Raw genomic sequence first — 72,089 nt, 5'->3', positions numbered from 1 at the left:
GGAGTGATGTCCGAGTGATTTCAAAATAGTTTTTTTGAATGAGTTGAAGCTAAGGAAATTATGGGTTTTAGCTATGGAGGTGATGGGTATGGTTCATGGGTATGCTCGTGAGGTCAATCTAGTGTTTATCATCTCCGTTGCGTCTACGTACTTTCCTAAAATATTGAATCTCAATATTGATACGTGAGCACTCATAACTTAACTTTTATATATCAATAGTGTATCCCTGACTAGTGCTCGAGTATATAGGATTATGCATGCTTGTACATTCGATATTGTCCTTAGATAGGTTTGTTGAATCCTGAATTAGATACATATGCTACTGAGATAGGGTATATGATATGCATGTCATTGGAAAGCTAGCGAAAAATTAAGAACTTTTCATTTAGATATCGAATGGTTTCGATGAACGGATTAGAAGTTATAGTCAACTGAATTTTAGTATTATTGTTAAAATGATTATTATTACTATCGTCGTTATTATTTTAATAGAAATATCATTGTTATTATAAAATATCATTATTACTATTATGTTAGTATTATCATTTTATCATAATACCATTTTTAGTAAATATAAATATTGTTATAGAATAATAATAATTATTATTACAAAATAATACAACCTTTACTTATTATTATTATGATCAATATTATTTTATCAAATAAATAGGGGATACAAAGATATTTTTCACCACGCGTAATATAATTACATTAATAATACTTACCACTATAGTTTTACGATATTAAGTGAACTTTATAGATTTTACTACTTAAGATATATAAAAGTATATATTATATATAAACGTTAATATAAATTTTTATTAATAAATGACTTTTATTATTATAAAATCTAATAAATATATTTAAATATATAAAACGACTATAGTTAAGTTATATAATAAACACGTATAAATTTTAGAAGTCATTTTGGGTCAAGTTGACTTTTGTTGACTTTTGCATATTAGTCTCGAGCATTAGGATTGTGGTACACTATGACTTGACCAAAAATTGTTAGACAAATATTGACCAACATATAAATATATATAATTAATATAGGTTCGTGAATCCGAGGCCAACCTTGCACTTGTTAAATGACGTTATATGTATTTTTACTACGAAATACAGTATGGTGAGTTTCATTTGCTCCCTTTTTATATATATTTTTGGGCTGAGAATACATGCGCTATTTTATAAATGTTTTACGAAATAGGCACAAGTACTAAAACTAATTCTATGTGGGTTTAAACCAGAAATATACCCTTAGCTTGGTAACATTAAACTACTTGTCTATGTACGGTAGGCGCGAATCCTAAAGATAGATCTATTGGGCCTGACAAACCCCATCCTGACTATGGGATGCTTTAGTACTTCGAGGTTATTTTAAACACACCTGATCTGGTGTACTTCAGAGGGTAAAACATGAACGTTAAGGCTTGTTACCGGGTGCCTACAGCTTATAGAATACTTTTATACACTTGCGAGTGTACATATATTTATAAACAAAAATCTTGTGGTCTATTAATATATTGAAATGATTGTTATGATAAACCTATGAACTCACCAACCTTTTGGTTGACACTTTAAAGCATGTTTATTCTCAGGTATTAAAGAAATCTTCCGCTGTGCATTAGCTCATTTTAAGGATATTACTTGGAGTCATTCATGGCATATTTTGAAAGACGTTGCATTCGAGTCATTGAGTTCATCAAGATTATTATTATGTCAATTATAGTTGGATGTATTATCAAATGGTGTGCATGCCGTCAACTTTCGTTGTAAAGAAAGTTTGTCTTTTAAAAACGAATGCAATGTTTGTAAAATGTATCATATAGAGGTCAAATACCTCGCGATGTAATCAACTATTGTGAATCGTTTATAATATATATGAACGGGTCCTTTCACAAGTGGTAGTAGGGTTGTCGTTGATGTTTTAAAAAAAATAAATCGAGTGGCAACCCCAATAAAATAATAAACCGTATAGCATTAAAGGTTTAGGTTGTTTACAGAAATATCACCATCATCACTTTACTTCATCACTTATATGCACATAACATCATCTTATCATTGTTAACATCTTTCATATGGTAACAGTCGGCAGAAGCAGGAAAAAGAGAAAAAAATAATAATACGTGCAGCAGGTTTGTTGGTTGATCTTTGGGGTTGTTTCTCGCTTGGTTGTTCGAACAGATAAAAAAGTAGAAACAGATATCAAACAGTGGCGGTGTGATTTAGTTTTGTGGGTTTGATCCGTTAATAAGAAAAAAAAATATTTTCAGTCCCGTACAGTAACAATATGGGTCACGAAGTTGGTGGGTTTGGTTTTGGAATACTCGATCGAAAACAGAAAAGTTATAATAACAACAAATCCTTCGGTTTGATAGTGGTGGTTATAAGTGGTGATCAAATGGGTTTTGTGAAGATGGTTGTTTGATCGAACAAGAAAAACAGGAACGAGCGGTAGGGATACAAGATGGTTATATGGTTGTGTTGTGGTGGCGAATGATGGTTCATTCGACTAGTAGGAAGTAAGGAAACAAAGGTGACGGTTGTTCGATGGTTGTTGAGCAGGGGTCACGAAAAAGAAGAAGAGGGTGGAAGTGGGTTTGGTGTTTGAGTTGTAATTACAGGAAAATAGATGGTAGTAAGGTGATGACGTGGTGGTGGTATTTGTTTACTATCGTTTTAGTGATCGAAGAATATGAGCAAAACAACAACGTCTCACAATTGGTATGGTGATGTAGGTGATTGATCATGTGATAAATGATGGTTTGATGATGAGGCATGGTGAAAGGTTTATGTAGAGAACAAGTTAGGAGATAGGTCATTGTGGTTCACATTCACCTCTATAAGTATGTATCTATATAGTGTATATATAATATTGATTTAGTGAAGGAATCAATCACTCAAACAAACACAAACAAACACAATGTAATTTAATTAATAATATAATAATATTTAACTGATATCATGTGAATGGAAAAGAAAGAAATATGCACAATTAGCATTACAGTGAAGCCATCGGTACTTTGTACCTATTCAGTCGACATCCCAATTTTTCGGATATTATTTCGTACACCGTTGTTAATCAGCGGCGTATAAAAGTATTTAGAAAAATTTCATGTTTTTAAATTAACTATATTTATTTATTTTGGTCATTATGGTATAAAATTCGATCCTTAATTTGTTAAATAAAAATTACATCAACTGTCCCTCTCATTTCTGGGTAAAATAATAAAAGTGTTAAAATTTAACAAATAGTTCTTAAATATATTTTTAATAAGTCTAAAATTTATAGAACACATTTTCGTATCACCGTTTATTTTAAAATTACATAAGTTTGAATTTAACTTGCTTAATATCAATCGAAATATCAAACGAGTATTACAATCATTTAATATTTATTTTTAATATACTTTATTTATATATAGAGATATATTTTAAATAATAATTATTATAATATCCTATTTTTATTTTATTAATTTTTAATAACAACAACATATAATACCTCAAATTATATTTTGAATTATTTTATATATACATATATACATATCTATTTACAACTAATTGTTCGTGAATCGTCGGGAATGGTCGAAGGTCAATTAATTATATGATACAGTTCAAAAATTTTAAGACTCAACATTACAGACTTTCCTTATCGTATCGAAATCATATAAAGGTTAAATTTAAATTTGGTCGAAAATTTCCGGGTCGTCACATATTGGAACCACACCTTACCGCCAAGTCTATGGGAAGGCATGTCATATCCCTTTGGAGATAGAGCACAAATCACATTGGGCTCTTAAGACATGTAATCTCGATCTTGAAGAAGCGGGAAACCTTCATTTGAACCAACTTAATGAGTTGGATGAGTTGAGACATAACGCCTATGAGAACTCACTCATATACAAGGAAAAGACCAAAATTTGGCACGATAACCGTCTTAAGAATTCGAAAGAATTTAAAGAAGGTGATCATGTTTTGTTATTCAACTCACGATTTAAACTTTTTCCTGGAAAACTCAAGTCCCGATGGATGGGACCATTTTTTATTAACAAGGTTTTTCCATATGGAACGGTGGAATTAAGGAATGCGAAGGGTGATGTTTTTAAAGTAAACGGACACAGGGTCAAACTGTATGTTGATGGACCCAGGAACATTGAAGATGAGGTAAAACTCGTTTTCAACCCCAAAGCTACCTAAAGTTTGGGGGAGAGTCGGGTGAAGCGACTCGTTTTAAAACCTTCACAAATGTTAGAAATAGGTTTTTGTGTGATTTATATGATTTTGAGTGATTTTTAATTTTTGTTGAATACCATTACGTTCACCAATCTGTTACCAAACTTACTGAACTGACAAAAAGCGGAAAAACATGAATAACACAAGGTGCGCGCCGCGCACCTATTTTCCATGCGCTCGGCACACTCAACAGAAAATTGGTCAGAAGGTTTTCATGTTATGATCATGAGTGCGCGTCGCGCACTTTAATGGTGCGCTCAGCGCACCCTCCCGTTTAGCTCAAATCTATTTAAATTTTTGGTGTGGTCCACTGCTTTATCACCTCTTTAACACCACACATTCATTTTTCACTCATTCCTTACCCAAAATTGCAGATTCATTTTCTCTCTTTCACTAAAACATCCAAACCTTAACTTCAATCCTTCAAATCTTAACCAAATCTTCTCAAATCCAAGCCTAATTCAAGATGCCTAGGGTATGTTCATATGATTCCACTTAATTTTCTTTCTATAACTTCTATTTCATGCTTAATTTTTCGGATTGTTTAAGAAATTTATGTGGGTTTTCTTGAATTAGTAATTTTTATAAACATTAACCTGCTTTAGGTTGTTATAATTGATTCGTATGCCTTGAAATCATATTCCATTGTGTTTTAGGGTATATTCATGATTCTAGGGTTTATGTAGACTTTAAATTAGAATTTTGGCTTTGAATTTGATTGAATATGGTCTCTAGCTAAGTGTTTGTGAATGTTTTGAGAAATTTTGAGCAATTCATAAGTATGTATCACAATTGAGCAGGATATGGTTGTTCATGTTTTGGAAATCTAGCATGTTTTGGTTCTTAATTGATATAAATGATTGAAAATTGTTAAGTTTCCATCACTTTATGTCTAATGTGATAGTATTGTTAAAGGGATGAGAATGATATGAGGTTCATGTTCAAATTTGGTTTCTAGAACGCTAGACTAACTATGTTAATCTTGATCTTTTAAGAAAATGTTTACATGAATGATTAACATAATTATGTGCTATATGTATTTTTGAACATATACTTGATTTATGATGAGCTCACACTAACGCATACTATTTTCTATGCGCCTCTTTTGTTTTGGTGTATGTTTTTTGTATGCAGTACAACTTTAGGACAAGGAGAAATCAACAGCAAGAAGAACCTTTACACCGGTATCGTGAAGAACATGAGCACTCATCTGAAGAACGAAATTCTTCACCAGATGAAAAACATTCTTCACCAGAAGAATGACAACAATCACCGGATCAAAATGACCCAAGGCTTTGGCTAGCCTATGTCCGAGACCATCCAGATTACACAAGTGCTTATAATTGGGTGGCAGAAAAATCATGCGATGCAACGTGGTATTTTGACCCGGCTCCATTGGTGGAAGCACGGGAGTATGATAGAGTGGCTAGAATGTTAGAGGTACAATACCAGGTTTTAACGGGCAGATTAATAACAATCAGGGCATGAGAACGAATTATGAGGTTCAATGATGTTATATACCCACAGTTATGCAAAGAGTTCATAGCCTCTTTACGTTTTGATCTAATTATGGATCCAACAAGTCAAAAATTTTTGAGATTTCATTTAGGTGGGATCGATCGGGCACTTTGCCAAATTGAGCTTGCTCGAGTATTCGGGCTATATGCCGAACTTGATGATGACCAACTCAATGCTTATTTGCGGTCATCCGAGTACTATGAAGATTCTTATGATCCACGCCCATTTTGGACCGATATGACAGACACTCAATTTTCCGCTAGCCGAAGCAAGTTTACTGATATAACCAATAAATATAAAAGAATGATTCATCGGCTCGTTGCATGTACTTTTAATGCAAGAAAACATGGCACCAATAAAGTAACACGTCTCGATGTTTTTCTTGTAGATAAAATCTACAACAAAAGCAGTGTCAACATTCCATCTACGTTGGCAAGTTATCTTGATAATTCAAGGGGAGATAGAGGGTTGAACCCGATTGTTGGTGGGCAATACATCACCTAGATTGCTAGGCATTTTGGTGTCGATTTATCTCGGTTAATTCCAAACAATACCACAATGAAGCCTTTGAACAAAACTTATTATTTGAATGCAGAATTTTTGGCCTATAATAATCATCAAAGGCTTATTCCATTAGTTCTGAGAGTAAACGCACCGCCCCGTGCAAATGATCATGAAGCCGGAGGCAGTGGTGTAGGAAGAGAAAACGAAGAAGAAGATGTGCATATGGAGGCACCTGAAGAAGAAGGTCAAGAGGACCCACCACAACCAAAAAGGAGAAGGCATAGGCACCAACAGAGGTCAAGGGAAGATGAATTAGGTGAAATTATTATGGGCTTCCATGATATGCGAGTCGGTTACCAAAATAGAGATAACCAATATGAGCAACAACAGACACAATTTCACCAATTTCAGGAAGAATAGAGGGAGCATAACAGGGCGTCAAGGTATGATCAAAGGTGGGGGAACTATAGGGGCGATTGGCTTCGCCATAATGTTGGATTGTATATGCAAAACCCCCAAGAGTATTATGCTACCTCCTACCAAAACCCGACCTATTACCATACCCCAAACCGAATTCCTAGTCCTCTGTTATATGATGAACAAGCGTCCATGCAAGATGCACAAAGACGCTTTAAGGAACAATACCCGCATAGAAGACCTAGGAATGATGGTTCGGGCACCTACTCTGGCTGGCCTTTTGGTAACTTCTTTGGTGACAATTAGAGGGCTCATATGCCCTATTTGCTAATATTTGGTAATACTTTGGTAGTTTTCAGAATGGTTTTTGGTTTGTAATAATCTTTAAACTATTTATGTTGTAGAGATAACATTTGTGGGTGGTTGTGTTGAATACACCACCTTTATCTATATTAGTTTGTTTGTTTGTTTGTTTCTTATTGTTAAGGTTTAGTGATACTGACATTAAGTTCAGCGAGGTACAATTAATTTGGAATTTGTGATAGAGATCAAGAAATGAACGATGTTCATATGCTGGCATTAAGTTCAGCACCATCGCTCACCTAAGTTTCACAATCTCCGGCTTTATACCAAGGTTTTTCGAACTCTTTTCACACTAATGCCTTCGTGAATTTTTTTAAAATTTTCTGATTTTAAGTAATGAGGGCCTTACTTAATCTTAAGTGTGGGGGGAGGGTAATTCTCTCGGGTATGCAGCTTGGACTTAATTTCGCAATTTATTAAGAAATTTTAAATTTTAGAATTAAAAAGTCTTAGCGAAAAAGGCAAGTATGGGGGAATTTTACTAATCGTTTTGAATTATTATCACAAAATTTTGCAAAGTTAAAATGATTAAAGTACTTCTGGCTTGAAAATAAAAGAAATAAAAGTCACTAAACGGAAAGGATGCATCTAGTCCATCCTTGAAGGAAGTAAAGTCTTCCGAATTGTGCCTTACTTGACATAGTAAACTTCCTAAACTATATCATTTCATACCCATATCATATCACGATATAAAGGTAAAGTGGGAAGGGAAAGTCTTGAACTTTCAAACCCGAAAATAAACTTGGTAGGGTAAATCCAAGGAGCTGTCCAGTGTAAAAGGTATTACGGTATATAAGCTGGAGCAGGATCTGTCCCGGTTCGCAGTTTTAACCCTGGATCTAAATTGTACAAATTGTCATGAAAGACCGATATTTATATCGCGTCAGGGGGCACCCGGTTAAGAGTTCCATGATACTACAATCATGTGGGCGAATAGCTTGCTAATCGCCGACTGAGACTTCGGTTTTCAGTTACCCTCAATCGAAATTTGAGGTTAAAATTGGAAAACGTGTCTAGTTTAAAAACTAGCATTGACATTTTCAAAATCTTAAAACATTTTCTCAAAGATCCAATTTTCCCTAAGGATCCAAATTTGTAAAGAACTTTCACCAAAGTTCGTCTCTCCCGAAAAAATCCAAATGTGTGCGTGTGTTTCATATACTGTGTGTGTACCTCAACGAGTGTGTATTCCAAATTGTGTAAACATGTGTTCATAAAAGCGTGAGTTTGTATTCTATAATAATGTGTGAGTATGTATTCCAAATTGTGTAAACATGTGTTCATAAAAGTGTTAGTTTGTGTTCTATAATAATGTGTGTTTTGCGTGCTTCGTGTGACTAATGTATTGAGTACTTCAAATTATGTTTGAGATTCATTTATATTATTGTTTTGTATACGAATGATTAGAACAAGACTTGCTTGAGGACAAGCAAGAGGTAAGTATGAGGGGATTTGATATTGCTCAAATTAGATATATCTTTAGTCGCAATATCGAGTCTTATTGATGTTCATTTCGTACAAATACATTGTATTTCCGTTTGTATTTTATATTATTGTAATGTAGTCTAAAATCATTGTAAACTTGAAGAAACATTTAAGAAAATGGATGATAATGCTCAGAGATCGAAACCAAGACCAGAAATCCAAGAACAGTGAGGAGCGCTCAGCGAACCACTAAGGGTGCGCGCAGCGCAAAATGCCATATTTTGATCAGAAGATTTCTTGGACAAAACCAAAGTACGCCAAGCACAGTGCGCGCCGCGCAGTACTGTGCGCTCAGCGCACCCCTCCGCACACTTTTACCAGTAAAGCAGATTTGAACGTGCGATGTCGAGCTGTAAAGCAAATGTGTAGTAGGTGAACTGTGCGCGCGGTGCACTCTTTTTGGTGCGCTTGGCGCACCTCACTTTCCAGCTACTGTTCAGCCTATTTAATTCCATGTCCAGCTTCATTTCAAGGGGTACCAGTTTCCTTTCTGTTCTGTAACTAAAACATACGAATTAAAGTAATTCTTGGGCTTATCAAAGTGCATCTATGCACTTAAATCATTGAAGAATCAAGGATCATTCAATAGCTTCATCCAAGATTACTCCTAAAAAAGGTCAATCTTGTATTACAATGAATTCTATCTTTGTTACTGTTTTGTTTAAGTTTTCAAGCATGATTGTTGGCTAGTCCATTTTATGTTCATCTAGATAAATAACCGAAATGTTGAATGTTAACTATTGATTGATTGTTATTATGCACGATAGTTTGATGTTTGAATACAAGAACCATTCTTGTTAAGTTTAATCTTTTCGATTCAACTAGTTGATATGTTCATTTGATTAAGAAGTATCATCTTGTTAAGTTAATTTATTGATTTACACCTAGTGACATGTGTTTATCCGTCTTTTACCAAAAGGGATAAGTTGAGTTCAAATGGTTAATTTACATAAGAATGTAAGAACGACTCTTGTAGATACTTTGAAATCGCTTAATTAGTATGTGTAATTGTTTAGGAGAATGGCCAATTCCTTAGAATATGTTATACACACTTTCAACTACCTAGTTCCATTAATTAACATGTGTTAGTGATTTGCCTCATCTAGTGACGTTTATAGGGATCTTATCATATCACTTAGTTAATTATTTGGGTTGGGTGAATTGAGCATTTAACCGGACCAAGGGAATGAACTAAGTTAAACCATTAGTTGATATAGGAGTGGATCATGTACAACACACCATTGACTTGATCATTCTTCAAGTCTTCAAACTAGTTGAATTAGTTGATTACAAATAGGAGGTCTTAGATGACAAGAACATCACTTGCGTCGTGTAATCCCGTTTGAGTGTTTGCGCAAGACTACTCTTGGTAAACCAATTAAGTAGTTCTCGTGCATAACCAATCAATTCGATCTTAATCCTAAATAACATTCAACATTAAGGGTAAAAAGTCTAGATGAGCATATTTCCTTAATTTGATATCAAAACTATCTTTTACTTTCATAAACTTAAAATACCAAAAACATTGTCTTTTAATCTTATTCATCACTTGATTCGCCCATCGTAAAAGGGCAAACCAAAATATATCTTGTACTTGTAATTCTTTTAGTTACTCATAATTTAGTTTATAATCCTAATTTGACTTAGATATTGTCCTTGGAACGATACACGGATTTTACCATTTACTATACTACTACACGATCGGGTACACTGCCCGCTAGTGTGTAGCAATCTTTAATCGGTATTTTTCCATACTATTTCATACAACAATTCATATACCACGATTTGCACATCAGTTCCCTCAACCACGCCCATTTGCCTTCACATTTTGCACCATCCCATGAAAGTCTATCTTGGATTGTAACGTCTAGATACGGCTCTAGTCTTGAAAGTCTTTTGAACTTGTCTTTAAGTTTTTCATTTCCAATCCATTCCTCGTTCCAAAATGAAGTAGAAGCTCCGTCACCTATTTTCTTCACAAAAAAGTTTCTAAATGCAAGACCGGTATGTTCAATGTTTACCCCCGTATTTATAATTCCTTTCCAAATTGATTTAAATGAGTCATTTTGAAAAGAGTCATCAATTGCTAGTCCACCCGAGGTCCCATAAATACTAGAAATAACCTTGACCCACAAAGAGTTGGTTTCGGTCTTAAACCTCCACCACCATTTTCCAATCAAAGCCATATTTTTTGTTCTTAAGGAACTCAAATTTAATACCCCATCCCGATAAGGTAAAATTGTTTCTTCCCATTTAACCCAAGAGATTTTTGATTTGGTACCCGGCCCGCCCCAAGAAAAGAACGTCTTACACACTCAAGTTTTTTAAGCACACATGGCGGAGCACGGAAGAGCGAAAAGTAGTACAACAGGAGACTATTCAACACCGAGTTTACAAGAGTCCAGCGCCTAAGAAATGAAATCGATCTATCCCTCCAATTCGAAAGTCGCTTTTCAAACTTGTCTAAAACCGGTTTCCAACTCACTTGTTTTTTCATGTTACCACCGACCGGAAGTCCAAGATAAATAAAAGGAGTAGTGCCAACTTTGCAATGAAATAACCGAGCCATATTCTCAACTTCAATCTTATCAACCCCAATTCCAATAAGGTTACTTATGTGGAAATTAACCTTAAGTCCCGACGTTAATTCAAAACATTTTAGAAGTTTCATGAGATTCCTAATATTTCCTTCACTCCATGAACCAAAAAAGATGGTATCATCCGCGTATTAGAGGTGCGAGATGAGTACTTTATCCCAACCTATTTCTACCCCTGACAAAAAGTTGTTTCTCATGGACATTTTTGTTAAAATATTCAATCCTTCCGCCGTCAAGATAAAAAGAAACGGGGAAAGTGGGTCGCCTTGCCTTACCCCCCACTCAAAGTTGAAACTTATTGGTGATCCGTTAACAAGAACCAAGATAGACGCCGACTTTAAACATGCAAGTATCCACTTTCTCCATTTAAGCCCGAATCCCATAATTTCCATTATTTTGATTAAAAAATCCCAACTAAGCTAATCAAAGGCTTTTTCGAAATCCACTTTAAAAATAACGCTTTTAAGGCGCTTATGCTTTAAATATGAGAGCGTTTCATTAGCAATAAGGGCCCCATCGAAGATATTCCTACATTTGATAAAAGCGCTTTGTTCAAACCCGACAAGATTAGGGATAACCTTTTTAAGGCGGTTGGAAAGGAGTTTTGCAATCACCTTGTAGAAGCTACCAATTAAACTAATCGGACGATAATCATTTAAGCCAACGGGGTCCAACTGTTTTAGAACAAGAGTGATGAAAGAAGCGTTACAACCCTTTGAGAACTCCCCTTTTTTCCAAAATGCGTTAATTGCCACAATAAGATCGCCTTTAATAGTGGTCCACCATTTCTTATAAAACCCCATATTAAACCCGTACGGACCTGGTGCCTTCGAGGTTCCGCAATCTTTGACCGCCTCTCAAATTTCATCCTCACTAAATACCCTTTCCAAATCAGTGGCTTCAATGGTGGTCAATTTATTTTCCATAAAACATGGGATGTGGTTAACATGTGTACTAGTAGTAGTAACAATAGGTCCATTACCAGACATTCCATCCACCCTACACTATTACGTGATCCAATAACATTATGTTCCTCTGGCCCATTTAATTCACCTACGAGACTGCTAGCTTGTCCATTTTCAATAGTGTTTGCCGGTCAATATACCTGACTGTAACAAGCCCATTTGTCGTGATCTAATGCCTAAGTGTGGGCCTGCTACTGTTTTTGACCCCAAGTAATGTACGGAAATGCTCAAACACCGTTGACTTTTGTTAGGACCCCGAAGTTGTCTAATGTTAATGTGAATTAAGCTTAAATGAAGGTTCCTTAGAAGAGGGCTATATAAGGAACCTAAGTAGTCCTAATTAGATAGCCATTGTATTGTAACCAATTTCTAGAAGCTGTGGAATGTAATTTTACCGATTCTCTCTCATACCGAGTCTTCTTCCTATATACCGAATCTCACTCTATCTTATCTTTTCTCTCAATCTCAACATGATCTGACCTATCATTTGGTATCAGAGCTTCCAGGAAGTGATTCTATATCACTATATCGATCCAGAGATTGTAGATTACAGAATCTGAATACTCTCGGTAAAATGAATCAGATTCGGTATTATCGAATTTGATAATCTGACGTTCAGATTCTTGTGATAAGTTCAGCGAAGGTGTATTAGAAAGAGTTTTTATCATCATTACAGCTTTTTAACTTCAATTATGGAGAATCAAGTTAATTTTTAGAGTTTGTGGCTAAAACTCTCGGTATTGCTTAATTCAAGCTTGATTCTGGTGTTTTGTGAAGATTTAAAGATTCAGTTGTGTTCGTGAGGTGTTAAATCACATTTCTGTCGGTTCAATTTCTTCAATTCGTCAAGTTTTGAAGATTTGATCAACATTCGGTATCGTAACTGTCATAACGAATCTGCTTCATTACTGGAAATTCATCTTAAGTGTTGCAGATTGTGGTGTGTTTGTGATTCTATCACATTCGGTTTGATCATACGCAGCTAATTGGTGTGGTTTGAGAAAGGATTCTGTTATATTTCTAAGTTTTAGACTTAGACTCGGTATTGTCAACTGCTACAGTTGACATTTGGTATCCTGAATCTTCGGTATCATTGATATTCTGTTTGTTACTAACTTGTTTTCTTGTGCAGCAAGGTTACCGAATCTAATTCAAGGGAATTCGATTGAGTTTGCACATATTATTTTACAGAATTTGACTACCGAGTCAATTACCGAATCAGAATCTCGGTTTCACTTAAATCTTTGGTTTTAAGTGTACTGAAGCTTCAAGTTGTGTGGTTACCGAATCCATACCGAATTTAAGTATGTTACTTGTGATTCTTATCAGTTTCTGATACAGAATCTGGTTTACCGAATTGTTACCGAATCTACTACAGTACCGAACCACTTACCGAATCTGCTACTGTACCGAATCTTTTACCGAATCTTACATTCTTGTTAGATTTTATACTGAACCCTGATCATAGATTGTGTTTAATACCGAATCTATACCGAAACTACCTCAAATTAAGATGTCTACACAAGATACTCTTATCATTGGATCAGATTCTTGACCTCCAGTGTTGTTTGATGGCAAGTACACTCAGTGGCTTCATCGTATTACTTAGTACATAGACTATAAGGGTGAGAAAGCTAAACATATTTGGGCATCTCTGAGAGATGGTCCAGTTGTTGATTTTCATCCGGATACTGGTATGCCAATTCCAGTCTATGAACTTTCTGGTGATAAACGTGAAAGAGCTCAGGGTGACATAGAGGCTAAGAATATTGTCATGCAAGCTATCTCATATGAGCTATTTGAAAATGTTGATAGCAACACTACTGTAAAAGATATATGGGATGAGGTCAAATGACAACAAGAAGGTTATGACATGTCAGACGTTACTAAATTGAATAAGGCTCTGGGATTGTATGAAGATTTCAAGCAGGAACCAGAAGAACAACTCAAAGATACCTACCGTCTTTTCAATGGTGTTCTCAATGAGTTGAAAAGGTGTAAGATTGTAAAAGTACATGCTAAAGTCAACATGAAATTCCTCAAAAAGCTCAATACTGATTGGCTTCCTTATGGAACCATTATTCGATCTACCAAAGAGATTGACAAGTTGACTATTCATGAGCTTGTTGGAGTTCTTATGCATTACCAACTTGAGGTGTCTAAACTTCAAGAAGGAAGGAAAGAGTCTTCTCCGGGTGATCCTCTTGCCCTAATTGCCAAAAAGAAGAGCAAATCTTTTACGACTTCCAAAAGCTTGTCCAAGAAAGTGCTTGTTGAAGAATCAACTGATTCTGAAGAGTTGAATCTTTCTGATGTTGATGATTCACACCTTGAATTAGTCAAGATGGCAGCCATGTTCACAAACGCCTTGAACAAACACAAGTTTAAAGGCAAATCAAGCAATCAACGCACACACTCATCATCTTCCTCGTACTACAAGAAAGCTGATCAATCCAAACAACAACGTGCTGATGATTCCAAGAAGGAAGATTCAATCTGTTTCAATTGTGACAAAGCTGGTCATTACTCTCGTGAGTGCAAGATGCCTAAGAAGAAGGACGCAGCTTACTACAAGAAGAAAATGTTGATGGCTAAGATTGTGGAAACTGGGGGAGAGCTGAAACCGGTTGATGATACTTGGTTTAACTGGACTGATGATTCAGACTCAGAGGTGGAACATGCAAATGTTTGCAAGGTGACTAAGCTCATCAAAGCTAAGGAAGCATTGGAGAATTCTGACTCAACATCTGACGATGATGAGGTACAATCAACTGAAATCTCACCTGATTTTATACAAATGCAAAATGACTTGATGAAGAATCTGGTCTCAATGTCAAAAGAAGTCAAAGGCTTAAAATCTGAAAACAAGGTTTTAAAAGATAAAATCAAACTTTCTGAGACCAAACCATCTTCATCCAAATTACAATCGGAATTGCAAAAGTTGACCGTCCAACTCAGCTCCTTGGAATTTGAGTTGGAAGATCTTAAAAAGATAATTCATCCGATTAAAGTCGAACTAACTGATTATCGTTTAAAATCTGAACGACTTGCAGAAAAAGTTCAATTCTTAGAAAAAGATCTTTCTGATTTAAAAAACCAACATGAACCCACACTTTCAAAGCTAAACAAGAAAATTATTCATTTGGAAAACGCAATAATTGAAAAAGACACTGAAATCTCTTCGTTGTCAAAAGAGTCTGTTCTAATGAAAGCTCAACCTGCTCGATATGAGGAAAAACTCTATCGAACAGAGCAATCCAAAGCTATCATGGATATGGAACTTTCAAAACAAATGCTTTTCATGAATAGACCAAAAACGATTCATGGTGAAAAGTGGGGGTTGGGTTTTGAAGATCCTAAGATCTTAGATGGAGCTTCCAAAAAGATTCCAGGATTATATTATTCTGATTACTTTCAAGCTGGTTTACCACCGCTTTTTGTGCATTCTTCTGATGCTGATTTTGATGATATTATTGTTAATCACAAATCTAAAATATACCATCAAATTAGCTCAATGTATGAGAAAATTAATGCAAAAATGGGTAAATCAAATCCTGATTTCTTGAAGGAACTTGTTGCAACTGAAAAGAATGTGCAATGTGCTAATTATGTGCCGACACGTAGATTGGTTTACATTCCTACACTCATACTAGAGAAATACATTTTAATGCTTGAGAATGAAGTGTTTAACAAACCTAGTTCTAGCATTATTAACATAGATGAGGTGTTTGATGATTCAACTTTTGATGTGAAACCAATTCTACCTGCTTTACCTGCATGTTCTAATAATGTTTTCCGTGAAGACCTAGCACATGAACTAACTGTTTTCTTTGAGATAGAATCTCTAGGTCAAAATTCTTTAGATGAAAAAGTAGAACCTCATACTGAACCGATCATTGAACCTTTGATAGATTTTGAAAGTCAACTTGATCCTTTGCATGATTATTGTTTGCATTTACCTGCTGTACGTAATTTGAATCGTATAGTAGCTCAACTAGAAAAGGAGAATATTGACTTGCAACTTAAGTGCCAATCATTAGAACAAATGCTTGCTGTGTGTGATAAATTGCCTTCACTGCCTAAGAAAGAATGTTCCTATGTTTTTAAGGAGGGTGAAGTGATAGTTTCTGCTGAAAAATTATGTCTTGAGATTAAAAGCTTAAAACAAAAGATAATTCAACTGAAACAGGATAACACACTTAAGCAATCGTCTAATGTTGAAACCAATGTGCTTGAATGTATTGGTGGGATTACTAAGAAGGGGAAGGGAACAACAACATCTAAGGATGTAAAACCCATTACTATTCTTAAAAATCCTCTACGTTCTCAATTTGGAAATCGTGGTTCAAAAGTTGTTTCTACAACTCAATTTGTTGTCAAAAAGGTTCATTCTCCCGATGGTTCCGTGTCAACTGGAAAGATTCCTATGATTCCAATGACAAAAATTTCAAAAGCGAGTCTTCTAACGACATCAGTTAAGTCCACACAACACACAAGTCCTAAACCTGATTTAAATGAGTATGATGCAAAAGAATGTAAAATCAAATTGGAAATTTTGCAAAATCAATCATCTCATGTGTCAACTGAAGAGTTTGGACGTCTAACTAACAAAGGTATTTTTCGTGTCACAGGTCATAATCCAAACTTGAATTACATATCTGTATGGGTTCCTAAGTCCACGACTAAGAAAGTAGTAACCAAACCAACGCAATCTGCTAGTCGGCCTAGGAAATCATCTCATGTTTTTTAATTTTTGTCTGTGAACAAAACATCTACTTGGAATAAGTTGTGTGTTAAGACTTCTGATAACGATGTAAAACTTGATATTGTATATGATGCTTCATGTAATGTGGTTTTAAATGATGCTTTATTGTCTAAACTTAATGATGTTTTATGTGATTATCTTGTCGTTGATCCAAAGTTTATTGTTGGTACTCACCGTAGAGGACCCAAGAAACTTTGGGTACCTAAACTCTAGGATATTCACATTTACAGGGTTTTGACGTCCGTGTTTGGTATATCGACTCCGGTTGTTCTCGACACATGACGGGCGATAAATCCTTGCTTGTCAACTTCATTGACAAATTCCTAGGAATGGTTACTTTTGGAAATGATGAAATTGCAGCGATAACGGGTTACGAAGATTTTGTGCAAAATGGCATAACAATCAAACGGGTTTCATATGTTGAAGGTTTGGGTGCAGTTTATTTAGTGTGAGTCAATTCTGCGATGGAGATCTTAAAGTTATGTTTGAACGTCGACAATGCTTGGTGCAATCCACCGAAGGAAATGATCTTCTTGTTGGTAAACGTTGTGCTTCACTATACACTATTGATCTCAATGATGCATCTTCACATACAACCATGTGTTTGGCCACTCGTTCTACCAAAGAAAATTCATGGTTATGACATCATCGGATGTCACACCTGAATTACAAGGGTATCAATCGACTAGTCTCTAAGGACTTAATTGATGGTATTCCAACCTTTCACTATGATAAGCATCACGTGCGTCCGTCATGTGCGATGGGTAAGCTGAAACGGACTAATCATCCGCTTAAGCAAAACCCCAGTACTTCATCGTCTTTGCAACTATTGCATATGGACTTATGTGGACCCATGCGTATTTCTAGCCTCGGTGGCAAGAAACATGTGCTTGTCATTGTCGATGACTATACCCGTTTTACATGGATTTTTCTTTTGCGAACTAAGTCAGAGACCCCCGCCATTATCATCGAGTTCATTAAAAAGACTCAACGCTCTTTTAACAAACATGTTAAGAGCATTCGAACTGATAATGGGACGAAATTTAAGAATGACCTGCTTGATAGTTATTTGAAAGACCAAGGAATTGAACATCAGTTCTCTGCTGCTCGGACCCCCCAAAAGAATGGAGTAGTCAAACGACGTAATCGTACGTTATGTGAAGCAGCTCGAACGATGCTTGCTTACTCCAAACTACCTCCAAAAATGTGAGGGGAGGCCATTTCAACAGCATGCTATACCCAAAATCGTTGTATTGTTAATAAACGTTTTGATAAAACTCCATATGAGTTATTATATGATAGACGCCCGAATGTCAAATATTTCCGTGTTTTTGGTTGTATATGCTATGTGCTTAACGATTTTGACAGCCTCGGAAAGTTTGATCCAAATGGCGATCAAGCCATATTTCTCGGTTATTCTTCGAACAAAGTTGCTTATTGGGTTTATCACAAACGGACAAAATCGATTAAAGAGAGCATAAATGTCAAGTTCGATGAATTTTCGGGAACTGCTTTTGAACAACTCAGTTCAAAACCCGATCCTAACCTGGCTACTTCTTCTTCCGAGCAAAACTCAATTTTCTCGAAGAAGGGTGTTCCTACAGTTACATCAGAGGAACTGGATATCTTGTTTGATAGTCTTTATGCTCCTCAACGGAATTCAAATGTTCAAGCCGTACCGGTTACACCATCACAGTCAACTAGTGTGGAGACTCAACGAAGTCTTTTTGATGAAGATACAACACCAACTGATTCACCTGTTGCTTCTTCATCCTCCCTACCACCTCCTGTTACTGATAATCTTGAACCAATTCAAGATTCATCAGTTGATACAACTCCAGCTGTTTCTCCAGATACTCAATTGAATCCATTAGATAATGTTACATCAGATCAAGCGGATCAAGGCTCAACATCAACAACGGTTGATGTTTCAATGGATACCACTGATGTACAACCTCTTCCACACAACCGATGGACTAAAAGTCATCCAATAGATCTTATTATTGGTGATGCATCTGCTCCAGTCTCAACTCAAAGGGCTACTTGGAATATGTGTCTATACACTGCCTTTCTTAGTAAGATTGAACCAACAACGGTTGCTCAAGCTTTACTAGATCCGAACTGGGTGGTTGCAATGTAAGAAGAGATCAATCAATTTGAACGGTTGAAAGTATGGCGATTGGTTCCAAGACCAACGGGTCAACGACCAATAGGGGTTAAGTGGATTTTTAAGAACAAGAAGGATTCTGATGGAATTGTTGTTCGGAATAAGGCACGTCTTGTGGCCAAGGGATATCGACAACAAGAGGGTATTGATTATGAAGAAACGTTTGCTCCGGTTGCTAGGATTGAGGCTATTCGTCTTTTCCTTGCATTTGCTTCTCATATGAAGTTCACGGTGTTTCAAATGGATGTCAAAACTGCTTTTCTGAATGGTTATCTTCAAGAGGAAGTTTATGTTGATCAACCAGAAGGCTTTGTTGATCCCATTCATCCAAATCACGTATACTACTTAGAGAAAGCTTTGTATGGTCTGAAGCAAGCACCGCGTGCATGGTACGAGACCTTAACAAAGTATTTGCTGGACAATGGCTTTTCTCGTGGAATGATTGATACAACGTTATTCATCCGTAAAAACCACGGTCACATTCTCTTGGTTCAAATTTACGTTGATGACATTATTTTTGGTTCCACGTCCCCGGCCTTATGCAAAGAATTTGGTGACCTTATGGGCAACAAATTTGAAATGAGCATGCTTGACCAGTTAAATTTCTTTTTGGGGTTACAAGTAAAACAATTACCAAACGGGATTTTTCTCAGTCAAACAAAGTATATCAATGATATGCTAAAATGTTTTAAAATGACTGCTTTAAAACCAATGACAACCCCACTGAGGACTTTACTGGATGCTGATACTAATGGGGAACCCTTTGATATTACACTTTATCGAAGCATGGTTGGTTCTTTAATGTATCTGACTGCAAGTCGACCCGACATTACACTTGCTGTAACTGTCTGTGCCGGCTTTCAGTCAAACCCTAAGAAATCTCATTCCAAAGCGGTTGTTAGGATTTTTCAGTACCTTAAAGGCACACCTAACCTTGGGATCTGGTATCCTCATGGATCCGATTTCAATATCACTGCTTACACTGATGCGGATCATGGCGGTTGCCATGTTGATAGAAAAAGCACATCTGGATCAATTCAGATGTTGGGGAATAGGCTAGTTGGTTGGTCATCCAAAAAGCAGAACTGTGTGTCTTTATCAACAGTTGAGTCTGAGTACATTGCTGCAGCTCATTGTTGTTCACAAGTTTTGTGGATGCAAATTCAACTTTCAGACTATGGCTTTAAGTTTTCTAAGACCCCGATTTACTGTGATTCACAAAGTGCTATTGCAATAACAAGCAACCCGGTCCAGCATTCTAAGACTAAACACATAGATATTCGCTATCATTTCATTAAGGACCATGTAGAGAAAGGGGATGTAGAGTTATACTTTGTGCCTACCAAAGTGCAATTAGCTGACATGTTCACTAAGCCTTTAGATGAACTTAGGCTAAAGTTCTTGATCAAAGAGATTGGCATGGTAGAGTATAGTGCTTGATATTCCTTAAATCTGTTGGGACTTATTCTTGGGATCTTGTGTCTAGGGGGAGTAGATACTTTCTAGGGGGAGCAACTACTTTCATATGCTTTGGATATCATCTTTTAAGGGGGAGCCTTTAGATTTATGTTAACTTCCTGGATATAATTGTTCAATGGTTACGTAAGGGGGAGGTAACTCATTGATATCATATTTCAAGGGGGAGTTAATTCATTTTCTAGGGTAATTTATCAAAATGCTAATTTACGTTCTTGTATATCACATTTTGAGGGAGAGAAAAAGGGAGAAAATGAGAAAATTACTCAAAAATATTGTTTTTCAAAAGTGAATTCATAAATTCTTTGTTTTATATCTGAAATAATTTACTAAGGCTTGTATACATCTCAGTATGCAACCCGTTTTAACAATTGGTATCACTGAAGATTTGTACTTTGTTCACAAATTCAAAGTTCTTTTAAGTACAAATCTTATTTTGAAAAATTCATAAAAATTGGAAAAGATAAAATCCAAAAATATTTGATTTTTACTGAATAAATGCTATTTTTAGCATTATACCGAATCTGACATCCAACAGTACAGATTCGGTAAGTTCAAAGTTTTTCAAAAATTGTCTCACAATTGTTTTTCATGAAAAGATTGAAATGAATTTTAAGAGGAAAAGTCAATTTATCAAGATTTTGAAGTTAAAATTGATAAAGTTTTGAAAACTGGACTGTATTTGGTAAAATAGGCCCATTCGGTAAAAGTCCATTCGGTATTTTATCTTCGGTATCTATAAAAGGGGGGTCAAAGTTAAACTAACTCTCTTACTGTGCTTAATTACCAACCGAGTCTAATTGAACATACCGAATCTGCCTAATCTACCGAATCCGTTCTTCTGTTTCTTCAAATCTTTGGTATAATTTCATTTTAATCATTGCTTTAGATACATACGTGTAGATCTGAGATAATTAAATATTTTTTCAACCAGAAAAGATCAAAATAACTGGATTGTGACTCTCAATTTTGAAATTCTGTTGATTATACCGAGTCTGAGTCGTATTCTACTAATCTTTGATTAAACTCAATTGATTTGGTTAAATTACATGAATTCTTGTCTACTCTGAGTTATATTAATTGATCTATCATTTGACCAAGCTTGATTACATGTTTAATTGATTGTTTGATGGATTCTGTATCTACCGAATATGTTCTATCTACAGTACCGAGTCTGTTCATACGATTAACATGTTGATCTGCTTCTAATTGAGTGGTTAATTGATTATGGTTGTGATTTTACATGATAGAATATGCATGTTTGAGTGACTTTATGTTAATTTTGGAGATACCGAATCTGTTCTTCTATTGATACCGAATCTGAATTTTAGTACCTTGAAACTTTCTGATTTTTATCTTCAAACACTTAACATGTTTATTCTATATCTTTCTGATCTGAAAACTGAAGCTTATTTGGTTACAGAATCTCAAGTTTTCATGACTACCGAATCTGCTTGAATTGTGTTTAAAAATTGACTAAGTGTTGTTCAGATTCTTTGTGTTATATAATTGACTTTGCATGATGAATTTGTATTGTGATGAATATCATATGAATGTCATGATTGTCAATTACTTGTTCATATTTGAGAATAAAGGATTTTTTATATCTTTGAAAAACCATAAAAATATAAAATATAAAAGATAAAACATATACAAAGGATTTCAAAGGCAAATAAGAATAGAGATATATACTTTATGTTAAATATCTTGTGGTCTTCTATTTCTTATTTATACAGCTAAATGACGAACAATCACTTCATCAACTCTGAAACCAACATTCCCTGCAACTATTGGACTGCAATTCTAGAGAGGCACACTCTGTGGCCTGCTCTAAACTCTACAGTCAGTGTACCTGTAACAGATCTGGAGCTACTTAACAGAACAATCAGGTTTGTGGAAGCTACACAACCTACTGCTGAAAATCCAGAGGGAACACAAGATCGTTTTGAATTTCAACTGAGAGGAGTTCAAGGGAGGAGGAGTATCACTAAGGCTAATTTCAGGAGGATATTCAGACTTCCTGTTGTGCAGAATGCTCCTGCTTTTCCTGCTACTCAGCAGATGATGTCATCTGTCTTTGATCTTGGTTATGTTGGAGCCCTCAATGTTCCTCCGGCTAAGTTTCAGAAGAAATATCTGCACTCAAGGTGGTATGTGATCTTCTCAATCATCAACAGATGCTTGCTGATGACAAGGAGTGGATCCGACAGCTTGACTGTGCCAATGATGAAGTTGTTCTACTCTTTCATAAGAGTAGAAGCTCCTGACTATGCAGAACTAATATGGGATTTGGTTCAAGCTCAAGTTGATAAACCAAAGGGTTCATACATCCCTTGCGAAAGGTTTTTCTGTATCTTTATCCATGATGCTATAAATGCTTGCAGAAATTCAAATATATTTGTACCAGGTACACATGGATTACATATGAAACGATTTGGGGAGCTGAAGATGAATACCCCGATGGTATCTGATAATCAATTCACTGCTCCGATTCTAAATTGGCTAGTGAGGCTAGCTGAACCCCAAGACGCTCGTATGCATTCTTATTTTGAGGCTGTAGGAATACCTCTTCCGAACCCGGTACAACAAGAACAAGTTGAACCCGCCGCGGTTCCAGCCCCAGAGGTTGTAGAGGAACCTGTAGTTCAACCACCCGGGCCAGCTAATCCTCTACTTAGGGTGAACCTTAAACGATCTTGGGCAGCACACCAAGCTCAACCCGTGAGGATCAGGGAACCTAGTCCAACTAGGATTGAACCAACTCTTTCCACAACACCCGAAGTGAGCAGTGACACCGACACTTCAGCGACAGCATCTGAATCATCTCTCGAACATTCTCCTAAGAGAACTCGATACGTGCCTGATGAGATGACTCAGACTCTGCCAACCCAACGAGTAACTAGATCTAGGACTTCGACACATATCGTCCGCCAAACAGTTACTACAACCGTTGGTGATACGGACCAAGACCTAGAAACAATTAGGTCACCCTCACCCATTTCCGTATCACATCCAATAATAACAATAAGCCATACGCTAAATGAAGCGCAAGCTTCGGTAGGCAAGAGATCTAAACGCACGGATGGTAAAAAGGCCACTAAGCCCATCCAATCTAAACAGGACTTAATAATAAATCCTACAAAGCAAGGTGCTTCGGCATCTAAGGAAGTAAAGTCTTCCTCTGCAGTAAAGTCTGCGTTGACTCAATCGATTGAGGAAACTCAATCATTGAAGTCCAGAACGGCCGAAGGGGAGCCGAAAAATCTTGAAAAGGCACCCTGCGTATCGGCTGGAAATCCTCCTGTGCCTCAACGTACAACAGGGTCTCGAGGTCCAGCTTATCTTGATGAGGGAGATCTTCCGCGTCCCATGGAAACGAGTCAACATGACAGTCCTTCGGGATATTTATCAGACTTCCAGCAGACTGATTCCTTGGTTCATGAAAGTGATCCATTGGATCAAACCACTTCTCTTACGGATTCTGAATCTCAGGGTCTGGAGGAAGAGTCTTTAACTGAAAGAGATTTGCCACCTCATGGTATATCAATGATTTCAGGAGTCGGAGATAGCAATATCTCTGCGAGAGCTAAACTGACGGGTAGTTCTACTACTCTGTCAGAGTCCCATGAGACTAAAGTCATGGAGGCGGATGCTTCGAAAGAAACTTCGCCAACCTCCATCAGAAGGGGATATCACGAATCTGACTAGTAGTATGTACAACCCTACATATAAGAATAATACCGCACAATCATTCTTACCTGCCCTCACGGCAACTCAAACACTTCCATCGACATCGCCTTCAACAGGTACTGTTGATGCTGCTGTTCCCATTGTTACTTTGCCATCATCACCCTCTCGTTTACCACATTTCTATGATGCTTTGGAGCAAGAATATTTCAGTCGTATGTTTTCTAGAGTCAATCTTGATGTTCTTTGACGCACTTCGCTTCAAGCATTGTTTCGTGCTCGTGTTCAATATCCACTTACTTCCTGCTCTTCTCCTCTGAGTCCTCACCGTGATGATGAACATGACGATTCTGATCCTCAGAATAGCCATGAGGGGGAGATAGGAGTAGATGGAGAATATCTATCGGTGAATATTTCAACCAAGGGTGGTGATGTGAGGTCTTCATCAGCTTCACAAGCTCAACAAGTTCAGATGGAATCAAAAATGGTTTCTGCACATGATGAAATTGATGATAAGGAGCCTGAGCAAGTTATAATTCCAATTGTTCATAAAGAGGCTGATAGTGGACCAGTAGATGAGGATTTGAACTTAAGTGATTTTATCTTGAAGAGACGGATGATATTGGGTTTGTCATCTTAAGCAAGTTATCTTCAGTATCTTCAATTCCGGAAGATGTAGAGATTGTAGATGAAGGGAATCCTGATCCAGTAATAGAAAGTGATGATGAAATGGATTCTTCTGATGACGATGAAGACAATCTTTATGTTAATCTAAATGATGATGATATCTTTGATCATATTGAAGATAATGATGTTCCAAATGATGATGCAACAAATCCTACTGATCATTCATCGAATTCTACACCCTCATCGAGTTCACATCCAACAAATGCTAATGAAAGCTCAACTTCTGGTACATCTACATCAAGTGAAACAGTAAATTCCAGATTCAAATACAACCATGGAATATTCTTTAAGAATCAGGAACAAAGATTGTTATTGGGAGTTGAACATGATTTTATAACGTTACAAAACACATTCATCGAAGAAAATGCTTACAAGATCTTCCGCATCAAAGATACACAAAGGCGTAAAAGATTTACTTATATAGGTTCACGATTGCTTCCAGCAAGTGAAAGGAATTGGTATGAGTTTATGTGGAGGAAACATATCAACAAAGATGAAGATGATTTGTGGCTTCAAAGAAAATATCGTATTTCAGAAGTGTTGAATATTGCTCGAGTCAGAGTAGAGATAAGTGAAAAGAAAGACGTCATCAGTCAGTTCCACGTTATTAGAGAAGATGAGAAAGAGTACAAGTTCACAGAAGCAGATTTTCATAATCTTGATATGCTTGACATCATTCACATCTACAACTACCTCACTATCATCACCATTCGACCTTTTGCTAAGGCTCAAGCTTTGGAAGCTGTGAAAAGATATATGATGGAGACAATTGAACTGATGAGACGTGAAGATTTTCAAATAGGTCTTGAAGCAAATTGGAAAAAGATTCGAATAACGTGTCCGAATCAATTTACGGAGGGACTGAAGGATATGAGGATGTTTCAAATGCAATTCAAACCCGAAGGGTTTGTATTTGTAAATTCTCAAAAGGAAAAGGTGTTCATTCATACTGAAGAGCTGAACAAATATTCAGATGGAACACTTAAGGCTGCACTGAAGTATCTTAAAATTCGTCAAAGCAAGGTTGATGACTTTGATACAAAAATGAGTCTTGGAGAGTTTATAGAGCATATCAGAGATCGTTTAAAGCTCCGAATCCGTACAAGACAGTTTGAGATTCTTCGTGGCCAGAGAAAGAGAAGGTATTTCAAGGAAATGGATGAATATCCATTACATGAGGGAGATCCAAGGAAAGCGTGGGGAGTCTGGAAAACTTCTAAGCAAATTTCAGAAAATCAAGTAGAAGTTTCAAAACCAGATGGCTCACGATGGAAACTAACGTTTGGACCTCTCAAGATTTCACAATAGGATTATATTGTAAAGTTCACATTTAACACTAAGGGGGAGATTGTTAGGACCCCAAAGTTGTCTAGTGTTAATGTGAATTAAGCTTAAATGAAGGTTCCTTAGAAGAGGGCTATATAAGGAACCTAAGTAGTCCTAATTAGATAGCCATTGTATTGTAACCGAGTTCTAGAAGCTGTGGAATGTAATTTTACCGATTCTCTCTCATACCGAGTCTTCTTCCTATATATCGAATCTCACTCTATCTTATCTTTTCTCTCAATCTCAACATGATCTGACCTATCAACTTTACAACCCTTGGTTCCTCATTCCACACCCCGTTAATGTTTAACCCGCGAATATTGTACTTGTTGTATTTTCTTCTAATGGACGCGTGAAAATATTTTGAGTTTTCATCACCTTCTAGATTCCACCTAATCCTCGCCTTTTGTTTCATCATTCCAGATTTTATTTTTTCCTTCTCAATCCATATTCTACGAGTATCCAACCAACATGCTATTTCAACATCACTAATTGTACCCGATTCCGCCAAAAGTTCTAAACAATTCGCCTTTTCTTTTAACACCTTGATTTCACTATCTAAATTCCCAAATTCCTTCCTATTCCAATTCCTCACATCATTCTTGACATTCTTAAGTTTATCTTTAAATAAGCAATCATTTTTCGAACTACAAACCGTTTTACCCCACACATCTTGAATCACTTTGTCAACACCATCCCTTGTTAGCCATTCATCAAAGGACTTGAAAGGTTTACGCCTAAAATCAATAATCTTGTCCATAAGCAACAATGGACAATGATCTGATTCCATACGTTCTAAGGCTATCACCGAAAGATCTTTCCACAATTTGATGTAATTGTCATTTACAACGAAAGATCTTTCCACAATTTGATGTAATTGTCATTTACAAGGACACGATCTAGGTTACTAAACTTAAGTCCATCGTCACTAATAAGTGTGAATTTCTTTCCATTAATTAGGATTTCAATCAAGTTATTTCTAGTGATAAAGTCATAGAACCGCGTAGCCCAATTTTGATGAAACAGACAACTTAGTCTATCTGATTGATTACGTACCTCATTAAAGTCTCCACATAAGACCCACGCGGAATCATTATTCCTAATTAGCTTATCTAGACTACTCCATATTTCTATTTTCTTATTATCACAATGTGGTCTATAAACGTTAACAATAATTGATTCATCTCTTGATCCACACCACTTATCCCGAGTAGCTAAAAAATATTTATTACTAGTCATACTATCCGCCACAAAACTACTAAGATCCCATACCAAAAGTGTCCCACCCGAGTTTCCGACTGCATCCCTTTGTATAAACCCATAATTACTATTCTCTCACAAGGCGTGAACCCATGTATCATTTAAATTTTCACATTTAGTTTCTTGAAAAGCCGCTATGTCTGTCCTTTCTTTACAACACATCTCTTTGACCCACCCGAATTTACCCTTGACCCCAAATCCCAGAATATTTAATGAGAGTATCTTCATAACAAACTGGAAAAAAAAATGATACCATAAAAGAACTTACAAAATTTGGGGTAAGGCCACCTCAATCCGATATGTTCACCAAATTCTTTTAACTCCCCATTGTTAATCGATTGACTCCCTTCACGACTCCCCGATTTTCCTCTCGATTTTTGTTTTTTGGATTTGGACCTCAACTTCTTACAACACTTTTTGCATTTATGCCGATTATCATAACTAAATCAACCCCTCTTCTAACCATGCTCTCAGTGGCGGAAGCATGATTTTTCTTCATCCGTGGCGAATTTTTTTTTTTAAAACCGTAGCAACTTTTTTGGGCAAAATACGGAGTTTTTGGGACAAAAATTGGAGGTTTTTAGGCAAAATTTTGAGGTTTTTGGATAAAATTTGAAGGTTTGTGGGCAAAATTTGAAGGTTTTGAGGCAAAATATGTAGGTTTTGGGGCAAATGACTTTTGGGTTTGGGGCAAATGGCTTTTGGGTTTGGGGCAAAATGAAAAAAATCCAAATTTTACACTAAAATTTCGAAATCGACTGGGGGCGGGCGCCCCCTGGCCCCCCTCTAAATTCGCCCCTGCATGCTCTTAACCCTCAAAAGTCTCGATGACGCCCTCCAATAGCAACCATTGCATTCCAATAGCAACCATTGCATAAAGAAATATCTTCCGACCTACTGACACACTTGGATGTTTTTTTGTAATTTCTTTCAGCATCATTCTTTGCCTTTTTTTGTCACCCGAATTACGAGCATCCAATATAATTCTTTCAGTATGTCCAGTAGCCAATGGCCCAATACCCTCACAGTTCTCAACATTAGGTTTATTAATTAGGGATTATCACTCAAATGTCCATTTTTCTTCCCTTTTTTGACTCAGAACCCATAGAAAAAAAAAGTTAACAATTTATCCGCGCAAGGGCGCAAGGTGCCTGTTTGCGACCTTGCTTCCCGGTGGGCGCAAGGACGCAAGGTGCCTCTTGTGACCTTGCTTCCCGAGGGAGCAAGGACGCAAGGTGCCTTTTGCGACCTTGCTTCCCGGAGACGCAAGGACGCAAAGTGCCTCTTGCTCCTGCCTGATATCATGAACAATGTTTTCTTTCAGACATTTCATCAAACACCTTACGTGCATCTTACGTGATACGGTTTTTTGCGATATATCTTGAAAGGTGATTGCTTTGATAATCAGGCATGAGCAAGATAAGTCGCAAAAATAGATATATTACTCCGTATTGTATATACTTTAACTTAATAGTCGCAAGTGAGTACATCTATGCCAAGATTATATTTGGTTCAATAATAATATTGTTTATATGCTTGTCCCTTTGATTACCATATGTAATGTATGTAAATAAATGTGCATGTACGTATTTTCAGGATTATAGTCTTATAATTTTTATGGTTTATATTACTCCGCTTTAGACTTATGTACATCATGATCAACCATATTTTGTTATACTCGTAGCATATTAAGTAGTTGACTTCAAAAGCTATGCATGTAATGTGTTTGATGAAATGTCTGAAAGAAAACATGGATATAACATCAGGCAGGAGCAAGAGGCACCTTGCGTCCTTGCGTCCCCGGGAAGCAAGGTCGCAAGAGGCACCTTGCGTCCTTGCGTCCACCGGGAAGCAAGGTCGCAAAACAGGCACCTTGCGTCCTTGCGCCTTGCGCGGGCAAATTGTCAACTTTTTTCTTTTATGGGTTCTAAGTCAGAAAGGGGAGAAAAAATAGGCATTTTAGTGATAACCCATGGCTATTTATTTCACTAATGGGCTTTTCACAACACCCTGACCCAATACCCCCACTTGAATACACATCCGATATAATATTGGATCCATTAGCCACTTTGTCTTTAACCCTACGTCGTAGCAACCTATATCATGAGTCTCAGAAATAGTCTGGACTATAATAGATGAAAAAGTAGCAAAATGAAGAAGCAACTAATTTATTTATTTTATTTGACATTAAAAGTTGTTGACATTTAAAATACTCATTTATTTTATCCCAAGTTAACATACGATGCCAAATCTTAAACTCTTGTATGTTATAATTTAAGTTTTTTAGGGGTAAGTGTTTTTGAAGAATTGTTTAATCAACATTGAAGAATTATTCATAAATGTAAATTTAAGAGTTCATTCAAGATAATTATCTATAAAAATTATAATCACACTTGTAATTTTGAAAGTTCACTATGAATTGGTGGTTGAAACTGGTTATTAAAACTTGCTTTTCGGTTACAATCGCAATGGTTGAGAGCTGTTTTTGACAATGAAGCTTGTCAAATCAGATTTACATAATCAAATGAATGATGAATTTCTCAACGATCGTCGTTTTGATGTCATTGATAAAAAAGGACTTGCTAGTGTTACGGGTGAAGCAACTATGGATCATTTACATCGAGAGAACTATCGTAGAGAACGTTTGTGTTAGAAGATAACTTGAATTTATATGTTTGTTTTTTTTTTTTGGACAGCTGTTAGGATCATCTAGGAGGACTTAACTACCCACGCGTTCAAATCCTACACATTTATACCCGCCCCCCAACAGCGTGCCCAGGAGGAAACCCGTACCAATCTCATACGGGGCATAGACAGTAAAAACCCCTTCCCCTTTACCCCCCCCCCCCCCCCCCCCAACGCGATGTGAGAAAGGTGTCATTGGTTGAACTTCACGGTATGGATGAAATTGTGGGTTAATATGTAACTACACAACAGTTACTTGATTTAGATGTGGTTATTGACCAAGGTAATGCTAATGAGGACTTGATTGCTTTAAGGAACAAGTTATTTAATGAAAAAGATGAATTATCGAAATTAGATGACATGGATTCCCTTCAGAAGGCTAGAATTAAATGGAGCGTGGAGGGAGATGAAAATTCTAAGTTTTTTCATTGTTCTCTGAAACACAAACGGAGTGTTCAACATATACTGGGTTTGATGATCGATGGTGTTTGGGAAGCTAATCCAGTTATTATTAAAAATAAGTTCTTTGATTTTTTCAAATCTAAATTTGATGTGCACTACTTCGGGGCTATTTTTTCTTATGTTCAACCGCATTATAAACTTACGTCCGATGAAGCTAATTTCCTTGAAGGAGACGTTGATGATACGGAAATTAAACGTGCGGTTTGGGATTGTGGTAGCTCCAAAGCTCCACGTCCTGATGGTTTTTCATTTCGTTTCATTAAACATTTTTGGGACATTTTGGAGTTTGATATTTGCAGGGATATTCGATCGTTTTTTGCGACTATGATCATGCCTCATGGAGCTAAATCTGCTTTTTTCTCGTTGATCCCGAAAGTGCAGAACCCTGTTCTAATCACAGATTTTCGGCCAATCTCTTTGGTTGTTTTTTTTTTTTACAAAATCATCTCGAAAATTATTACCAATCGATTACTTGTTGTACTTGATAAACTGATTAGCCCTGTTCAGTCAGCGTTTATTTCGGGTCGTCAAATGTTAGACGGACCGATGAATGATGATGCTTTCCGAGATTATTTCATGGTACAAAAAGTCGAATAAAAAGATGTTTCTTTTTAAGGTGGATTTTGAGAAAGCGTATGATTCTGTCAATTGGGACTACCTTATGTTTATGTTATCCTCGTTAGGTTTTGGATTGAATTGGTGTGCTTGGATAAGGGGTGTCTTAGTTCGGCTAAAACGTCTGTTCTTGTTAACGGGAGTCTAACTCGAGAATTTGATATTAAAAGAGGGCTTCGACAGGGTGATCCGTTAAGTCCTTTTATTTTTATTATTGTTATGGAGGGTCTTCACCTAGCATTTCATCGAGCCATGGAAACCAATTATATCCGTGGCATTAATGTTGGGTTTGATAATATTAGACTTTCCCATTTCATCTACGCAGATAACGTTATTATCTTTTCATATTGGAACATGCGGGACTTAAACAGAATTCTTATTATTTTGGAAGTGTTTTATTTGGTGTCAGGCTTAATGATTAATGTTGCTAAGTCCCACATTTTTGGTATAGGTGTGGACAATGACGAGGTTAACTCGTTTGCTGCTGTTTAGGGTGCTAGAGCGGGTGATTTCCCGACTAAATACCTTGGAATTCCTATTGGTTCAAACATGCGATTGGTTAAAATTTGGGATTCTTTGGTAGATAAGTTTCGCTCCAAACTATCATCATGGAAGGCAGGTTTACTCTCATCGGGGGGTAGGTTGACCTTGGTGAAATCTGTCATGGGTAGCCTTGGGATTTATTTCTTGTCCTTGTTTAAGTGTCCGGAAAAAGTGCTTAATACACTTGAATCTATTAGGGCAAGATTTTTTTGGGGAGGTAATAACTTGGTTAAAAATATGTCGTGGGTTATATGGGACAAAATTTTAGCTCCTTTTGATCAAGGTGGTTTAAACGTGGGAAGTTTAAAAGCTTTCAACATCGCGTTACTTCAAAAATGGCGGTGGCATTATCTATCAAATTCGAATGACTTATGGGTGACCATTGTTAAGTCCTTTCACGATAAGAGTTTTGTTAATCACACGACTTCGGTTGCTACAGTTTGGTCGAATATCGTTGATGTTTGAAAATGTTATATCGACAATGGTAAATTACCTGCTAATATGTTTCGTTTGAATGTCGGCTCGGGATCTTCTATACGGTTCTGGTTCGATCATTGGTGTGGAACAACTCCTTTATGTTCAAGGTTCAATAGTATGTTTCACTTAAATTAAAAAAAAGGAAGACACTATAGCGGATAAATGGTGTAACGGTACCTGGAATTGGTCTTGGTCGAGAGAGATTCTTGGTAGTCGAAATGTACAAGCTCTCAACTCTATGGTTTTCCAAATTAGCTGCTACCATCCTACGGATCGAAATGATAGATGGGAGTTCACTCTATCTTCGGACGATTTGTTTTCTGTAAAAGAAACCCGCCTATTTTTGGATCGTACATCTCTCCCTGCTTCGACGATTTCTACTAGTTTGTTTAAATTTATTCCACGAAATATATTCCTTTGGAGATTAAGATTAAATGCTCTTCCGGTCCGTTGGAATTTGTCCTCGAAAGGCTTAGAGATTAATTCGATTATTTGTCCGGTTTGTTCTAATGGTGTAGAGACACGGGATCATGTTTTTTTCGAATGTTTGTTGGCTTTAGATCTTTGGCATCAATTGCGGGTTTGGCTTGATTGCTCCATGCCTCAATTTATTTCATGGGATACGTTCATTGAATGGCTTGTGGGGGTTCAATTATCAGCTTCTATCAAGAATCGTATTATAGCTTCGGTGATTACGTTGCTTTGGGCGATTTGGAGATTCAGAAACGACATTGTTTTTAACGATTCTTTTTGTTCTAGAAGTAGTCTTTTTGATTTTATTAGATTACTTTGTTTTCGTTGGATTAAAAATAGGGGTCATTTAGTTTTTAATTGGAACTTATAGCTTGCTTTGTCTTTGTATTTTCTCCCTTAGCGCCTTGCTAGGGAGCGTTTTTATATTATAATCATTTTTTGGCCGTTAAAAAAAATATGTAGTCAACGGGAGTCGAATTTCATGGCAGGCCACCAACCGCTGTATTACATCACAATTTCTTGAATTTATATGTTTGTAGTTAATTATAGTTTTTCAATTAGATTCTTTGATACTTTTTGTGACCCCAATGACATAGATTTTTGGCTCGCCTCTGTTTGTAGGAAACTTAGCTTTTGACTGATTATTTTAATATTTTAATTTTAATTAGAATTACATTAGTTTAGGTTAATTGATTATTAAAGAGTTTAATTGAGTGAAGCAAAACTTGCTTTTTATTCATGTAGACAAGAAATATATGCCTTTCCAATTTTCCGTCGGTAATGGTTTCATCGAAAATAAATAAACGGCTAAGATTATTACAAAAAAATTCTAAAAAATTTGTGGCATAGAAGAAAACTTGTTAAAAACATTATTCATTTACGGTATCAAACAACGTCATGTTAGCGTGTTGGTTCCCTCTACTTCACATTAATTCATCCCCCCTCCTTTGTTGTAATATATAAAGAAAAATCTAGCATAACATGTTTTTATTTTATTTTTTATACTAAAAGTAAGATAAAAATGGATATCAATTCTTCTGTAGAACAACATGACGTCACAATATGGGAAATTAACAGAGAACGAGTCACCAATATGCAACACAAACTCACCGATACACCCAAACTACTTAGCGTTGCTGCTGGTAAGTCTACATGTTCAATATTCAAAGTTCCACAAACCTTAATCGATGTCAACGGTAAATCATACCAACCACACATCATATCGGTCGGAGCGTTTCACCACGGCCAACCACACCTTGAGATGATCGAGGAGCATAAATGGCGGTTTCTCAAACAGTTACTTAACCGAACAGCTACTAAAGGGATGGTCCTTGAGGATTACTTGAAGGCCGTGCAACCACTTGAGGTCACGGCCCGTGAATGTTACTCTGGAACCGTCCCTTATAGTAGTGACGAGTTTATAGAAATGATGGTGTTGGATGGTTGTTTTATTATTGAACTTTTTAGAAAGTTCGGTGGATTAGTAGAGTTTGAAGATTACGATCCACTTATTAAGATGTCGTGGATCGTTTCCTTTTTATTGCGGGATCTGATTAGGCTTCAAAATTAAATCCCGTATTTCATCCTCGAATGTTTGTTCGAGTTAACGAAAACACAAGGAAACCCAACGCTAGCTACCTTAGCGTTGGGCTTTTTTTTTTTAATTTTTTTTAATTTTTTTTATTTATTTTTTTATTTATTATTTTTTTTTTTAGAACTGCAGGAAATTTTATTAAATAAAACTAGCAAGAAGCTAGACAAAAATTACAACAAAGAGTCTATAGGGTTTTGCAACCACACTGACCAATTAGTCCTATATTTTTTAAATCTAGAAAAAATCCAAAAGAAAGCGGAAACAATAATATTGTCCAAAACATGAGAAATCTTGAAGTTTGAGTCTTCGAAAATGTAACTGTTTCTGAGCCTCCATATGTTCCAAAGAGTTGAGATACAGATGCTTCTCACAATCATTCTCTTCCGACCTTGAAAGTAGTTGTTATCCAACCAATCCCAAATGTCATCTACCGAGTTCCAACTAGGAAGATTGATGCCGAGCCAATTACCAACACTAGACCAAATTTGCTTGCTAATAATACAAGAAACAAACACGTGATTTAACTTAGCTACTCAAAGACCAGAACACCTTCTAGAGAAATACGCCAACATCAACGCGAAACACTTGCTAGATCTTCTCCGGACAACTTTTCTCCCACACGAACTCAAAAAATCAACAAAACTCGACAACCAACCACCACCACATGTAATTCATAACATTTCAAAACTTCGACGCGCGGGAATCGAGTTAAAACCTTGGGAAGCGGAAAGCTTCCTCGTTGTCGACTTCAAACGAGGCGTAATCCATATGCCTACGATATCCATAGATGATTTCATGAGTGCATTTTTGCTAAACACGGTGGCATTCGAACAATGCCATAGTGGATGTTCAAAACACTTTACGACATACGTTACTTTGTTAGATTGTTTGATAAATACATCTAGAGATATTGGTTATTTGTGTGATTGGAACATAATTGAGAATTATTTTGGGACGGATGCTGAAGTTGCGGCATTATTTAACAACATGGGGAAGGATATTTCTTTCGATATCGATGACTGTTACATGGCTAGGTTATTTGGTAACGTGAATCGGTATTATCATAGCGGGTGGCATGTTCAATGGGCGAGTTTAAAGTACACTTATTTTAACTCACCATGGTCGTTTTTATCGGCATTAGCAGCTTTCATTCTTTTGATTTTAACCATTGCACAAACAGTTTACACAATTCTTGGTTACGTTCGTCCAACTTGATTAGTCTACTATCATCGAATATGTATTAATTATTTTACTATTTATGAGTTTATTATATAAAGGATGCGAGTTGGCTATAGTAGTTTTTCCCAAGTACTAGTATTATAATTCTTTGATGAATACTAGCTAAACTAGAGAAGATGGGATATGATAATGTTAGAGTGATGAATACACTATAGATAAAGGTTTCCACACTTCCATTATTTTTGAAGTTTTAATTTATGTATAATATACATATACATGTTATATACCCTTATAAGTGTCACGAAATTGAAAACGTTAAAAAATATGGTCTCAAAAACATTTTAGTGTTATTAACTCTTTGACATTTTTAAGTGTAAATAAGTTTTCATTTCTGACGCTTTTAAGTGTCAAAAATTTTGTGACATTTATATATGTTAAAAATATGTCAACTTATTCATATTATGTGGTGTCAAAAATAAAGTAAGTGTCAAAAAATAAAACTATTTATAGTGATAGTGTATTATTATTATTATTATTATTATTATTATTATTATTATTATTATTATTATTATTATTATTATTATTATTATTATTATTATTATTATTATTATTATTATTATTATTATTATTAATATTATTTTTCTAAAGATAATAATTAGAGCTATCATCAACATTAGTTAATATATTGTACATAGTAGTTAATATTTATTTTTTGATTGTGGTAATTTAAATATACAACATATTTAGTTACCTTAACGACATTTCTTAGAGTTAGTTAGAAATATCCTTATTATTTACAATTCATAATCTTTATTATTATTATTATTATTATTATTATTATTATTATTATTATTATTATTATTATTATTATTATTATTATTATTATTATTATTATTATAAACTTAAAAGTTTTAAAACTTACAAAAAATTAGTGGGAAGCCTAGAGACAATCTGGGCCCCCACACCTCTAGCAATAGCAAAACTTATCCTAGTAAAAATATGAGCAGCAGCACCGGCACCAATATCTTGAGCCATCGAACTCTTTTGAACCCGCTTTAGCAAAGAAACAGCCTCCATTTCTAATTCCCCAAGGGAAGAAAATGAGAAAGGAATGAAATCATAACCAATCGCCTGACAGCTAGATCCGTTATTATTATTATTATTATTATTATTATTATTATTATTATTATTATTATTATTATATACTACTTCTACTTTTGTTGTCACCGTTGCTATTGCCGCTACGGCTACCTCTACCACTACCACAAAAATTTGAATAATAAAGAAGGTTTAGTTTTTTAATTATCATAAAAATAATGTTATATGTTATTTAATTTGTATATTAAACTTTTTTACTTTTATATTTACACATTATTTTGAGTATTTTTTTTTAAACTATAACCCTATTAGATATTGTTAGCGTACATTAGTGACGTACATTGGTTGGTCGAAATTGTTATTTAATTTGTAGTTTTAACCTTTTTGCTTATATAATTACATATTCTTTTGGGTTTTTTAAACGATAACCCCGTTAGATATTGATGACGTACATTAATGAGTTGCATTCCCACTCTAACCTACTTTGATATGTTTTTTTGGGTAAGCAAGGAAACCCTCTTATGAACGAGCACATTGGCTCCCCCATAGAAGGTAAAACCTCCGGTAATCAAGCCTCCCGAGCGCGAAACCTAGTACCGGGTGAATTGTGCATTATGCGCACCCTCTAGTCATACTCCCTTTTTGAACAAAATAGACAACTAATTTGGAACATTATTTTTGATATGTTGAAATATAAAATAGACAATTAATTTGAAACATTTTTGAATGGAATAGTGAGCAATAAAATAGTAACGGGGAAAGTATAAAACGGCTATTATTGATTTTCATTCAACATTTATTCTTTTTCTTATTCTTATTTAATATACAGAATGAAACCAATCCCACAACCACACATAGGCCATTATAGTTATTTTTCGTAACAACCCGCCGCTAGTTAACTACTAAAATTTGAATAATTTGTATTTGTATGCTAATTGTATCCAAGTCTAATTATATATTTATTGTACGTGTTTTCAGTTTGATTAAGAAGAACCAAAACTTTGAATAATTTGTACGCTAACTGTATCAAAGTAAAAATATATACAGTATTTATGTAAGTACATGAATTGAGTCATAAAATTGAGCCATCAAAAAAATGATAAATACCATACATGTTAATTGAGGTTTTATTTTTTTATTTTTTATGATTTTGAAAAGCAATTAGGACTTTTATTAAATAACCATATTACAAGAAAAGTATGCGAAGAGCATACTGGGAACACAGCGAAAGCTATAAAGCTACAACATGAGGAAATTGAAAAATGACTAGTAGCTACATGAAACGAGATATTACACTGAGATTAACACACTACACTATTATCCGTGATCATCAAACAAAGAAGGATTTACAAGCCATTGACTCCAATTGAGGTGTTATTTTAAATCATGGGTATATTTTGTAAGTTAAAAAAAGTATTTTAACAAAATGGTAGCTGCCCTATTTTAAGAAGGGATTTATTTTTTAGGCTACGTAAGTGTAATATAGTTTTTGATAAATTGTACGTAGATGTATAATTTAAAAAAGATATTTATTTTCGAAAGATATGTATACATGTTTATCAAAGCTAGGTGGCGCCACGTGACGTATGTGAGAAAGATATGTAGAATTTTTGTTTATTTGTCGCGATAAGTATGCTATAGACTTGGTCAATTAGTCTGTTAATTATATATGGAAAAGGGAAATATTATGAATGTACGATTATATCTTGAGATGGGTTGAGAAGTAATGGATTTATTGTTCAATCAAGGATTTAATTGGTTTGACTATTAAATATAGGGGTAATTAAATTGCTTTGAATTTACCACCAACTACTACAAATAGTTTGGTATTTAGCATCTCACAACTACAACAAATTGCTTTAAATATAGAAGTAGAAGAGCCTGAAATACCACCTCCAAAGTTTGATATGTTTAACTATGATGTTAAAAACGTATGTAGAATTAAAGAAGGAGACCACCCGTTTGAGATATCTGTTGTCGCATCTAGTGATTCAGATGGAGAAAAAAATGGAGACAAGACGAAGAAGATCAATATGAAGAAGAAAAGCAAGATTTATTCTGGAATATGCCACCTCCTTTGAGTCAGCAAGAGCAAGAACATGAATTTACGACACGAACACCAACCACGTATAGGGTATCAGATTTAATTAAAGTTCGTCAAAGGTTTTTGAACAAGGCCGAGTTCATAAACACTCTCTTTACAAAATGCCTTGAAGAAAACTTTCAAATTAAGCCTGTAAAGTCAGACAAATATCGATACACCGCTAATTGTGTGTTGCCAAACTGTGAATGGAAAATTAGTGCTTACAAAATACGAAACACTGAAAACTTTATGGTAAAGAAATTGCATGGCGTACACACATGCTCACGCACACTAATTAAATACAATCGTTAAGTATAAACCCACATTCTCCCCCAACATTCTCCCCCTTTTTGATGATGACAACCACATAAGTGATGGTGGACATTTATCTATAAATACTCACAAGTGTTAACATCACTTATACCCAACTTTCTCGCCGTTTTGTCGAAGCAAAAAGGTTAGCTCCCCTTGAAACTAAGTTCGCCCTAAGAAAAATGCTCCCCCTTGAATCGTACATGGTGGAAAATAACAACCACAACACATAAAACACACAAAAATCAAATACATTTTATTTATTCCTAGGATGAGTACATGATAGAAATATGCATAGTATCTCACATGAGATTAGCGTGAGGATTAGATAAAAGTAAGATGATAACAAGGAATCATGATTATTCGAGCAGCTTTTGATACACGCAATGTGCTCCGTTAGCATGATCCCGGGTTGATAGAGACATCACCTTGTGTGGGTCACTAGGTTGAGATGCTTGAAGATGCGTGTTAGAAGAGCACCATAGGGAAGTGGTTGTGACGGATCTTGATTTAGATCATTCATTCGGGAAGCCATTAGGAAGGCAATGTTGACTGGTATTGACTGGTTCAGGCACCACATTAGTCCTAGTTCAGTAACAGACAAATGGTCATCATCTTCTTTGCGGAAGAAGATCATATTCAATCCGAACGTCACTATCAAGAAGGCTCTCTTGACAAAGTGTACTTAGTTTGAGATTGAGATTGAGATTGGGAAAGAGAGGAGTAAGTGCCCTTCGTAGAATGAAACGAGGTAGGAGTTGTATACAATTTTGAGTATTATAGAATTCAGCTCCTTTAGATGGCACTTTGAGAATTTTCCCAAATTGTTTAAGTGTCATGAGATATTCTTGGTCAAACATTTTGAATTTCACTTTGCGATTAGAGGTGAATTCAAAGTTTGAGTAGAATTCTTTTACAAGTGAGGGAAAGACATGAGTCTCAAGCATGCGAAATGACTCCCACCCTACATTATCAAACTCCTTTTGAAGAGTACTTCTTGTATGTGTCTTGAGTCATTATGGAATATTTTCTTCATGTCATTTGATGTTTTGTTGAATACTCTAGATACTTTCAGATTTGAATGATGCTTAGAGTTAGAAAATAGGAATGGTTTAGAGGAGCTCAATGCTTTGAGGTGCAAGATGTTTCTTAGTAACATTCCTTTAAAAAGAGTTTTGAAAGATAGAGATTTGAATGACTTTTCATCAGTTTGGGTAATTAATGCATTCAAGAATTTCCAATCATAATTGATTATTATTGTATTTAGTCATTGGATGTAGAGAAATGACATTAATTTTTAGTTGTTCCATATTTAATGATAACAACAAATTTTTCAGATAGTCTGCGGTTGACTCGACGGTTGACCGTGAGTCGACTGTGTTTGGTCTGTTGCGATTGTTGATTTGTCAAGTGAGAGTTAAACTTGCATACATGGTAACTTATATTTTAAAGCAACATTCAGATTAAGTTAATACAAATTACCAACAAGCTAAAAACATGTTTTCGACATAAAACAACCCTCTCAATCACTTTCTTCATCAACATTACCACTTGACCCACATGATAGTGATCTCAACACTCCTTTCAACAACTTCTTCATTTTGGACAGTTTCTTCCTGTTCTTGATCTGAATTTTGTAAATGCGATCAAGCTTTCCATTGATATCCAAGGTATTGATGGAATCAGTTGTGAGATTTCAATCGCCTTTTTACTTGATCCACTCGTCCCTGCTTCCTCGACTGTTTTCCTCTTTTTCGAAGATGGTGCTCTGAGATTTCCTGACCCTTGATGAGATTGAGAGAGGGAAGATGATAATGAGGATGAGTAATTTCAAAATGTCGGAACAGCTTGTTGAGGTGCATCCCATACGGAAGTGCTCGAGTTGTCTCGGTGAGGAGATTACTATTTCTCGAAGCCATGAGATAAGAAATGTTGACGGGCTGCTTCTTTTCCAAACACCATAGTAATGCAAGCTGACTGGCATGAATGTTGGTGTGGTTTCCAGCTTTAAAATAGACGTTGAAACTGATCACATGATGTAACGACTCAACCCGTTATCCAACAGAATACGCAGCAAAATTTTTTATTTTTTTTTATGACAGAAGGGTGCGCGGCGCGCTCCACTCCCTGTGCGCGGCGCGCACAAGGCCTGGTCAGCTTCTGTCCGAAATTTCAAATTTTCAATTAAAGATCTCCCACTTCCCGACACTTTTGGACGAAACGCTTTTCACAACATATAATATTAAATAAAACTAACACGTTCCAATAATAAAACGAGTTTTACAACACCGGGCCCACATCGTCCGTTTTACGACTTTCGTACAAAATACAAGTTTCAATCTCAATTTACATTTAGACGAGTTAGGACTCTATAACCCAACCCGATACCAAGAGCATAATCCCGGGGACTACCAAATCCCCAATCCGCGTTCGTATATCCAAAAGCTACCCCATCGAGCCCAAGCGCTCCTACGCAACTAGTCTAACAACTAGCTAGCCTCATAACACAATACCTGAAAAAGGTAAGCATCGAGAGGTGTAAGCTAACGCTTAGTGAGTGAAATAAGTATACACATACATATATAATATACCTACTTGCAACCACCTACTCACATACCGCAAAAATGCTAGCAATACAATATTAGCATACGAACTCCAAGTATAAAGCTAATAACCTCCATTACCGCAACTAGCATAAACAATAGCATATACTCCAAAATAATATATTATGCTATACAACAACACATACACAACTATAAGGTTAACCATAAACGCGTCATGGTGCTACCGGCTCCGTGGTTCACACCATACGCAATGCTATGACTTGAGTCATACTCTTTTATAGTGCTAGCTGCTCCATGGTTCACACTTCGGTGCTACCGGCTCTGTGGTTCATACCTCATTTTATAGTGATACCGACTCCGTGGTTCACACTTTGATGCTACCGGCTCCGTGGTTCACATCACAACTCGAGTCATACTCTTTTATAGTGCTACCTGCTCCGTGGTTCACACTTCGGTGCTACCGGCTCCGTGATTCACACCTCATTTTATAGTGCTACCGGCTCCGTGGTTCACACTTTGACGACTCGTGCTATAGTGCTACCGGCTCCGTGGTTCACACTACAACACACATACCATGATGCTACCGGCTCTGTGGTTCACATCATAGCACACTCGCACATACTAAGGCACTACCGGCTCTGTGGTTCATGCCATAGCATACAAATAAATACACTATATACATACATGCATAATTATTCCACTCACCTCGAAAAGCCCGCACAAGTCATGTATGTAAACCGCCTCCAAACGCAACCGAGCAAACATTTACCTATAATAAACATATAGGTACAAATACACATAAATAACAATTCTCTAAAAGAGAACTCAACATCCCATACTCGAGGGATCTCACCGTGCTCGCCAAAATCCGCCCATTTAACACCTAATGGACATAAACCAAATACCACTTCGGGTGGTAATTCAAACCAACACAACAAAGTACAATTTAACCCAAATCATACTTTACACCAATTAGACCAAACCTAGGTCTTAACGCTAAATTACTACTTAGGTAGTAATCATTTCAAATGCCGATTACACCAAAATCCCAACACGTGAAATATTGACTCATATTACTTTTGACCACGCTTAACTTATGTTAAAATATCGTTTTAACCCCAAAATTACTTCTCGCGAGTAATTACATCCAAAAACATTATTTAACACTTAACAAAATCGTTTATCATCCATTTAATCCAAATTAGTGTCGTCATCAATTTTGACCCAATTCAAATTACCCATTTTGACCAAATTCATAAAACGCCCAAAATCGCTAACGACTAGTGATTATATTTCCAAAACACCAATTAACACCTAAATCAAGTATTTACATACTTGATTCACCAAAACTTGACTCAAAAACCATTTTGACACTAAACCAAGTCAACATCGATTTTGACTAGCAAAACTTGTTCTTAAGAACATCAAAGTCACCAACAACCTTTCAATCTAGAGGTTTAACTCCCAAACCAAGACAAATACTTCCAAATTCATCATCAAACCCTAAACCCACAATAATCGGGTTCACTTACACTAGCAATGCAACAAAAACCCCCAATTTCATGAGAAATGGGGTTTATAACCCTAACTAGCCCAAACCCCAAACATGAACAAGAATCATAAACAACAAAATTCGGAGTTAGAACTTACCAACACTACCAAAACGTAGCCGTGAACGAGGTGAACAACCTTAAATCTTGTACCATAACCCGAGTCACCCTCCTTCTTCTCCAAATGGAGCTTTCCCTCTCTAAAACTCTTCCTCTCTCTAGGGTTTGAAGATGAGAGAGTTGTGGATGTGAAAGTGATCCATAATTGGATCCAAATCTGCCAATAAGGCTATAAATCTGTCCTTAAGTGAAAAGACCAAAAAGCCCCTCATTTAACTCAAAATAGAAAAAGGCAGAAAACTGTCCCAGGTGGGGTGCGCAGCGCACACCCTTGAATGTGCGCGGCGCGCACAAGGGTCTAAACAGATTCTGAAGTACAGGGACTGATTATGACTAATCCTGATTCTGATGTAAATTCTGAAAATGCGTAAGTGTTAGGTAGACCTTTTGTGGCGCTTTCTGGTGCACACATTTTCTGACACTTTCAAGAACATTTTCTGACGCACAAAATTCAAGGTGTTACAACTCTCCCCCACTTAGATTGGATCACGTCCTCGTGATCCGCACCGAATACTAGAAGTTAAGCACTTCCCCTTTGAACATTCTCGCCTCCAAATGCGGAGTCACACATGTAGTAATCATGTATCCGACGAAACACAATCAAGGCCGACATCCAATAACATCTTACGTAAATTCTTAGATCTCACCATACGCTAATAATCACTAGCGTGCGCTACCGCAACAAGCAATATCTCATACACTCAACGTCAAAATACGGAAAACACCATTATCCCTGCAAGTTCTCTCGACTAAAACTCACAACAAGCTACATCTATAACTACATCACCCAACGCGTTCTACTAGGTCCACTATGCCATGAACCAAGTCTTGCATTTAATCCCAATCGAGAAGGATTCATGCCGCGTCGAAACTCAGTACTTTCAACTGTCCATAACCGTACCACTCAACGATCTCACATCCGCTTATGTGCAAACATTTGTTTTCCACCCCAGAAAACTTGTGATTCGCAATTTTACAAGTCGATGCCAACGGGGCAATTGATACGCTCCTCCGACTAGTACTTCTTACAGTCACCATGACCGGGTTATTCCTTCAACGAAGAAATTTTGGTATCCCCAAATATTCACACTGCGAACACAAACTTTCCCATCAATCGATCTGCACACGACCACCAGTCTCTTGATTAATCCAGGACGACAATAACACACCACGAGTTGGACAAAACATCAACACTCGACACAGGGTTTCTCCTCCAAGCCCTACAATACATCTATACACTACAGCTTCCTAGTACTAGCATGGAAACTATTCATGTACTAGAATCCCGCCAACAACAAATTATCATCACAACAATTCAAAATTCATCACGCAACCCACAAAAATATCCACCAATGCCTAGTGAATCCTTTTTCCTCGACCGTCCGTTAGGGATGGCCTTGACATTTCAACGCAACTAATGGGTCGCATCCACTAAGGAACACACCCTCGTAAACAAACAACATCCGCGTGCCTCGATGTGTGTGACAATCGCTCCAAATTCATATGGACGAACACGTCATTCATCGATTTCATTACGAGGAATTTGACCTCTATATGATACGTTTTGTAAACATTGCATTCTTTTGAAAAGGAACACCATTATTGAATATTTAAATTAAAGGTTTTCGACATCTGATGATTTCTACATATAGACAATCACTGTAATATAATAGTTTACAATAATACTTCCGTTGATAATGCAGTCAAAATAGATACATGGTGATGATTTTGTGAATGCAACGTTTCCTTGAAAAATATGTGATAGTGCTCCAAATGAACATATATTTAGTAGCAATATCCTCCCAATATGTAAATTATTTAGTTGTAATTGTCCTATTTTAAGTTGTAATCGTTTATATTAAATAAGTGCGAAGACAAAAGGCGAAAACGACGATTTGAAGACGCAAAAGACCAAAAAGCTCAAATGTACAAGATACAATCCAAGTGGTTCAATTTATTGATGAGAAACGTCTAAAAATGACAAGAGTACAAGTTGCGGAACGCAAAGTACACGATATAAAATAATACGCAAGGACGTTCGAAAATCCGGAACCGGGACATGAGTCAACTCTCAACGCTCGACGCAACGGACTAAAAATTACAAGTCAACTATGCACATAAATATAATATAATATTTAAATAATTCTTAAAATTATTTATATATTATATTTATTTATATATTATGTCGGAAAAGCTAAGATCCAAATTGATGTGAGCTGGAAAATCAAACTCCACGACTCGCGGAGTTTGAAGGCCAAAAACTCCACGACTCGCGGAGTTTGAAAAATCAGAAATCCCTATAAAAGGCCATGCATTCTGCCAAGTAAAAACATAATAAATAATAATAATACTCTGTAGTATAATATAAATAAATATATATATAATATATATATAGTATAGATTAGTGTTATATTAGATATTAGATTAGTTTGGGTTATGTAAAAGTTATTTTACGGGTTTTGAAGTCGAAATTCTGTCCGTGTAACACTACGCGATAAATACTCAATGTAAGTTATGTTCTCCTTTTTAAATTAATGTCTCGTACTTAAGTTATTATTATGCTTATTTGAGCCAAAGTAATCATGATGTTGGACTAAATATTAAAGACGGGGTAATTGGGCTTTGTACCATAATTGGGGTTTGGACAAAAGAACGACACTTGTGGAAATTAGACTATGGGCTATTAATGGGCTTTATATTTGTTTAACTAAATGATAGTTTGTTAATTTTAATATAAATATTTACAATTGGACGTCCCTATAAATAACCATATACACTCGATCGGACACGATGGGCGGGGTATTTATATGTACGAATAATCGTTCATTTAACCGGACACGGGAATTGATTAATAGTCACTAGAATTATTAAAACAGGGGTGAAATTATGTACAAGGACACTTGGCATAATTGATAACAAAGTATTAAAACCTTGTTACAGTTTAAGTCCCCAATTAGTTGGAATATTTGACTTCGGGTATAAGAATAATTTGACGAGGACACTCGCACTTTAAATTTATGACCGATGGACTGTTATGGACAAAAACCAGACGGACATATTAAATAATCCAGGACAAAGGACAATTAACCCATGGGCATAAAACTAAAATCAACACATCAAACATCATGGTTACGGAAGTTTAAATAAGCATAATATATTTTATTTCATTTTTCCTCGTACTTTTATTTATTGTCATTTTAATTATTGTTATTTATTTTATATTGTTATTTAAATATCGTCATTTACTATACGCTTCGCTTAAAATATAAATCGACAAACCGGTCATTAAACGGTAAACCCCCTTTTATATATTATTATATATAATTATATATATTTTGTACAAATATAGTTGTTTAAAAATATAGTGTGCAATAAGCCCGCTCCCTGTGGAACGAACCGGACTTACTAAAAACTATACTACTCTATGATTAGGTACACTGCCTATAGTGTTGTAGCAAGGTTTAGGTATATCTCATTTGTAAATAAATAATTAAAACTTGTGTAATTTGTAACGTATTTCGTAGTAAAATATAGTACTATCACGTACCCCCACGCTACCACATCAAGTTTTTGGCGCCGCTGCCGGGGACTCGGCGAAACGCTATATTTTTAATTTATTTTTGTATAAATATATTTATATATATTTTTAGAAAAATAATATAAAATTAAAAAAAAACACGTTTTTCAAACTCCACGACTCGCGGAGTTTGCAGGCTTAAAACTCCACGACTCGCGGAGCCACCCTGACAGGCGCACCCAGAAACCCTATTTCGCATTAATTACGGGGTGTTATTAATTATTATTATTATTATTTAACCCTAATTACTTTATTATTATTATTATTTAGTTTAAGTTTTTAAATTAATTAGTTATAATTAATTATATTTAGTTTTAATATATAAAAAGTTAATGTTTTATAAAATATAAAAATAAAAATATAAAAATAATATTTTTTATAAAAATAAGTAATTTTATCACTTTTTATAATTTGTATCCTTTTATTTAGTGTAATCGTAATATTTTGTATATTTTTCGTTCGCAATTAGTTTTAAAATTAGTTTTTCCGTAGTTATTTTATATGTATAGATTCTTAGGCTTTGCCGTAAAATCCCTTAAGTGCTTTTTCTTTAGATTAAGATTTAGATGCTTTAGAATTTTGTGACGCCGTTTTTCGCTTTAGTTTTAAATAGATTTTAGTGCCTTTAAGTAATTGCCGTTTTCTGAATAAAATTGCATTTACCTTTAGACCTTTATGCGCAACTTTTTAGATATAATTTTTAGACTTTTAAGTTTCGACGTTTTTCTTTCTTATTTTTATTTTTCGACGTTTTTCGACGCGCATTATTTTTCTTTCTTATTTCTCGACGCTTTAGTTTTTAGGACTTAGAAATTTTCTCTATTTCTTATCTAATATCTCAAACGGAAAGAAAAATTATTTAATTGGTTAAATTAATGGACGTTGACAATTTTCTGCTTCGTAGTAATAGTTGGATTTGTTAGTGGCTGAGTTGTGAGCTTCCGATTTAAAGGGTTCTGGCTCCCTGCTGCATCTTTTGGCTATTCGAAACGTGGGCAAAAGCAGAAAAGTCTATTAATTGGACAACTTATATAAGTTTTTCTATTTTTATAACTAATAGGATAATTAGTAAATGCACCACATTGTAGCTAAAATTTGGCCATCGCAATAAAATGGAAAATTTTGAAAACAAGGCTATGGAAACTCTTTTTGATATCCAAAATCAATTAAATCAATACTCTCAAACGGGTGTTGATGACAATTCGTTCGGTCAATCTTGGATCACGAATGACGAAACAATAACTGGTTGTGAAATCTGTGGAGATTATCACTCAACATGGGAAAGTTATTATTACGTTCCTATGGAAAATTACGCACCCACGGAAACTGAATGGAATGATTATGAAGAATACAATTCAAATTGGGATTATTCCCAAGAATATTTCCAAACTCAACAACCAGTAGACGAGGAAAATTACGTGTCTGAAAATTTATTAGACAATATGAAAATCAAACTCGAAGAACTCAATGCTCAAAATGAACAAATGAGAGAGTTTGTAAACCGGCAAGCTGAAACTCTATCAGACTACACACCTGTTGATCTGAGGAGTCGTGTGCAAGAAAATCTCATATCATCGAATTTTGATGAATTCGAGAGCTCCGAAATCACCAACTATCCCGATGATACTTTTTATTCAGTCTTACCAATTTCACAACATATCGACACATTAGCCTCTACCGACGAAATCATCGATCCATCAATAGATAAAGAAGAAGTAAGGGTGACAAATTGGTACTCTTGGGAATAAGATAACGTTGAAAATTTTACCCCCGAGGCCAAACCGAACTTCACCATTCCACAACCTTCCAACCCAATATTCTCAATAGACGAGTCATCCACCGGAAATGAACTACGAGCTGTAATAGATAATGACACCTCGGATTTCACCCAATTGGGTAATAGAGGTGAAAACTTTGATCCCGAGAATAAACAGAAGGAAATGTTAGGAATTGTCCATCCTATATAAATATGTATGTCGGTGTATATCGATCCATTTGACCAAAAATCAGAAAAGAGACATATCCATTTACTAAAAGCTACACTTAAAAAAGAATTAAGTAGTGACGATCGGATGGGTCTAAACTTTAAACCCATTGATATAATATATACCACCCGAGATGTAAATAACTGACTCACTATTTTAATTCTTGGAACTTATTCTACCGACTTCACATGTCGTCAGCTAAGTGTGGGGAAGTTTAACCCAACTTAACGTTAAATTAGGGGTTCGGGTTAGTGCATAACTCGTTAATAAACATGCATAATAAATTAGGGTAAAAGATGCATTTTTAAAGATTAGCAAACAGTTCAGAAAAGCAACCGTTTTTGAAGAAAAATATGTGTGATAAAACATGAAGGAATGAACGATGAGGCGCGCCATCTATCATTCGACGAGCTTTGTAATTACAAACTGGGTATTTTTAATTACTTTTCTACACTAATCACCCTCATGAATTTATAATTATAGTCTGATTTCATGCAAATGAGGGCATTGCATGATCTCAAGTGTGGGGAAGGGTTATAAATTCTCTCGGGTTTTCACTTAGTTTATTTGCCAAATTTTGTGAAAATTTGAAAAATTTTCAACTAAATGAAGTCAAAATCATGTTTATACATATTTATGAACGATGAAAACTAGGTGTTAATACCGAAATTATCGTTACCTCGGAAAGGACATAAATTGAGAAACACCCTAAAACGATTGAATTCATTTAAAATGGAATAAAGGAGAATAAAAAGGCAAAGAAAGAAACTAAGTATGGGGAGAATGTACCAAGTTATTCAATTAAAAACTATCTATCACATGTTTCTGTAAAGTTATTGCAGGTACTTTTGTTTTGGACAATTTTAATCAGTTTTACCCGATTTACTGTAATATATTTGAAAGAAAAGATGGATCTACACGATGAATCAATTCCATCATTAAAAGGAAGTAAAGTCTTCCGAAAAAGAAACGCGTTTTTGATTTAGGTCATGAAGTTGTCGTCCAGACCAGCTGTAGGTTGACGAAAAATCTTGAAAAGTCATCTCTAAAATCAGCAGGAAATCCACGGACCTCAGCATCAAACAGGGTAGCCAAGTGATCAGATTTATCCTAACCATGAGAAGGATTTATCTCGTACAATGGGGGGCACCGTGCAAATTAGCTTGATAAGACTAATGAATCAGATCCCCAGAAAGGATAATCTCCTTAAAAGATCAAAAATCAGCTTTTAAGACTGATATTACTCAATCCTTGAGATTGACCTTAAAGATTGAGAATTCAAACTCATGGAATTCAATGATATCTAAACTCGAGCTTGAACGAGAAAATATTTTGATCAAAAATTACAAACCGATTTGTTTTCTGAAAACCTATTTTCAATGCGTTCATTACCATTGAACGTAAAATCCTAGGAATTCACCTGGAATTCATTAGGTCACCTGAACCAAATCGGTTGTCAACCGTAAGAACGGTGGTTGCATAGCATGGTCGAAGAAAGGACCTTGTGCCAGACCGAAAAATCATAGGATGATCTTTACTATTGCTCCTACAAAGGATAGTACTAGCATCCGACACGTTTATAGACCATAATCAAAAGCAAGTCACGGGACATTGCCTTAACAGTTGCTTGTTCATCGCTTTCCTTTACAACCGGACGGTAGTTTATCGAAAGGTAATATACGGGACAAGTGAATTGGACGTGTTGCTTTGCTAATACAAGGTTAGCAAGTGGGTAACACAAAACCACAAGTGTTGAGCTAAAATTTTCAAATCTGAAACCCACACAACCTACAAAAATATTTTGCAAACACCGGTGAAGGGTTATTCCGGAAAACTTGTCTAGGGTAAAAGCTAGATTGAATTTTCAAAAGATCAAATGTTTTCATAAAGATCCAATTTCCTAACGGATCTAAATTTTCATAGTCATGTGGGACTGTAAACCGCCTTTCAAATGTGCACTTTTCTTTGGAAACCGAAAGTAAATCGGCTATTTGATTGCAAGTGTCGTTGACCTAAACCCGAGGCAACTGTGGATGACACACCCACCTTTAACCATGGTTCTATCGTTACTATCATTGTTTATACCGCCATCTCAAAATCATTGATGTATAAAGTGTGAAGAATAAAGAAGTGATTCGTGTGATGTATTATATTATTTCAAGTTATGTATTGCTTGAGGACAAGTAACGTTCAAGTGTGGGGATATTTGATAGTGCTCCAAATGAACATATATTTAGTAGCAATATCCTCCCAATATGTAAATTATTTAGTTGTAATTGTCCTATTTTAAGTTGTAATCGTTTATATTAAATAAGTGCGAAGACAAAAGGCGAAAACGATGATTTGAAGACGCAAATGACCAAAAAGCTCAAATGTACAAGATACAATCCAAGTGGTTCAATTTATTGATGAGAAACGTCTAAAAATGACAAGAGTACAAGTTGCGGAACGCAAAGTACGTGATATAAAATAATACGCAAGGACGTTCGAAAATCCGGAACCGGGACATGAGTCAACTCTCAACGCTCGACGCAACGGACTAAAAATTACAAGTCAACTATGCACATAAATATAATATAATATTTAAATAATTCTTAAAATTATTTATATATTATATTTATTTATATATTATGTCGGCAAAGCTAAGATCCAAATTGATGTGAGCTGGAAAATCAAACTCCACGACTCGCGGAGTTTGAAGGCCAAAAACTCCACGACTCGCGGAGTTTGAAAAATCAGAAATCCCTATAAAAGGCCATGCATTCTGCCAAGTAAAAACATAATAAATAATAATAATACTCTGTAGTATAATATAAATAAATATATATATAATATATATATAGTATAGATTAGTGTTATATTAGATATTAGATTAGTTTGGGTTATGTAAAAGTTATTTTACGGGTTTTGAAGTCGAAATTCTGTCCGTGTAACACTACGCGATAAATACTCAATGTAAGTTATGTTCTCCTTTTTAAATTAATGTCTCGTACTTAAGTTATTATTATGCTTATTTGAGCCAAAGTAATCATGATGTTGGCCTAAATATTAAAGACGGGGTAATTGGGCTTTGTACCATAATTGGGGTTTGGACAAAAGAACGACACTTGTGGAAATTAGACTATGGGCTATTAATGGGCTTTATATTTGTTTAACTAAATGATAGTTTGTTAATTTTAATATAAAGATTTACAATTGGACGTCCCTATAAATAACCATATACACTCGATCGGACACGATGGGCGGGGTATTTATATGTACGAATAATCGTTCATTTAACCGGACACGGGAATGGATTAATAGTCACTAGAATTATTAAAACAGGGGTGAAATTATGTACAAGGACACTTGGCATAATTGATAACAAAGTATTAAAACCTTGTTACAGTTTAAGTCCCCAATTAGTTGGAATATTTGACTTCGGGTATAAGAATAATTTGACGAGGACACTCGCACTTTAAATTTATGACCGATGGACTGTAATGGACAAAAACCAGACGGACATATTAAATAATCCAGGACAAAGGACAATTAACCCATGGGCATAAAACTAAAATCAACACATCAAACATCATGGTTACGGAAGTTTAAATAAGCATAATATATTTTATTTCATTTTTCCTCGTACTTTTATTTTTTGTCATTTTAATTATTGTTATTTATTTTATATTGTTATTTAAATATCGTCATTTACTATACGCTTCGCTTAAAATATAAATCGACAAACCGGTCATTAAACGGTAAACCCCCTTTTATATATTATTATATATAATTATATATATTTTGTACAAATATAGTTGTTTAAAAATATAGTGTGCAATAAGCCCGCTCCCTGTGGAACGAACCGGACTTACTAAAAACTATACTACTCTACGATTAGGTACACTGCCTATAGTGTTGTAGCAAGGTTTAGGTATATCCCATTTGTAAATAAATAATTAACACTTGTGTAATTTGTAACGTATTTCGTAGTAAAATATAGTACTATCACGTACCCCCACGCTACCACATCAATATGCCATGTAAGACTCCATGCACATAGCTTGTCTAACATATAAGTAAACAGCGGAAGACTTCAAGGGAACCTGAGAATAAACATGCTAACAAGTGTCAACACAAAGGTTGGTGAGTTCATAGTTTTAATGTATCGTATAATCTGTATATAAAGGTGGAACACAAGATTTCAGTTGTTTTATCCAGAAACGTTTATCAAAATATTCTACGAAATTGAGCACCCTGGTAACTAAACTTAACGTATATATAATTTGTACCATTTGTATAATCATCTTAATAATACACGCAAACCAACGTGTACGCTTCTCAAATAGCATACGTCCGTTAAAAGGCTAGCGCTCTAGCTCGAACGGGGATATCAAGCCCTATGGATCCATATATAACTACTCGCGCCCACCAGTTCTTATAACCGGCAGTTACTAGTTACCAAAGCTAAGGGATTTTCGGTTCAAACTCGGTGTAGAATTTAGTATGTACTTGTATCCATTGCGTTTAAAATAAAGTGCATTTATTCTCATCCTAAAAATATATATTGCAAAAGCATTTAGTAAAAAGGGATCAAATGAAACTCACCTTAGCAGCACATAAAGTCGTTCACCGAAATGTGACCGAAACTCGGAATACCAAATAACCGTAGATCTCAACCTAGAGAACATATGTTGGTCAATAAATGTCTATCAAGCTAGGTCAGGTCATAGTGTATCACAATCCTAATGCTCGAGATCGACATACAAAAGTTATCCAAAGTCGTTTCAAAAAGTCAATTTTGAGAATAGTTCAACAAAACGAGACGTACCTTATATAAGGATTCATTTACTCAGTTGGTAATATTCAAAAATTCAATTTATCAATCTTACAAACAAGTTGTTTAAATATTAATTGCAGATTCAAAAGCAATTCCAATTAACGTCAATCATAATTCAGTTGACCATATCTTTTGATTCGTTCATCGAAATTACGTGATTTCTATATGAAAAGTTATTGATTTTTCGCCAGCTTTCCAAAAACATGCATATCATATACCTTTTATCAGTAACATATGTATTTAATTCGTGATTCATCATAAACTGTTTAACGACGAAATTTAGCATACAAGCATGCATAAATATATATACTCGAGCACTAGACATGGATACACAATTAATATATAAAAGATAAGATATGAATGCTCACGTATCAATATTGTGATTCAATATTGCAGAGAAGTATGTAGATGCAACAGAGATGATAAACACTAGGTTTGACTTGCCAATAATACCCACGTACATTACCTATAAACACCATAGCTATAACCCATAGTTTCCTTAGCTCTATCTTGCTTGAAAACCCATTTTGAAAGTGACACGCTCATAACCTCGTCGTAGTATTTTATGTATAATACTAATAAAAAGAATAATACTAATAATAATAAGATTAATATTAATAATAATTTTAATAATAATAATAATAATAATAATAATAATAATATTAATAATAATAATAATAATAATAATAATAATAATAATAATAAAATAAATACTTACGGAATAATGAAATGAAATCAGAAGCAGAAATGATCGAGCTTTTATTGAGTTGGCCTGTACAGGGCTGCCATGCGATCGCATGGCTTCCAAGCCCTTTTCCCATGCGATCACATGGGTGGGTTTTACAGCTCACAATGCTTTTGTATTTTAGTTTGTCGACATATTTAAATATAATATATATAATATATTTAATTTATATAATTAATTATATATTATATTATATTCACGTGCATAGTTGACTTGTAATTTTTGGTCTGTTGACTCGTACGTTGTCACTCGACTTATGTTCCGGTTCCGGTTTCTCGAATGCATTTTCGTACGCTTAGAAAACTAGTACTTTTCGTTACACAACGTGTACCTTTATCAAAAATTAAACTTAATCATTGATAAACTATGTCACTCGAAGTGTAGCTTTAATCAATTAAGTGTTTTGGTTATTTGCTTCTATAAATCATCGTCTCGTAGTATATACATATACGTATATACATTTTCATTTTAAAATAGTGTTTTTACTGTAGCAAATAGTGATTTTCGAAAACATTGTAGCTTTTCAAGTACTGTAGAAATTCAAAAATACTGTAGCAAATTATTGTTTTACTGGTTCATCTTAAACGTTTTAGTTAACTTATCTAAATATCAATCGAATCAATAATCGAATGTTACTATCGTTTACTAAATAACTTGAAATCATATATATATATATATATATATATATATATATATATATATATATATATATATTTTATTGTTCGTGAATCTTCGAGAACAGTCAAAGAATAATTGATTACATGAATATAGTTTCAAAACTTTCGTGACTCAACATTACAGACTTTGCTTATCGTGTCGAAAACATTAAATCACTTAAAGATAAAGTTTAAATTTGGTCAAAAATTTTCGCGTTATCACAGTATCTACCCGTTAAAGAAATTTCGTCCCGAAATTTGGTTGGGATGGTCATGGATGACAATAAGTATGTTTTCATGACTCATACGAGTTGAAAATTAGAGTTTTATCATCATTGAGTAATATGGATGAAACAATTTGTTTATGTGAAGTGTACGAGTGAAGTTATCACAAAAGAGTGAAATGAGAAAAAGTAAGTTTCGTCATATCTTTTGACGTAGATGTGTTGATTTTCGGAGTTCAATAGATTTGGAAAAAATCTTCGTAATAAGATTTGATTCTTCGGTAATTAAGAAAATTATGATTCTTTTCGATTTAATGCGATGATCTGTCTCGATTTTCCTGTCTGATATTATACTATAAATCTACCCCCTTCATTTCCTTATTTTCCACAGCTCATACCATTTATTCATTCTCCCTCAATTCTTATTTTAAAGCATTCATCAATATGCTCCATCCAGTTCTGATTCTTGATATACTTCTAACCTTCATATTCGTCATTCTTCTTTTCCATCTGCCGCCAGAAGAATCTATTCACTTCTACTATACTCTTGGTTTTATAGTGTTTTTAGTCCTCCCTTGTCTTTATATTGCTATATTCATCGATATATACGGTTTATAATTTCTGGGTGGTTGTTGGGTTTTATATCTTCCCTTATATTTCGATGTCTCTGCTTATATCTTTCCATAATCATTGACATCCATAGTTAATACTCTCTCCAATTTACTGTGATTTATATATACTCCCATTGATATTTTGAAGCTTCATAATTTTATTTTATCTTCCCTACTTTAAATCAACCGAATAATGATCCAAAATTTGTAGGTATAAATTTTTGGATGAACATAACTAATGTTCTAAGAAAGAAATTGTAATGCCACGATCTTGATTTCTCAAATTACTAGAATTCAAAGGAAAAGATAGAACTATCAAAAGAATATGTTCCTGATATATTTAGAGATTAGATAGAATGTAAGAGTCATGTAACATGGCACATGATGACGGTATGGACTGTGAATCATCATGTTTCATTAGAAACTCAACATGACTTACTGTAATATAATCACGTTGATCAAGTGTCATTATATTGTACTAACTCATGCTTCAATTCCCAACATTACTTCAAACATCCATTTTTCGAATTTTTCAAATTTTTGAAACTAAAATAGTTTCTTTTATGATGTAACTCAGATAGCGCGAAGAGATGAATGATTTCAGATAATAATAGTTATGAAGATATCTTTAGAAATATCGAAGATATTTATAATGAAAGATATGATGATATCTTAGAATTCCTAATATTGAAGGATGATGAAGAAGATTTGTTCGTAAAAGTTTAGAGTCAGGAGCAAGGTATTCGTTAATGACTTCAGTAGACACTGAATCATTTGGATTCTTTGAAGGCACGTTTAGTCTTTGTGATTTGTCCACAGCATTCTTCATAGTTTGCTCAATCCGTTTTCCTGTTCCAAACCTTCTCTTTTTCTGTGCTTTTCCAATACACTACTCTTTATCATCAAATTTCGACTGCTAAGGTTATTTACAGTTTTTGCTGCTTCATCAGCATTTTTCCAAAATTCGAAAAACTAGTTTCGCAGTTTGGGGTGTTTTTCAGAAACTTCACATTCGAAGTCTGTAAGTCTTGAAGGTAAACGTTATATGTATATATATAACTGTTGGCAAAAATTGCTACGAAATTCAAAATACTAATTTGCTAATTCTCAGTAGTTGGTATGACAATTGTTGTTACAAGTTGTATATGGGTACTTGATAGAGTTTCAATGAATAATTATCTTGATTTTTCGGAGAGGCTTAATGATCAATGAAGTTATTGATAAGTTTACTACTAATGTGGTGGAATATGAAAGGTTCCCCGGTAACAATGATGAAGGGGTAATCATTATAATAAGGCTTATTCGAATGAACAATTGAAGGTGATTTGCTGGAGTGGTGACAAAACTGTCTATTTTGAAAAGGGATTGAAAAGTTATTTTAGCTAATAAATGCCAAAGGGTCTGACACGGATACGTGTTAAACTATGACTTTGATTTCAAGGGTTTATCAGGTACAAGACTGCGGTTACATGTGGTTGGATCATCATCTCGATGATTCATTATTTGAAGTGTCTTCAGGAATTTCGAGGGATTTGAACATAGATTGTAATCGTTAATATTCATATGATGTTCTAGGAATTTGAATGATACAAATACTTTTCTGGGTTCTATGATGTTCTAGCACAGTTTTGAAGTCAAAGTATAGCTTCGAAAGATGTAGGAATCTAAGAATGATGTCTTTTGTTAAATCTTGACTTGGATTTTGATTTGTCAAAATCAAAATATGTAATCAAATTTGGATGAGGATGGTTGCTTTGCTTTTTATAAAAGAATATATATTATTGTGAAAGTAGTGAGTATAGTTGATGATTTGTTGAATCAGAATAGAAGAATGTAACATATTAATTGTGAATTTATATATCTCTCGGGTATTACCTACCCGTTAAAATATTCTCACCATTAACAGTTTGTACAAAAGAATTTTCTTAATTACAATCTTTATGAAAATATTCCTACATATATATTTTCCTTAGATGTAATCATGGATTTAATGAGTTAACATAATATTAATCTCATCTGGTTTTCGACTAGGACTAGAATATATAATCTCTAAAACTTTTAGAAACTACATATTCTCTGCAAAATATTTCTTCGATGAATTATGAATCAATACTTCATCGTTTGTTGTTGTTGGTATTCCTTGGTATCTATGGTGCGTATGACGTTGATGTTCGAGGTACATATCGTGGTGTTGAGGTGTGGGATACGGATGTTGTTGTTGGTGGTGGTGATGGTACTGTTGGTGTTGCTAATGGTGGTACTGTTGCTGCCGGTGCTGCTGCTGGTGCTTGTAACCTTTGCACCTCATTCTCCAAAGCCACTACCCGAGCGCGAAGCTCGTTGACTTCTTCTATTACACCGGGGTGATTGTTGGTTCGGACGAGTGAATGAATAAGATCTAGAATTTGAGATAATATATAATCGTGACGAGACACTCTGGAAATGAGAGAGAAAATGGTGTCTTGAATAGGTTCGCCGGTAAGTGCTTCAGGTTCTTCGCCAAGAGGGCAATGTGGTGGATGGAAGGGATCACCTTCTTCTTGTCTCCAATGACTAAGCAGGCTACGAACCCATCCCTAATTCATCCAGAATAGGTGATGGCTGATTGGTTGATCCATTCCGGTTACACTGTCTTCGGAATTCAGGTGAATATCCATATAGGAATAGCTGTCGGAGTTTAAAGAATTTGAACTAGATACGGGATCCATCTTGTATAATTAGGGAGACAATTTTTGATATGAATTAAATTATAGAATTTAGTATGGTATTCTTCAATACATAATTTACATATGTATATATAATACCAAATTCCATAAATCACCGAAAAAATTTCGGAAGGTGTTAGGAAAATTTTACAGTAACAGATATGCTAAGATATGAATTTTTGTCTATACACTTTTTATGCAATAAATGCAGGAAAACGTGTCTAGACTTAAGAATGATAAGCATGTAATTTCTGACAAGAAATGATAAGCAAAACTTTTAACATGCAGACACAGTCGAAGTCCAGACTTACTAATGCATCTTAACAACTATCAGTTAGACACACTCATGCAAGACCTGGTTCGCTAGGACCAACGCTCTGATACCAACTGTGACGATCGCTCCAAATCTATATGGACGAACACGTCATTCATCGATTTCATTGCGAGGTATTTGACCTCTATATGATACGTTTTGTAAACATTGCATTCTTTTGAAAAGGCACACCATTATTGAATATTTAAATTAAAGGTTTTCGACATCTGATGATTTCTACATATAGACAATCACCGTAATATAATAGTTTATAATAATACTTCCGTTGATAATGCAGTCAAAATAGATACATGGTGATGATTTTGTGAATGCAACGTTTCCTTGAAAAATATGCCATGTAAGACTCCATGCACATAGCTTGTCTAACATATAAGCAAACAGCGGAAGACTTCTAGGGAACCTGTGAATAAACATGCTAACAAGTGTCAACACAAAGGTTGGCGAGGTCATAGTTTTAATGTATCGTATAATCTGTATATAAAGGTGGATCACAAGATTTCAGTTGTTTTATCCAGAAACGTTTATCAAAATATTCTACGAAATTGAGCACCCTGGTAACTAAACTTAACGTATATACAATTTGTACCCTTTGTATAATCATCTTAATAATACACGCAAACCAACGTGTACGCTTCTCAAATAGCATACATCCATTAAAAGGCTAGCGCTCTAGCTCGGACGGGGATATCAAGCCCTATGGATCCATATATAACTACTCGCGCCCACCAGTTCTTATAACCGGCAGTTACTAGTTACCAAAGCTAAGGGATTTTCGGTTCAAACTCGGTGTAGAATTTAGTATGTACTTGTATCCATTGCGTTTAAAATAAAGTGCATGTATTCTCAGCACAAAAATATATATTGCAAAAGCATTTAGTAAAAAGGGATCAAATGAAACTCACCTTAGCAGCACATAAATTCGTTCACCGAAATGTGACCGAAACTCGGAATACCAAATAACCGTAGATCTCAACCTAGAGAACATATGTTGGTCAATAAATGTCTATCAAGCTAGGTCAGGTCATAGTGTATCACAATCCTAATGCTCGAGATCGACATACAAAAGTTATCCAAAGTCGTTTCAAAAAGTCAATTTTGACAATAGTTCAACAAAACGAGACGTACCTTATATAAGGATTCATTTACTCGGTTGGTAATATTAAAAAATTCAATTTATCAATCTTACAAACAAGTTGTTTAAATATTAATTGCAGATTCAAAAGCAATTCCAATTAACGTCAATCATAATTCAATTGACCATATCGGTTGATTTGTTCATCGAAATTACGTGAATTCTAAATGAAAAGTTATTGATTTTTCGCCAGCTTTTCAAAAACATGCATATCATATACCTTTTATCAGTAACATATGTATTTAATTCGTGATTCATCATAAACTATTTAACGACAAAATTTAGCATACAAGCATGCATAAATATATATACTCGAGCACTAGACATGGATACACAATTAATATATAAAAGATAAGATATGAATGCTCACGTATCAATGTTGTGATTCAATATTGCAGGGAAGTACGTAGACGCAACAGAGATGATAAACACTAGGTTTGACTTGCCAATAATACCCACGTACATTACCCATAACCTCCATAGCTATAACCCATAGTTTCCTTAGCTCTATCTTGCTTGAAAACCCTTTTTGAAAGTGACACGCTCATAACCTCGTCGTAGTATTTTATGTATAATACTAATAATAAGAATAATACTAATAATAATAAGATTAATATTAATAATAATCTTAATAATAATAATAATCTTAATAATAATAATAATAATAATAATAATAATAATAATAATAAAATAAATAAATACTTACGGAGTAATGAAATGAAATCAGAAGAAGAAATGATCGAGCTTTTATAGAGTTGGCCTGTACAGGGCTGCCATGCGATCGCATGGCTTCCAAGCCCTTTTCCCATGCGATCGCATGGGTGGGTTTTACAGCTCACAATGCTTTTGTATTTTAGTTTGTCGATATATTTAAATATAATATATATAATATATTTAATTTATATAATTAATTATATATTATATTATATTCACGTGCATAGTTGACTTGTAATTTTTGGTCCGTTGACTCGTACGTTGTCACTCGACTTATGTCCCGGTTCTGGTTTCTCGAATGCATTTTCGTACGCTTAGAAAACTAGTACTTTTCGTTACGCGACGTGTACCTTTATCAAAAATTAAACTTAAGCATTGATAAACTATGTCACTCGAAGTGTAGCTTTAATCCATTAAGTGTTTTGGTTATTTGCTTCTATAAATCATCGTCTCGTAGTATATACATATACATATATACATTTTCATTTTAAAATAGTTTTTTACTGTAGCAAGTTACTGTAGCAAATAGTGATTTTCGAAAACACTGTAGCTTTTCGGGTACTGTAGAAATTCGAAAATACTGTAGCAAATTAGTGTTTTACTGTTTCATCTTAAACGTTTTAGTTAACTTATCTAAATATCAATCGAATCAATAATCGAATGTTACTATCGTTTACTAAATAACTTGAAATCATATATATATATATATATATATATATATATATATATATATATATATATATATATATATATATATATATATATATATATATATATATATATATATATATATATATATATATATATATATATATATATGCACGTTAAGTTATATATATATTGTTCGTGAATCTTTAAGAACAGTCAAAGAATAATTGATTACATGAATATAGTTCCAAAACTTTCGTGACTCAACATTACAGACTTTGCTTATCGTGTCGAAAACATTAAATCATTTAAAGATAAAGTTTAAATTTGGTCAAAAATTTCCGAGTTGTCACAATGTGAGACAATAGGAATCGAAATTCCCCGCCTCACAATAGTCCATAAAGTGGAATAATCCAGTGACAATTTCCACGATCACGTTTCCCGATAGGGAAAATACAGTATTCACCACCACCTCGAACTCGTACTAACTCGACAGTACTATCCGAGTTTCACACCAACCCAAAATTATATCAGGAGAGCACCCGCAATAACAGTTACATTCGCTCATTTCCGTGATCTCAAACTCCACACTTGGTCTCATACCGCACTTTGGTACTACACGACCACCTTACATAAGAAGTTTTACACTTCAATTGATCTAGTACCATGGAAACTTCCTCGGGCGGCAGTAAAACTCCCCCACTTAGGATTTAGCTCCACATTCTTACCGCAAAGATGATAACATCCCGCGGAATTACCATTCCACAACACACATGATCATTCTCATCACTAATCATAAACACCGAATCACTGCAAATTCACTTTAGGCTCTCAGAGCCGTCATACAAAATTACCAGAGATGTTGTACACGCGACGACTTCGCACCTTCATACTACAACCTCAATTAGCAATCTTTCATCGTTCGCAAAGTGAACTCCACCGAAATCCCACATACGCCTCTATGACTAGGCATATTTCACTCCGATTAATCAGTCGTGCATCCCAGTCGAGATCACCCGACCCTTCACTCAATGAATCTATATCAATAATTGTTCACTCTCATGGAGAAGAGTAACCAATCCGACACAATAATTGCGTTGACCGCAATATCGACGCTTCATCATAACCTTCGGACTAATCGTTCATGAACTCCATCACCGGCTCAACGGTCATCTTCACCCATCTATCACTTAAAAGTAACAAGATGCACTCATCCGCCACTTCATAAGAAGTATTTACCGCAATTCCCTTTAACTTCGACTTTCGCAACCACCGAATTACTATCACCCATCGATCACTATTGTAATCTCCGCTGCTTCCAAGGGTATCTCACAGGAAACCTAAGAACAAAGTGATCACACCACTAGCGGAGTTTGACATTTCACTAGCAGGTATAATGAGGCACCTGACACAGTGTCATGCAGACTCCCACCATAATCTACCGAAATTTAGAAACTCGATCTTTGGGTTTCATACACCCGATGTCACTCATTTCTCCACAATAATGTCTCGAAGTCATACCTACCCGACAAACCTTACAGTTTATTGTCTTATTGAAAGCCTCTACCGATCACACGTTACCCTTCCACAAGGCCAAATGATATAGCCTAATGAAACCTGATGTGCGTAGAGGTGTATACGAAATAGTTATATTTTTACTACAAAATACTATTAAATACGATACAATTTTACACAAGTTATTTATTTATTTATAGAGTGGATATACCTAAACCTTGCTACAACACTTATAGGCAGTGTACCTAATCGTATAGTAGTGTAGTTTTTAGTAAGTACGGTTCGTTCCACAGGGAGCTAGCCAAGTTTAACGCTATATTTTTAAAACTATATTTGTATAAATATAAATATATATATTAGTAGTATTATTATTATTATTATAAAAGGGGGTTTTTACCGTTTAATGACCGATTTGTCGATTTCAAAACTTTAGTCGCAGTTAAAACCTAATGTAAAATATTAAATATATAAAAGACTTAATTTAAAGTGTAAATTAAATGACAATAATGAAATTGCGATAAATAAAAGTGCGATAAATAAAATGACGATAAATAAAATTGCGATAATTAAAAAGTACGATAATTAAAATGACAATAAATTAAAGTGCGATATTTAAAAGTGCAATTAAATATGAAATAAAGGAATTATGCTTATTTAAACTTCCGTAATCATGATGTTTGACGTGTTGATTTTAGTTTATTACCATGGGTTAATTGTCCTTTGTCTTGGATTATTCGATATGTCCATCTGGTTTTTGTCCATAACAGTCCATCAGTCATAAATATAAAGTGCGAGTGTCCTCGTCAAATTATCCTTATATCCGAAGTCAAATATTCCAACTAATTGGGGACTTAAACTATAATTACACCAATTTTCCTTGTGTATAATTCACCCCTGTTTTAATAAGTCCATTAACTATTAATTCATTCTCGTGTCCGGTTAAATGAACGATTATTAGTACTTATAAATATCCCGCCCATCGTGTCCGATCGAGTGTATATGGTTATTTATAGGTACGTCCAATTGTAAATCTTTATATTAAATTAACAAACTATCATTTAATTAAACAAATATAAAGCCCATCAATAGGCCATAGTCTAATTTCCACAAGTGTCGTTCTTTTGTTCAAACCCCAATTATGGTACAAAGCCCAATTACCCCGTCTTTAATATTTAGCCCAACATCATGATTACTTCGGCTTAAATAAGAATAATAATAACTTAGCCATGAGACATTAATTTAAAAAGGTTGAACATAACTTACAATGATTAATAATAGCGTAGTGTTACACGGACAGAATTTTGACTTACACCCTTACAACATTCGCTAACATACCCTTATTATTATTAAAATTAAAATTATAATTATAATATATATATATATATATATATATATATATATATATATATATATATATATATATATATATATATATATATATATATATATATATATATATATATATATATATATATATATATATATATATATTACAGAGAGATAGAGAGGATAGATAAAAGATGTGTTTTTGCTCGAGCATCAAACTGCTTTTTATAGGAGTGTGGCCAGAAAAAGTGGCCCATGCGATCGCATGGAAATATAGCCTCCAGGCCATGCGATCGCATGAAGCAGGAATCCAGCTCACAATCGATTGTTTGCTTCTTGCCGACGGTTTTATTAAATAATATAATATATAAATAATTTTAAGAATTAATTATATATTATATTATATTCATGTGCATAGTTGACTTGTAATTTTTAGTCCGTTGCGTCGAGCGTTGAGAGTTGACTCTGGTCCCGGTTTCGGATTTTCGAACGTCCTTGCGTACAATTTAATATCTTGTACTTTGCATTTTGCGTCTTGTACTCTTTTAATTTTGAGACGTTTCTCATCAATAATTTGAACCACTTTGATTGTACTTTATACTTTTTAGCTTTTTGGTCGTTTGCGTTTTCAATTCGTCGAATCTGTCTTTTTTCTTCACCTTTTATTATTTAAACGAATATCACTTGTAAATAGAACATTTGCAACTAAAAGCTTGTCTTTCTTGAGGGATAATGCTATGAAATATATGTTCGTTTTTAGCATTATCAAATATTCTCACACTTGAGCGTTGCTTGTCCTCAAGCAATATAGTCTTGAAATAAAAGTACTAGAATCACTTCTTTATTCTTCACACTTTGTACATCAGTGATTTCTATACGGCAGTATGAACAATGGTAATAACGATGTGGTTTACAGTCCCACATGACTATGAAAATTTAGATCCTTAAGGAAATTGGATCTTTATGAAAACATTTGATCTTTTGAAAATTAAATCAAGCTTTTACCCTAGATAAGTTTTCCGGAATAACCCTTCACCGGTGTTTGCAAATTGTTTTTGTGGGTTTGGTGGGTTTCAGATTTGAAAATTTTAGCTCAAAACTTATGGTTTTGTATCACCCACTTGCTAACCTTGTATTGGAAAAGCAACACGTCCAGTATACTTGTTCCATATATTACCTTTCGGTAAACTACCGTCCGGTTGTAAAGGAAAGCGTTGAACAAGCAACTGTTAAGGCAATGTCCCGTGACATGCTTTAGATTATGGTCTATATCGTGTCAGATACAATTACTATCCTTTGTAGGAGCAATAGTAAAGCTCACCCTAATGGTTATTCGGTCTGGCACAAGGTCCTGTCTTCGACCATGCTATGCAACCACCGTTCTTATGGTTGATACCCGATTTGGTTCAGGTGACCTAATGAATTCTAGGTGAATTTCTAGGATTTTACGTTCAATGGTAATGAACGCATTGAAAAATGGGTTTTCAAAAAACAAATCGGTTTGTAATTTTGATCAAAATATTTTCTCGTTCAAGCTCAAGTTTAGATATCATCGAATTCCATGAGTTTGTAATTTTCAATCTTTAAAGTCAATCTCAAGGATTGAGTAATATCAGGCTTAAAAGCTGATTTTTGATCTTTAAGGAGATTATCCTTTTTGTGGATCTGATTCATTAGTCTTATCAAGCTAATTTGCACGGCGCCCTCCCCATTTTACGAGACAGATCCTCTCATGGTTAGGATAAGTCTGACCACATAGCGACCCTGTTTGATGCTGAGGTCCGTGGATTTCCAGCTGATTTTCGAGAAAACTTTTCAAGGTTTTTCGTAGACTCTACAACTGGTCTGGACGACAACTTCCTGACCTAAATCAAGAAGCGCGTATCTTTTTCGGAAGACTTTACTTCCTTTTTATGATGGAATTGAATCATCGTGTAGATCCATCTTTCTTTCAAATATATTACAATTTACCGGGTAAAACGGTTAATTTTGTCCAAAACAAAAGTATTTTCAATTATTTGTACAAAAATATGTGATATATGTTCTAAATAACTTGGTAAATTTTTCCCACAATTGGCTTTTATTTTCCTTTCTTTGCCTTTTTATTGTCCTCTTTTCCATTTTAAATGAATTCTAACATTTTAGGTTGTTTCTCAATTTATGTCCTTTCCGAGGTAACAATAATTTCAGTGTTAACACCTAGTTTTATCGTTCATAAATATGTATAAACATGATTTTGAGTTCATTTAATTGAAAATTTTAAATTTTTTTACTAGAATTGGGTAGTCAGTATATAAGACTAGGGATGTTCTTTATTATCAGAGAGCACTAGATTCTAATACAACTACTGCGTTACTAGTATTTTTAATGGTAACCAAGTGTATAAGTCAAAAAAAATTTAAAAATCCGAAAAAATTTAACCCCTTCCCACACTTAAGATCTTGCAATGCCCTCATTTGCAAGAAATCAGTAACAATTTAAATTATTGAGGGTGATTTGTGATGACTCGGAAATTTCTGATCAAATTTAAACTTTAATCTTTATATGTCCCGACACGATAAGCAAAATCTGTAATGTTGAGTCTCGAAAGTTTTGAAATCTATATTCATGTATCCATTACCCTTCGACTGCCCTCGATGATTCACGAACAATTATGTGTAAATAGATATGTACGAATATATACATATGTGTGATTATTAAATGGTGAAATATTAATAAGACATTTAACGGTTTGGTTGATATGAAAATAAGTTATGAAATTATTATATGACTTAAAAACATTAACAAAGTATTATGTGTATGATATCTTACATTAAATTTATTGGTTTCCATATCTATTTGATGTATTGAAATATCATTTTTATTAACATCATTATTAACAATAATTGTCATCATTATTCTTAAATTATTAGTACGATGATTATTAGCAAAGCTAACAGTATTATTTTTCTTTTAATCAGTATTAATATTATAAAGATAATTATTATTAGTATTATTATTACTATCATTATTATGTATCAATATTATTATTATTATTATTATTATTATTATTATTATTATTATTATTATTATTATTATTATTATTATTATTATTATTATTATTATTATTATTATTATTATTATTATTATTATTATTATAGAAATAATACAAATTATTAATATTATTATTAATATCATTAAGAACCTTGTGATAACTATTAGTGTTATTATCCTAAAAATTGATATTAAGTTAAATTTTATTAATAGCAATATTATTAGGTTATTATTATTAATAATATTCTGTATTGTTATTATTTATTATTAATAGACTTATTTTTTTATTTAAAATTAGTTTTATATATAAAATCAATTAAATCTATAAAAACCATTATGAATCTGAGGCAAGTAACTATCATACTATATCTAATTGATTCCTGTTTTTGATCGAGTACAAATCACAGATTTTAAATCACACTAACATCCAAGAATCGGTTATCAATCTCCTTCTCACTTTATTCATTTCATTATTTTTTTCTGTATCTGCTGTCGAACCAATCAAACAACAAAACAAAATATTAATCGAAGCTTGCAGCTGTATTAGACTCATTTGTATTTTATATAATTCAATACTCACTGAAATTCGAGAGGTAAAAATAGAAAATGTAGGATATAGCTTCTTCTTCCTCTTCTTCAACTAGTCGACAAACATAACATCACCACCGAAGCAATCATCAAACCCAATCAACCCATCTCATTAACCCAATGGATTATGTTGCTGTTTTCTTTTGCAAACGAAGCCAACCATTACAACCATTTCAATCATGCATCTTTTTTTTTTTATTCTCTCTTCGTGTCTTAAACCGAAGAACACTTACCAAAACCAAACCCACCACCCTCGGACTCAAATGAATTATCACGTTCGGCCACTTCACCATCGGCCATAATCATCCATCACAACCACCACCATCATCGCTAACCACCACCCTCAATCGTCCCTGCAACAACCGAGGACCACCCACTCCTTATTTTGTGTTTCTGTTTTAAACGAGAACAACCACCATCGTGAAACTATCCTCCACCCTAACCATCACCTTAAACCACTGATGTCTGCTGCCACCATGCATACTCATCAACACCTCCATCGGTTACCACCTCTCTCTCTCTCTCTCTCTCTCTCTCTATCTCTCTCTCTCTTCTTCATTTATCTCCCTCTCCTTCTTCTTCCTTTTTTTTCTTTTCGTGAACAATCAACCATCACCATTACAACACCCACTTTAACTTCGAAGCACCACTTTTCAAACCAACCATGAACCATTCTCATTTTTTTATGTGCAACCGCTATTCAGTTTCTATGATAACCGTGGACAATCACTTCAATCATCAACAACCATCTTCCACCACTACACAAAAATCGTCACCCTAAACCACCAATTCACTGCTACTGTTGTCGCTGAAAACACCACCCAAACACCACCTTTTAACCGCCACCACTACCTTATTTTTTTTCAAAGTATTATTCTATTTCGAGATGGCCGCTGTATGAGGTGGTTCCACTTCGGTTGTCTGTCCAAACATCACCAAAAACCCATCTTTTATCTTGAGTATTACTGCTCTATATTTTTTTATATTCATCCGACATTTACATGTTGGACAACCCCACTTATTGTTTTTTATGTACTAGTGGGTTACAAGTGGGATTAGATACAAATTTGCGGGACACATTATGAATGCAGATGGAATTATAAATCTCAAAAGGTGTACCGTATTTTTTTTATTTCTTGCGTACCGACAGATTGTTTAGCCTAATTGAACTTGGGCTTCAATTAATTAAATGGGTATCCATATAACTAACTGTTGGGCCGTAAGGATTAGGGTAGTTGGGCCGTAAACTCTGATTTGTTATTGGGCCGGAAACATTGATAGTTTTGGCATGGTGAGGCGTAATGATGAGTAAAGGTTGAAGATTTATTCAATGATGTACTAGGTTAAATAGATGTTAATGAATTCAATAAAGAAGTATTAGATAGTGACGATTGATTAACGAAAATTTATGATGAACGAAAGACGTTGATAATGGAAGATGGTGACCGAGAGTGAAAATGAATATGATTATGATTATGATTAAGATTGATCATGATAAGATAGATGAATGGTTAAGGATGTTTACGGGTTAGAGGGACGTCGTGGGTTCAGACCCGGACTTGGGCATTTTTTTTAAGGGCTACTTCTTTGAGGTAGCAATTTTACTTTATTTATTATTTTTATTATAATTATAATTATTATTATTATTATTATTATTATTATTATTATTATTATTATTATTATTATTATTATTATTATTATTATTATTATTATTGTTATTGTTATTACTAATAATATTAGCATCCTTAAAAATATGATTTTTATCATTTATAAAAGTATGATTATTAGTAATATGATTATCATTTATATTATTTTCATAATTGTTATTATTGTAATTAGTATCATCGTTAATATTAATATTAATATTAAGATTATTATTATTATTATTATTATTATTATCATTTTATTATTATTATTATAACTATTATCTTAACAAACAAATGATATTTACTTAAAAATATATTTACCATAACTAGATTAATATTACATATTATTTTTTTAAATAAAAATGTTAGTATCTATAATTATATAAAATTAATTAGGTAACACAAAAGATATATATATATATATATATTTTTAGATATATATTAATTTTAATACACTATATAATATTTTTTTTAAAAACATTAATAAATAATATTTATAATAAATGATATATATGTATAACTACATAAACATTAATCATTTTAAGAATATATACAAATTATATATATAATATATAATTTAAACTATAACATATATATTTGTTCGATAACAAGTATATGCTTTAATATATATATATATATATATATATATATATATATATATATATATATATATATATATATATATATATATATATATATATATATATATATATATATATATATATAAATATATAAATGATATAGGTTCGTGAATCCGAGGCCAACCCTATACTTGTTCAATGTCGTTATATGTATTTTTACTACAAAATACATTAGGTGAGTTTCATTTGCTCCCTTTTTAAATGCTTTTGCAATATATATTTTTGGGACTGAGAATACATGCGCTTTTATAAATGTTTGACGCAATAGACACAAGTACCTTAACTGCATTCTATGATAGAATTATCTGGGATTGGGGATGATTATTATGACACGCATTAGCCCCCGGTTTCCGTTAGAGCGTATGAGCTCCCAAGCCGGGTGGATGGTTTATTATTTATGACACTTTGGCACCGGTTGTCCTATATTTTATAAACATGTGTTCAGCCGTGGGGTGTAAAGACCGGCACAGAGGTTCTATATTTTGAAGGCACATGTATTCAGCCGTGGAGTGAAAGACCGGCACAGATGGTTACTATTATATTTTGAATCCTCACCAGGTGTTCTTCATATGAAAGATATTTTTTTGTGCAGTTGGAATGAGACTTCTGCACAATTTATAATATTTAAAATCTTGTGGTCTATTAAAATGATGAAAATGAAATGATTACTATAAACTAATGAACTCACCAACCTTTTGGTTGACACTTGAAAGCATGTTTATTCTCAGGTTTGAAAGAAATCTTCCGCTGTGCATTAGCTCATTTTAAGGATATTACTTGGAGTCATTCATGACATATTTCAAAAGACGTTGCATTCGAGTTGTTGAAGTTCATTAGAGATTATTATTAAGTAAATGATGGAATAGGTCATTTATAGTTTGGATATTATGAAATGGTATGCATACCTGTCAACTTTCGATGAAATGAAAGTTTGTCTTTTAAAAACGAATGCAATGTTTGTAAAATGTATCATTTAGAGGTCAAGTACCTCGCGATGTAATCAACTATTATGAATCGTTTATAATCAATATGGACTTCGTCCAGATGGATTAGGATAGAGCATTTCAGTTGGTATCAGAGCGGTGGTCTTAGCGAACCAGGTCTGCATTAGTGTGTCTAACAGGTAGTTGTTAGTATGCATTAGTGAGTCTGCATTAGTGTGTCTAACAGGTAGTTGTTAGGATGCATTAGTCAGTCTGCATTAGTGTGTCTAACAGTTAGTTGTTAGGATGCATTAGTGAAGTCTGGACTTCGACCTAGTAGTTGTTAGGTTATATTAATGAGTCTGGACTTGAACCTGGTCTGCATGTCAAAAGTTTTGCTTATCATTTCGTGTCAAAAATTACCTGCTTATCATCTTAAGTCTAAACGCGTCTTACTACATTCATTGCATAGATAGTGTATAGACAAAATTCATATCTTAGCGTATCTGCTAATTCATATCTTAGTGTATCTGTTACCATAAACTATGCCTGATATATTTCGTAAATTTCTCCGTAATCTACAAAATCTTATGTTCTATATACATAGATATTCTATGTAATTAGAATATCATCCGATACCCGAAAATCATTTCATATCGAAAACTCCTTTATTCAATCGTACGCAATGGAACTCACCACTAGTTCAAGTCCCTCGGATTCTGATATAGATTCACACTCCAGATATCTCGCAACGATTACATAAAATCTACAATTCTAAACCTAATTCATCCACTTGTTCAAACAGCCTATCATCCCGGTGTAATAGAAGAAGTCAACGAACTTCGCGCTCGAGTAATCAATGTGGAAAATATGGTGCAAAACTTACCAGCTTCAGCAACATCAACAGTACCACCATCACCAACAGCAACATCCGCATCCCACACCTCAACATCATAATCTGTTCCACGAACATCAACATCATACGCACCATAGATACCAAGGAGTACCAACAGTAATTAACGATGAAGTATTGGACCATAACTTCATTAATATTCTGC

The 72,089-nt window shown here is 34.6% G+C and overlaps 1 protein-coding gene and 1 pseudogene across 1 annotated transcript; one reads left to right on the top strand and one right to left on the bottom strand.

Moving 5' to 3' along the window:
• Positions 1–10,735: 10,735 nt before the first annotated feature.
• On the bottom strand, positions 10,736–11,512 carry LOC139876001 (uncharacterized). The gene is made up of 2 exons (XM_071863298.1): positions 11,273–11,512; positions 10,736–11,152 (listed from the first exon to the last, which is right to left on the bottom strand). Exons 1-2 carry the CDS (start codon positions 11,510–11,512, stop codon positions 10,736–10,738), a joined length of 657 nt encoding a protein of 218 aa, XP_071719399.1.
• Positions 11,513–33,723: 22,211 nt separating this feature from the next.
• On the top strand, positions 33,724–35,578 carry LOC139877454 (UPF0481 protein At3g47200-like; annotated as a pseudogene).
• The last annotated feature ends 36,511 nt before the right edge of the window (positions 35,579–72,089 follow it).

The sequence above is a fragment of the Rutidosis leptorrhynchoides genome, chromosome 11 (genome assembly GCF_046630445.1).
Source record: "Rutidosis leptorrhynchoides isolate AG116_Rl617_1_P2 chromosome 11, CSIRO_AGI_Rlap_v1, whole genome shotgun sequence".
Taxonomy (NCBI): Eukaryota; Viridiplantae; Streptophyta; class Magnoliopsida; order Asterales; family Asteraceae; genus Rutidosis; species Rutidosis leptorrhynchoides.
This window is presented reverse-complemented; position numbering and strand designations above follow the sequence as displayed.

Bases quoted from the DNA above. Each gene is read 5' to 3' on its own strand.
- LOC139876001 (XM_071863298.1), bottom strand. From the start codon at position 11,512: ATGGAAATTATGGGATTCGGGCTTAAATGGAGAAAGTGGATACTTGCA. The intron at 11,153-11,272 runs GTACTCATCTCG...TCGGGACTTAAG, and splicing joins TAGAAATAGGTTGGGATAAA to GTTAATTTCCACATAAGTAA.